Below are 69726 nucleotides of genomic sequence, written 5' to 3' on the forward strand. Positions count from 1 at the left end.
CTGCCTTCAGTGGGTGTCAGCCTGACTAGTCTGCTTCTCGCCTCCTACCACCCAGGGAGGAAGCCAGTGGGATGGGGTGGAGAAGGTCTTGAACCTCCTAAGGGGGAAAAGGTCCTCAAGAAGCCACACAGCGGAGAGATGAAGGGTCAGCTCTGCTTTGCAACAAGCCCCGGTGTGAATACAGGCACTCACTAGGAGATGTCATCGTGGAACCGCAGGTGAGTTTCAGCTCTGCTGCGCTGTGGTCTTGTCATTGGCAGAATAAGGATGATCATAGTCCCCACCTGACTTAGTCTGGGTTCCTACAGAAGTGGCCCTCATGCATACAAGCAAGTGCTCTACCACTGACCTGCATTCCCAGCCCTTGTTTTGTTTTTTGTTTTTTTATGGTCCTGGGAATGAAACCAGGGCCTCATGCATGCTAGGAGATGCTCGATCACTGAGCAACACCCCAGCCCAGAACAGGGGTATTTTATACCAATTCCCATTGATCATGGGTGGAGAGCTCCCCCGGGGTGTTACCCAACCCCAGCAATCCTGGTCTCCCACACAGTGGCAGTGTGGGCTCCAATGGCCAGAGGGAGCCAGCCCCCAGGGAAGAAAAAAGCAGGTCCTGGTGACTGGAGCCTCAGGCCATAAGTGGTCAGGATGAAGGCACCAACAGCATGGTCTCAGTGAGCTGACGGGAGGAGAAACGAGGTCATCGGTGCCATGTGTAGCACCTGTGTGGTCACAGGAGGTTCTTTTCCATCAAGATGCAGCCTCACTTCAGTTTCCGGCTCCTGGCTCTAGGGCTTCCTGGTGAGAAAGGTCTTATGGGCTAGAGGGCCCAGGGTCAAGAGCAAAGGGGATTGGGGGAGAGAGGAACCTGAGTGATACAGGGAAGGCCACGAAAAAAAGCAGATGCCAGAGGCCCAGGCCTGGCATAGAATATGGTTCAGATCAGTGTATGGAAAACGTACACCTCTCCCCAAGGGGCCCAGGGAGATGCCACGCTTAATAGGGATGAACGAAGTCTCTCTCTTACTTTACCTTATATCCATCCTACCTTATTTCTGTCATTTGGAGATCTGCTTTCTCTTAAAAAAAAAAAAATCTGAGGCCATTGTGGGGATCCAAGATATATCTAAAAAGTTCCTAGTGAACAGTAGAGATGATCAGCATGTGGCAGCTATTTCCATAAGCCTACCCAGACTTTGGTTTCCCTCCTTCACATCCTACTTCCCTTTCCCAGGGCCAATGACTAAGACCCCAAGCCCCAGGCCTTTAAGGTTCCAAGGAAAAGAATGATTCCCTTGCTGAGCAGGGAGTTCTGAAGGCAGAAAGGGATCGAGGAGGGGCAATGCAAAGAACAGAGAGCACTACCTTCAGGTAGGAAAGGATGGCTCTGAGGGATGGAGGGTACTGCCTTGTCCCATCTTCTATCCAAGTCACCCCATCCTTGACCACCAACTCTTTTCTTGCAGCAGTGAAGACTCTGGCTGGGTATGGTGGCACATGCCTGATATCCCTGCAGCTTGGGAGGCTGAGTCAGGAGGATGGGGAGTTCAAAGCAGTCTCAGCAACTTAGCCAGGTCCTACGAAATTCGTTGAGACACTGTCTCTAAATAAAATATTTAAAAGAGGGCTGGGGATGTGGCTCAGTGGTTAAGTACTCCTGGGTTCAATCCTTGGTGTGTGTGTGTGTGTGTGTGTGTGTGTGTGTGTATCTCAACAATAACAACAACAACAACAAAATAAAAGTAGTGAAGACTCTGTTACTGCATACATTCTACAAACCCCAGCTGATACCTGCAGGTCCCCAACTTGTCCTAAGGTGTCAGACTATTTTTTTCAAGCAATGCTTTAAAGTATCACATCATAATCAGTTCAAATCAACATGCATTTACTGTGTACCTACTATGTAAAAACACTGAACTGGATGCAATGGGCAATCCCCAATTGACTAGAATCCAGGGCCCCTAACCTCAGCACTTTATTATAAATTTGGAGAAATGAGGCATACATGGCAAACAGTTTACAATGTGTTTAAAGTCACTAGGCACTTCTGACATAAAAGCTAGCCAACAACACATTGTAACATCAATGACACCTAAGTGCTAAAGGGGGTGGGGGGGTGGGAGTGGCCAGGTAATCCAGAGATCCTGCCAGGAGCTACAGTCTATCCAGTGCCTTCTGGGAGAGGAGCTCTGCACCAGCCCTGCTTCTCCTACCAACTCTCTGCTGGGCTCTCATGCAGTGGAGGAAACTGAGGTCCAGCCTCGTGCTTCAGGATTTCAGGCTAGGAAATGACAGAATTAGGATTGAAATCCAAGATTCTTCATAAGGGAGGAAGATGTGGGGTAGTTCTTTAAAACTGAGGAAGAACTAAGCAAGACTTGTAGCACACCTTAAGTCCCAGCCACTTGGGGGGGGTGTGCTGAGGCAGAAGGATCCCTTGAGTCTGAGTGTCTGAGACACTGTGTTGAAAAGGGGAGGAATGTAAATAAAGGGAGAAGGGGTTCCTTCTGTTTCTTTTCTTGCAGTGCTGAGGACTGAACCCACAGTATGCTTGGCAGGTGTGATACCATTGAGCTATACCCCCAGGGGCTTCTTTTCTCAGGTGTCTGCACCTTGGCCTTTCCCTGCCCCCATGCTGTCCCACTCCACCTCCCAACCCCATGAACGACAAAGGGGAAAGTTAAGGTGTGGGGTCTGCTTTCCTGATTCTTCCTACATATGTCTTACTCTCCCTACATGGACATCCCATGGAGGGATCTCATTTGACCCAAAGATACTGTGTTCTAATTAATGGAAAATTGCTCACTGCTTGTCAAATTATGTTCATTTCCTGATCTTTAATGACTGATTTTCTACGCATCAGCCCAAAGTCTCCATGCCCACCACTATGAAAAAAAAAAAAAAAAAAACCGAGTCTCTGAGTCTTGAAAAGTGATCACAAGGGTTTCTGCAAACATCTCCCAGTACCCAGGCACCTGGTCAGCCTGGTACCCAGAGAAGCAATGGAACCTCCTCCTCCCCCTAGGGACCTTCTCCTCACAGCTCCAGGGGCAGATCCCCATACTACTACCATGGTCTTCTACTTGGGTCAATGTGATGAACTGATAAATCTCCCCCAGAGGTGGGAGCCCCACTGAAAAGAGGGCCTTGAAGGAGTCTAAAGAGTGTCTTGACAGCTGCTGGCACAGTTCATTAAGACATCCACCCTTAGTGAAATAATTCTTTGTTTAAATTGTCATTTATGATGGGGAACAGTGTCCTTTCTGGAAAAGGAAAGGACTACCCTGTGCATTGTTCCCCTACCTCCACCAGGCACAGACCTGGGTCTTGCAGAATCAGAAAGATTGGGAAGCACAATAGATAGGGAGGGGAGAAGATTTCAGAAAGAAGGAACTTGGAGGAGCAGGGGAAACCTGCTGAGCAGGAGGCAAAGGGGGGTCCCAGAAGGAAGCCCACTGCAGAGGGTGCACAGTGGCCTACTGTGGATACAATCTAACTGTCCACCAACGGGAAGGTGGGTGAAGAAACACAGGAGCTTGATAGGGTGGAATGCTCTCTGGAAGCCTCTTAAAATAAATGACCTAGAGATACATGTAACAAACCTGAATTCATCTTGACAACATGAAATTGAGTCAAATCCAACAAATAAAAGCAAGGAATTAAAAAAAAAAAAAAAAACCTTTCACTTAACAGAGCTGGGTAGTACTAAATGATTGAGTATAAAACTTGGGCCAGGCACTGTGGTACATGCCTGTAATCCCAGAGGCTTGGGAGGCTGAGGCAGGAGGATCACGAGTTCAAAGCCAGCCTCAGCAAAAGTGAAGCGCTAAGCAACTCAGTGAGACCCTGTCTCTAAATAAAATACAAAAAAAAATAGGGCTGGGGATGTGGCTCAGTGGTCAAGTGCCCCTGAGTTCACTCCCAGCCAAAAAAAAGAAAGAAAGAAAGAACATTCCTGGATCCCCAGAAACCCCCTTGCACCTCCTCTCAGTTGCTTCCCTGCCTGAAGAGGCCACTCTCTAGACTCCTAACACCATCAATCCATTGGACCAGTTTTAAAATTTCAGATGAATGGAATCAAACTATATGTTTTGTTGTCTGTTTTTGGTTTTCACTCTTGACACTATGTTTGTGAGATTTGTTATATGTGGCAATGGTTTGATTATTCTTGTTGCCAGGTCCTAGCCCCTGTATGACACCCGGATCCACTGATCTATTCTACTTTTGGTGGCTATTATGAGTAGTTGGCATATACTAATAGGTGACATAGCATTTTTAGTGTATGCCTTTTGGTGAACATATTTAGGTATGCATTTCTGTTGACATATACTTAGAAGTGCAGTTCTTATGTTTTGTTAATAAAGTCTTATTCCTTAAGAATCAGAAAAAGAATATTTGAGCCAGGTGCAGGGGTGCATATCTATAATTCCAGCAATTCCAGGAGGCTGAGGCAGGAGGATCACAAGTTTGAGGCCAGACTCAGCAACTTAGTAAGACTTTGTCTCAAAATAAAAACAACAAAAAATAAACAATGGCTGGGAATGTGGCTCAATGGTAAAGTGCCCTTGGGTTCAGTACCTAAAAAACAAAACAAAAACAAAAACAAATAAACAACTTTTAGAGGCAAAAAGGTAAGATTCAAATAGTCAGATAAATGGAATGATAAGATATCTGGGCCTAGGTGTTAGGACTATGGGAATAAAAGACTGTAGATACACTTCCACCACTACCACCATCTCCTTCCAAGTGGTGTCAAGCTGGACACTAAGAAACAGTTCATCTGTTAGCCAATTTCATACCCATGACAGGGAGGCAGCTGACCCAGGAGCCAGTCCTTGATGAATTACCTTCTAGCTGTGTGACCTGAGGCAAGTTTCCTGACCTCTCTGAGTTTCAGCTGTAAAATGGGGAAGAGAGCCACCCTAGTTGGGGTTTTGAAGCTAAACAGTCTGTTCATCAAGTGCCTGGCACACGGCAGGCACTTAGTAAGTGGCAACTCATGATTCACAACTTTCTGAAGTCAGTGTTCTTCATTTTTAAGTGAGGAAATGGGCTCACAAAAGGAAAAGTAAACATTTATGGAAAACCCTTGAGGAACAGGTTACCAAGCTTGAAGCTCCACCCATGCCTTTTCATGCTATCTTCCCAGCTTCCTGAGGAGGTATTCTCCCAATTTGATAGGTGAAAGAACTGAGGCTCAGACATCATGTCACTTGCCCAGGTCATACACTAGTAAGTGAACAGAGGCTGAAGATCAACCCACCACTTCCTGGCTCTGGCCCCTGTGTTCCCAACCTGGCCTCCCTAGTAGGATCAGGCTCTGAGTCCTGGTTCCTGCCACCCCCTGAGCATACGCACCTGTCCTGAATCCTATGAAGGGACAGTTGGTTGTCTCTCTTGACTGGTCCTATCGCTCTCCACCAGGAGCAGAGGATTACTCTCAAAACTCATGAAGCCCCTGCACCAGGAAGAAGGCTCCCAACAGGATTCTAAGATTTGGAGGCATCTGTTCTGTGCCCGCCTTTGGAGAGGCTTCCACTCTCCCTAAAATGCCCAGTAGGTGAGGACAAGACAGGGCCTCCTGACTCCCTTGGGCCCTCCAGTGAGACTCCCAGGGTGCTGAGAATTGAGCTGGCCTGGAGGTCTAAACTGAAATGAGAGCCAAAGCATTTCCCAGTGACCCCACGTGAGTGGTGTGGAAGGCCGATGCAGGCATGTGGTGGGACGAGGGCTCTGGGGTATGAGAATAGCCCACTGGAAGTCACTCCATCCTCCCTACAGAAATCCTCTTTTGTATCCAAAGTCCCTAATTCTCACTTCACCCTTAGCCTTTGTTATATAAGGGATGGGAAGGGGACTCAGCTGTGCTGACACAGGACCTGCCACTACAGGCTGGGTCCAGGGTTGTTTGCACAGCATGACATCCACAGAGCTGGCTCGCCACAGAAGAAAAACTGGATGGCGCTACAAGGGCTTTGCTCTTCCCCAAACACTCTCCTGGGCGGGGAACCCTACTTAAAGGTTCCCAGGGGCATCTTCACTGTCCTTGCCAACTGGATCTGGTTAAAATCCTGTTGAATCTCTTCAGCCTGGGCAAGTGACAAGGTCTCTTTGTGCCTCAGTTTCCTCCTTTAAAAAACAAAACAGAACTATCTGCTCATAGGGCCACTGTAAAGATTCATTCAATCAATGTGCCCATCGTGTGGCATGACTCAAACATTAGCTGTCATTTGATGCCTTAATGCTAGCTTTATTGTTGCACTGGAAAGGTCACTCTGATGACCAAATAAATGGCACTGGGCTGGGGATGGAGTTCAGTGGTACATTATGTGTTTAGCATTCCTGAGGCCCCGTGTTCAATCCCCAGCACCACAATAAATAAATAAGTTAAATAAATGGCACAGAGTGTTCTCCCCCAACTTCACAACTACCTTTCAGAAAGGCTCTGGAAGGACCTGTCACCCCTGCCCAATAGGGCTTGTACAGTGTCCCTGCACAGAAAAAGGACAGCTTCCTCTCTGAGACCCCTTTCTCTCAAGCTCTATTGGAAGAGGCTTCTCCAGGAGCCTTTCTCCTCAGCAACTAGGCGTTCATTCTTGCCACAGCGCACCCTCCACAGACCATCATGTTTCTGCTCCTGGTCCACCTGCCTCAGGTGACTTGGGGCCAGGAGGCCTTCGGGAGCCATTATTGCTTTCCTGCCCTCATTCTACAGCAAGATCCTCCCTTAGTCTTGGGGACCTGGCATCACGGGGGGGGGGGTTTGCGGGTGGAGGGCACTCGTTGAAGATCCCTGAGGCCTTCTTCTCCTCTCCACTCCCTCAATACAGACGTGTGGAGAAGGAGGTGTGAAGATTTATTCGGATCCCCACGGATCTCCGAATGGGGCGTCTTCCACCCACCGGAGCCCTCCCCCCTTGGATAGTGGGCCTTTCCTCGCCCGGATGTCCCCCTCCCCACCCAAACACGCACCACGGCCACCAGTACAATCCCTCCAATCGGGGCAGAAACGGTAGGCAGAGACGCTGAGTTTTGTTTACAATCTAATTTGTCCAGATAATTGCCTCGACTTTGCTCTTCGCTGTGCCCTCGTGGATCCAGTCTTGGGCGCCTTCTTCACTGGTTCTCAGAGCACTTTACGGGAAATTCCCCTTCCGCGAGGGAGGCAGCGCGCGGCGGAGCGGCGGGGTGGGGGGTGACTGTTCACAACACCCAGAAGGAGCCTCCCCACCCCCACTCTGGTTCAAAAGCCCACCCCAGCCCCCACGCACTGGAGAGTCGGAGGGAGGCAAGGCAGGCGGGGGCCGGACGCGGGCTCTGGACTGGGGGCCCCGGCCACTCCCCGCGCCAGGCGCAGCCCGCGGGGAACCAGTGAACCGTGTGGGAGCAGGACTTGGCCGCACCTCCAGACTCCAGGGAAAGGCCGGAGTTTACAAAGCGCACCGTGGGATTGGTCCGAGGCCAGGGCGAATCTCTGGGGTCTCTCTGCCTATCGCCTTTTAAAATCTGTAGCCCCAAGTCCTCTCTCCACGTCCCCATTTCTCCTCCCCTAAAGTTTGGTCCANGGGTGGGTGGCTGGAGAGGCCACTGAGGCCCGCCCCTCCCCCAGGATTCTGGGCTCCGCCCCCTCCGGGCCTCGCCGCTGGGAATGGGGTGTTAGGGGGCGCGACCCCCCCTCCCCGAGTCAGACAAAGAATACTTCCCGGCCCGGACTTTCCTGAGCTGGGAAGGGAAGTAGTGAAGTGGGCTCCCCCATTTCCAGTCTCGGGACTCTCCAAGATAGGCCAGAGGCAGAGGGACTGGGGCGGGGGGTACTACAGTCCCACACGCCGCGTCGCCCTGGGTGAAGGGGAACTTGTCTTGCTTAGGTCGCACCTCGGAAGTTCTGAGACCAATCAACCCTCTTTCCCCCATCCCTCATTGAGCTCAGAGACAGAGCGGAAAACTTCTTGGGGACTTGAGAGCGTCTGGAAATGGCCTCTGTGATTTTTGTGCGCCTGAGCCACAGGGTGGGGGACCGATCTGGCGGATACCTCTATTCACCCGCTTTGGGGAAGCTACCACCCCACCACGTAGTGGGGTGGGGGGAAGCCCACCAGGGAAGAGGGTCCTAGAGTGACCAAGCAGGACCATGCCTCCCAGACTGAGGACTCTTATGTCCCCCGTGAACAACCCCTTTCCTTCCCCCAACACCTCTCTGACCCGCGGCCACCCCGGCGGCGCTCCAGCATCGCGCTCGGCTTCAACGCCAAACAAACTTCCTTAGGCTGCGCCAGAGCAGAGCCCTTGGCTCTAGAATGCAGGGTGCCCTGAGAGAGACCTGGGGTCTCGGTGGCCACCTGAGTAAAGGATCGTGTAATTTCGCGGGATGCGGATTCTGAGGCAGAGCCCTGACGGCGGTGGATTACCTCTCTTCCCCCAACTGGGGCGACCTCGTGAACACACCCACATCCCATCCCGACATTATAGGCTGGGAGGAAAAGGGTATGGGGCCCTGAGCTAAGAGATCGCCCCGCTCCTCCTTTTGCACCCCCGACCTCTCGTGCCAACCCCGCCTGGATATTTCCTCGCTTACTCGGCACCTGGGATTGAAGGCATCTGGAGATCATCGCATGAGAAGCACCCCAGCACTTCTGGGTCTCCCCTCTGGCAGACCGCGGCGCCCTGAGCTGGGGAGAGGGGCGGGGGACCCAGAGGCGCAAACCCCAAACTGAAGCTACAGTTCCGGAGAAAGCCCAGGAGCGTTTGGCCAATGCGGGATTTTATCTGAACTTCAGCATCTTCACCCTGCCTCAGAGCACTCGCCTGGATTTGTCCCAGACCCAAATGTTAGGTGTTGAGGGCCTCGGGGAGCGCAATTTGAGGGGCAATTGCGGTGGTTAAATCAAGGGCCCCCTTCTGTGTCCCCGAAGGAAGAGCTGCGGAATGATCTGTACGGTCGTCGGTGGCTGTGGGAGGGTCTGAGCGGTCTCACCGCCCAGCTTTCCGGACCCCAAGCTCACTTTCCGGAGAGAACCAGGGCAGATCGGCCCCTTGGCCTCCGTGCCTTGGGTCACAGGCATTTGGAGCCCCCTTCCTCTGCTCCTCCAACACAACCCGAACTGAGAGGAGCTGTCTGAAGGGGAGCCACCGGCCTCAGACAACCTTTGCTCGCCCCCGCGGAAAACCGCTGTGGGGAAGTCTAAAGCCTTTTTTTTTTTTTTTAACTTGAGAAACTTTTTTTGCCCCTTGGGGTTCTGAGGTTATTTGTCACCTGGTGGCTGCAGGGAGGGCACAAGGACTTTGTGGTGGGCACCTAGATGGCTTGCTGGCTCCCGCGGTGCCTTTAGATCTGAGTTGCTCTAAGGACAGCGCACAGGGGAGATCCCTATGTAGTGTGATTTCCACTCTAGTCAATGCAAGATGGCATGGGGAGGAGGTGGTGCTATCAGTGCCCCCTCCCCAGTCTCCCAATCTGTACTCCTGGTTCCTTAGACACTCACCGTATCCTTGGTGCTAAGGTGGGGAGACCACTGGAACCTTCTGTTCTAGCAGCCTAACCCTGGGCCCCTGGCGGGGAGTTTTCTGTTCTCCCAGGCCTGGGCAGGGTTCTCAGGAGTTCTGGAGTTGGGAAGCCCCTGAGCCCTGGGAAGGGAAAGGCCTGACACCAGAGCTGAAGAATAGCTGAGGCTGGGCTCAACTTGCAAAGAGACCTGCCCCTCTTCCTTCTACCTAGGCACCCCCACCCCCCTTTCTCTGCCTTTGGCCAGAAGCCTCCTTTCTGGCAGTTGGCAGGTAGGTCCCTTCTTGTCTGGAATGTGTGTATCCTGCTGGGCCCCTACTCCAAACACACCTCTTCCCGAGGGGAGGGAAGCAGGACAACTTGGGGGGGGGGGGTTCTTTTATCCAGTAATTCCCCAGTATTTGCTGTGCCCCTACTCTGTTTGGGTAGGTCCCAGGCTGGGTATTGGGGTACCTACGTGATAAAGGCTGGGGTCTGCTCTCTGGACCTCACAGTGTTGGGACAGGAGATTCTGATAGATGGGAGCAGTGGGTGTTTCAGAGAAGGGGTTTGAGATGTGAGGGGAGGGAAGGGACAGGGGCGGGACATCTCCAGAAGCCTTCCCTGCTCCACAGCTGCCCTCTCCTCCCTACATCTTAACCCTTAGCCTTCCCACTAAGAGCTGGGACTTGGCGGTTTCCTGTCACTACCGCTGGGGCAGTACAACCCCTACACCCTCCTCCCAAGCAGGTGCAATGTCTTTACCTTTCCTATAGATAGAACTATGTGAAATAATTATTTCTTTCCAAAAAAAAAAAAAAAAAAAGGGTTTTTCCCAGTTTCCCTTCCCTGGATCTTGCCCCATCCCAGTTGCCCAGGCCAAGGCAGCCTCAGGACTATTTTGGTCAGGACTCTGGGCTCCATGGGCTGGGATGACTTCCTCAGACTTAGTTCCAGAACTCTGGAACCCAGAGCAAGGAACACGGGCCTCCCCAGGGCAGAACATGTGTCAGAGTGGAACTTGGCAATAGAGATGGGACTCTGGGGAACTTAATTAAGCTCCTCGAACCTCAATTTTCTTAGGTTGTAAAGTAGGTCAGTAATACCCAATGTAGAGAGTCAGCTTGGGAGTTGAATGAGAGGTAAAGTTCCTAGCATGGTGCCTGGTGCCTGGTAGTGCCAATCCGGGGATGGATTTTAAAAATTGTTAGTTTACCAGCACTGCCAGGCCACTTATTGGACTGAATACTGGAAACACTGGAGTATTAAAATTCATTTTATATGCTGGAAAAAGAAGCCCAGAGAGAAGAGACAACTTGACTGAGGTTACACAGCTACTTAGTAGCAGAGCTGAGACCAAGTGTGGGGCCCCTGACCCTAGTATAAACCAGCACGGCTTGAGCCTCTGCTATGGGGAAGGGATGGAGGGGCGGTCACTCCCCCTGCCTCCTCCCCTCCTCCACAAGCTAGTCTTGGTCTCCTCTCTTCCCTCTAGTATGAAGGCTGTACCTTCACTCCCTGTCTTCCCTTTAGAGGAGGACTTGGGTATAGAATCTGATGCCCCCCACCCTAGCACCTTGGAATGTCTCCCAGGTACTACTAAGATGCTCAGGATAAAAGTATAAATGAAAATTTCCCAGAACATGAAGGAGGAAAAAAATGATCAGTACCCTCTCTCTAAAAAGGGAGATTTCTCGTATTTGGAAACCATACCTCTCACATCCTTATAGAAGACATTTGGCAGCAAGTTTCAGACCAATTTGGGACCTAGTGCTGAAGGGATCACCTTTAAGAGGCAAAAAGAAACATCCCCTGAGCCTGAAGTTGGCTTTCTTCAGTTTTGCCTTCTGGGATTTTCCATGGAAATGCACACTTGCACTCACTGCTGGTTCTGCCCAAACGGGATCACAGTAGGAACCCTCTTTCTTCTGTCCTCCAAAATTTATGTCTGCACTTTGTGGCTGTGGCTGTGGCTGCAGTGGTCTTGTTAGATGCTGCTCCTGGGCTCAGGCATGCTGACTGGGAAGCAGGAGCTTCTGCACAAAAGGTACAGTCTGCCTAGGGCTACAAGTTGAGGGGCCATGGAGTCACTCTGGTGCGTGGTCAGAGCTGGCAGGGCCTAGCCAGAGCCCTCCCTTGCCTTGATCCCTGCTTCCAGGGCTGCCCCCACCAACCCAGGCCAGGGTCTTTTTGTTTTTCTCAGCGCTTCCCTTCCATTGAAGCCCCTGCATCTTTCTTTTTTCCTGCCAATCCCAGCTGTTCGGCCCACCTCCTGGGCCTCTTCCTTTGCGCCCTGAGGCCCCAGGGTGGGTGGGGTCTATTGATGGTGCAAGATAGAGGTAAATGTTGTTTCCTTTCCCACCCTAAATTGGTTCTGCTGGCATCTCACCTGGGCTTCCATGTGAATGGAGGTGGGGTCGAGAGGGTTTTTCCAGACACTAAAGACTTATGTAAAGACCCTCTTGGCATTTCTCCAAGGTAGGCAGGGCTGGTAGGCGTGGAAGTGACCTAGAATTCTGACTGGCAGGAAAGGAGAGGGCAAAATGATGACCACTTGAGGGCAGGGCAGCTCAGGGAAGAGAGACAAGACTCTCGACTCCACTGTACAGATAGTGTGGAGTGCCTACTAAGTGCAAGGACAGAGAAGAGGTAAAGTAAGAGGAGGCTCGCTTGTAACTTGTAAAAATCCGAATGGAGCAAGTGTGGGAGTGTGGATCTTTTGCATGGGTCCTGACCACAGAAGGCAGGCCTGGGTCCTGACAGGACACATGTACCAGTGGCACAGACCTTGGAAGAGCCCCACAGTAGGAGGGGAAAGTTGGGGGGGGGGCAGGTATGGGGGTTTTGTTTTTTGTTTTCCTCCCTGGGGCAGGTCTGAGCAGGATCCCTGGGATTTGATTTCTGGCTTTCCATTCATTTCTGGAAGCCCACATTTCAAGGAGCCCCAGAACTAAAGAATTTGCTCCAAAAGTGGGCTGCAGTGGACTTCCTCCTTGCCTTCAGGTGTTCCTTGGGCAGATTCTTGTCTGCATCCTGGAAGAAAAAGGTGCTGCTGGGGAGAATTTTGGAGGGAGATGGAACATCAAGATTTGTGGGAAACCCAGGAGGGGTCACTTGGGGAGCAAACCTCCAAGGCTCTCCAGGCTTCCCCATCTCTAGATGGGAACAGGAGGCACTCCAAAGGTCAGGGGTGTGTTGAAGTGCTGCAGCCCACTGGGAGAAGCCCTCCTTCAGAGAAGCCTGGGGGGTTCCCCAGCAAGCCAGGGCTGCCTGCTCTTCTTCCCAGCTGAGGCACTACTTCAGGTTAGCCCTCCGGGAGCACTGCTCTGAGCTCTGGACACTCTTAGAGGTGTTGAGATCTGAGCTGAGCTATGTTTTTGGCCCTTGCTGAATGCTGATAAAATGACTGGCACACGGGCTGGCTGGGACCAGGGCCTGGGGGTCCGCAGGGGTCTTGCACAGCGTGGACTATGTTTTTCAGCTGCAGGGAGTGCCACCCATAGTTCTGTGCTACATGCCTGAGTTCAGGAATGACTTGATGGGTCTGGGTTCTAAACGGGATCCAGACTTGCACACATATACCATAGGAACCCAGTAAGGCACTGCTACCAAGATCCGACCTCGCTCTCTGGCCTTAGGCACACCTTGTCTTCCCAGTGGGCCCCAGATTTGTACTATACAATTGGTGAGGGACACCCGCAGCCCCCTCTGCCTGGCCTCAGCTTGCCAAAGCTGGGCACCCTCTTTGTTCTGACAGCGACAGGAACCCACTGCCTCCCAGGTCTTTTCCAAAGGGGTGACATGTGGAGCTCAGGGCAGGGAACCCTATGACCCATGGAAGTCTCCTCCTCGCCAATTAGGCAGCTGAGCCTGATTAAAAGGGGTGCGGCCCGCCCCCTCCTGCCTGATCCCCATCTACGAGATTTCCCCTTCATCAGAATCTCACATCCTCCAGAAATTAATTTGATGCCTCTTGTTATCAATTAATTGAATCTCCTTGGGAGAGAGAGCTGTGCTAGGCGGGCTGCAGCTTGGCCCTTGTGTGCTGCCATCCCCCCTCCCCCTCACACCAGGACAGCCTTCCCCTCCCCCATTTCCCTTTTTCTGCTTTGCTTTTAATTTCACTTACTTTCTAAAAGAAAATTGCTTTAGACCCCTTTGCTCAATTTGGCCTGTGTGGCTACCTGTGGGCTGAGTACTGTTTGGGATTCACTCTTTTTGAGGTGGGAGCATGGGGACTTCCTTTCCTCTGGTCCCTGTTTGATCTCTCCTTAAATAAACAAAATCTCACCCTTTGGGAATTTGGCCCTGGCCCTGACCCTGAGTGCTCCAGGGGCTACTGGTGATGAACTTGGAGTGGGGGACTGGGGGAGGGAAGGCTGGGGACAGCCTGTACTCTAGCTGGGGAGAGAGGGACAGAGAAAGAACCAGTTAGGGACCCTCCAATCCTTTGCCAGGGCTGGTCCATTAAATGTAGGGCAGAGGAGAGAGGTGTGGTACTTCCTAGCTTCCCAATAGCCAGGCGCCTGCAGTAACTAGCCCTCAGCATTCTTAAGGACACTTGGAAGCCCTGGCTCTGCTCTTTGCATGGAAGACCGAGTAAGAAGTTTCTAGAAAGTATCCCCATTAGGAAATCTGGGAGGGGTTTGTAGTGCGTAGAACTAGGTGTTCACCAGACTGACAAGAAACTGTGCTTTGCAGTTAGTTTCACAGCCCTCCTTGTTCTAATCCTCACCATCCCTGAGAGATTCACCAGATCTTGAGAATTCCTGTTCTCATTTGATAGGTGAAGGATCTAGGCCCAGAGAGGGGATGTGACTTACATAAGGTCACACAGTTAACTGGGACCTTCTCTTGGGAATGCTGGCCTGAAGGACTGTGGTCACAAATTGAATAACTTCACCTCTGCTGAGGTTTTCTGATGCCCAACACAGCTCAATGCTGTAGTAAATTTCCGTAGGTATCCCTACTGGGGCTTCTTTTGCACAACCCAAACCCAAACACAGCCAACACTGAGCCCATATTTCTGTGTGGGTAAGGAGGGACTGGGAATGAGTGAAAGCTGCTTCTCACCTGCCCTGCTGGTGACCCGCCTAGCCCCAGAGGGCATTTTGGTTAGCAACTTTGACAAGGGGACTTGCCAGTCTCAATATTATTCAAGGAAAATCTAGGAGGGGAGAGTCCAAAAGACTCTTTACAGCAAGGGCTTAGAGAAGACCAATAAGGACCCAAACCTAATTTCCACACTGCTGCTTACAAACTAATGGTGGTAGCTGGGCGTGGTGATGCATCCCTGAAATCCAGGCAGCTCAGGAGGCTGAAGCAGGAGGATTGGGAGTTCAAAGCCAGCTTCAACAACTTAGGTGGGCCCTAAGCAACTGAGGGAGACCCTGTCTCTCAATAAAAAAAAAAGAAAAAAAAAATATATATATATATATATATAAAAGAAGGCTGGGCTGTAGCTCAGTGGCAGAGCGCTTGCCTAGCATGTATGAGGCACTGGATTCAATCCTTAGCACTGCATAAAAAAATAAATAAAACAAAGGCACACTGTCCATTTATAACTATAAAAAATTTTAAATTATAAAAATGATATAAAAAAAGTTTTGGGGACATGGCTTAATGGTTGAGTGCCCCTGGGTTCTATCCCTGGTACTAAAAATAAATAAATAAATAAACCCAAAACAAAAACAAACAAAAACCCCCAAAACTAAAACTGATGGTGGTGGATAATTCTTTTTCCTTACTTTATACCACAGAGGTAATTATAAGGTCTTGTGTCTCTAGGGGCCTGTTCTAAGCTGAAACCAGTGCACCCCTGGCAGGTGAGCCCCTCTGTGAAGGTTATCTGTCCCCCATACTTAATTTCTTATGTGTTGTTGGGAGGAATAGTCCCCCTTTGGAACCCATCTTGACACAGAGAGAAGTGGAAGGACGCTGCTGAAGCTTTGCATATTCAAATGTGGTTGTGCTTTGGATACCCGTGAATTGATGCCCAAGATTTCTGTGAATGCCATGCCTAGAAATCATCTAGGGAGATGAAGAGGGGCCAGGGCGTGCCAGGGGCAAGGCTAGACAGCAGCCAGAGGCTAAGCAAGGGCCAGACCCAGTGGTCTGTTGCAAGCCCACTGAAGCCCCTCCTATGCCCATAGGAGGCCCTGGTGTCAAAGGCCACTACCAGAACCAGGCTCCAGGTGGCCATTCAGGCCCTGAGTGGGTTGCCCCTACTCCTTAACCAGCAGGCCCCCCACGTAAGACGTCACTATTTAATTAGCCGTCTCTGATTAACCAAACTTGGCATTCGGCTCCTCTTGCCCTCATCTTTCCCAGCTCCGAATCAATGGCTTTGATATGCTAATTAGGGAGTAATTTAATTTCAAAAGGCCGCAATTAACAAGGGTGTTGTGGACATGCTGTAGTTAAGCGGAGTAATCTAATTTGCATTAGTAACAAGCAGGGACTAATTAGAAGCTTAATTAGACACTTAGATGGCTCTTATGTTTACTTTCTTAATGAGATGGAGTGGGATCTTTGGTTCTCCCTCTTTTTCATTGTTAATTCTTCCTTTTGGTCACGGTGGTAGGAGGGAGAGCTGAGCCTGGCCTCTTTGCCAGGGCCTGGTGGGAACGTTTCAGGGATGGAGCCAGTAAAAGGTAAATTGGTAGGAGAGGTGGTGAGGAGAGGTTCAGAATCCCCAGAAATGCCAGAGCGACTGCGCTCTGGGCCTTGCCGGCTCTGAGGTGGGATGCAGGGAAGAGTCCTGGTCCTTGACTCAGCCACGTAGCAGCCAGGTGACCTTGTCAAGTCACTTGGCATCTTTGAAGAGTGGTTCCTTCCTCTGTCAAAGTGAGCAGAGGATTGTGTGGGAGGGAGAAGGGACAGAGTACAGGGAAGGGCTTTCAGGGACTCTGAGTGCAGTGGGTGTTATTAAGAATAAGACACAAGGCCTGGGGATGTGGCTCAGGGGTAGAGCACTTGCCGAGCACGTGTGAGGCCCTGGGTTCCATCTCCAATGCTGCCCAGCCCCTCCCCTCCCAATCACAAATTGTGCTCTGAGCCTGCTCTTGCCTTATGATAGCCCAGAAGTCACCTCCTCCAGGAAGCTGTTAGCAAGACCCTAAGCACCCCACTCCATCCAGGTTCTCATCACCCCCAGTGCATAACCTTTGTAAGATTGTATGTATGTGTTGTATAGAGCAGAGCTTCTCAACCCTACACTTGAAATTTAGAATACTTGAAAAAGCTTTGTGGGATACTCAAGCCTGAGTCCTTCTCCCCAGGGAGCAATTTAACTGACCTATAGTGGGACCTAAGAATGGTTTCTTTCTAAGGCTCCCTAGGTGATTCTGCTGCATTAGAAGGTCTGCTTACCTGCCCCTTTGTTTGCCTCTGTCTCCTCCTTCCACCAATATGTAAGTCCCCCAGAAGCATGTCTTATTCACCTCCATTTACAAAGACCATAGTGACTGCTGCGCCCCACATCAGTTACAGGTGAAGACCCTGCCCAGCTGTGAACCCGGGGAGCTCACACAGGCTCCTCGGGGTCTGTAGTGTTTGATTTTGAACGCCTTATGCAGATCTGAGAATCTCTGGGGAGGAACTGAGGAGAATAGCGGGAAAACCACCAAAAAGTTGAGGGTTTGTGAGTCTTCTGAGATAATGGTCTCATTGCCACTGGATGGTAAAATTAGTACAAATTTTATGGCTATCAAGGATATCAAGAAAAGATATGCCAAAATATACCCTACTGTCATGTATAACTAAAAACAACAGCAAAAGAATAACCTAGAGAGAAATCGAGGACCTTAAAAATAGAGGCTGGAGTTGTGGCTCAGTGGTAGGGCACTTGCCTGGCACACGTGAGGCACTGAATTTGATCCTCAGCACTGAAAAAAAAATAAATAAAATAAAGGTATCGTGTCCATCTACAACTTAAAAAAAATTAAAATTAAAAAAAAAAACTTTAAAAATATGTAGCCGATAGGGCTGGAGTTATAGCTCAGTGATAGAGCACTTACCTAGCAATGTGTAAGGCACTGGGTTCTATCCTCAGCACCACATAAAAATAAAAGAATTGTGTCCATATACAACTTAAAAAATATTTTTTAAAAATATGTAGCCGGGCACGGTGGCGCATGCCTATAGTCCCAGAGGCTCGAGAGTCTGAAGCAGGGGGATCACTAGTTCAAAGCCAGCTTCAGTAACTTAGCAAGGCCCTAAGCAACTCAGTGAGACCTTGTCTCTAAACAAAACATTAAAAAGGGCTGGGGATGTGGCTCAGGGGTTAAGTACCCCTGGATTCAATCTCTTATGCCAAAAAAAAAAAAAAGGTAACAGCCTAGATATCAAACTCTAGGGGATTGGCTACATAAATTCTGGAACATGCAACCACTCAAGCAACTATGTGACCATTAAAAACTGTTGCTTAAAATATTTTATGTCATGTGGAAATGCTTATGATAGTAAGTGGTGAGTGGAAAAATAGGAAAATTCAGACCAGGTACCGATTACCCAATTTCACTTTTAAGCATTTGTATTCCAAAAGAGAGTGAAAGTGGATTGACTGGAAGGGTCACCCCCCAAGGCCAGTTCTCTGAGTGGTAGAGTACTCTTCTTTTTTTTTTTTTTTCCTTTTACCTGCCTACCTGCCCCACTCCACACACATCAGAAGTCCCACCAAGATGTCTTTTTTAAGATTGGAAAATAACGTTATTTGAGACTTGGAGAGAACCTGGAGCAGGAAGCACAGGACACCTTCCAAATTAAAGGCTGTGTTGCTGTGTTTTAGACTAGCATCTCCTTGCCCTACCACTTGTACTAAGCCCCTCCAGCTCTGAAGTTTTGTGCCAAGAATTGGCCTTGAATGCTCCCTAGAGTTGGGGTGGGTAGTTTCCAGACCCAGCACTCAGGTTCCAGTGTGGGGGAGGGGAGCAGAGGATGCCAGCCTCTGACTCACATAGTAGTCTCAGAGGGAGGGCAGGGGCTTGGAGAGGGGTTGTTGTTTGGTTTTGGTACTGGGGCTTTAACCTAGGGCCTCTCACATTCTAGACAAGTGCTGTACCACAGAGCTAAGTTCCTGCCCCAAGAGGAGTTGAGATTGTTTTGGAACTCAGTGCCATGTGCTGAGTAGAAAGACTGCTAGCATGATCAGCCACATAGTGCTGGAGGGTTTTGCAGTGCATCACCCAGTTCTGGTTTTAGGACCCATTTTAGAGCTATAGTCCCCCTACTCTACATGGAGGGGATCAACCCAGAGCCTTGCACAATGCTAGGCAGGGCTCTACCACTAAGCTATGTTCCCCAGCCCCATGTGGACAATCTAACCCGTAGGTCCTGCCTTGCTTTTTTGTAGTGCTGATCCAAGGACTGGGGTGAATTAAAAAAAAAAAAAAATATATATATATATATATTTAGTAGTAGTTGGACACAAAACCTTTATTTTATTTTTATGTGGTGCTCAGGATCGAACCCAGGGCCTTGCACATGCTAGACAAGCGCTGAGCCACAACTCCAGCCCCTGGGGTGAATTTTTAAACCCCAGCCCACTCAGAGTTGTGTTGCAACAGGAATTTTGGGCCCCATAACTAAGTAACTACCCTTGTCTGATTGTCTTCTTCATGCAGTGTGTCTTACCTGATACCACAGCATTCCTGGAGGGAAATTTTCTTGGTATTAGTCCCATATAAAACAGACAGACTGGTAACTTCATTGCTTAATGTCACTAAGGTAATCAGAGGTCAGAGTTAGCAGGTAGGATGGCAAATGAGTGGTTGGCTGTGTGTGAGGCCAAGGCCCACAGTGGCTGCTACAGGAGAGCCCTCCTCCCACCTGGCCACCTGAAGCCAGTGGGAGGTCAGAGCTGCATGCGGGAGGGCTTCCCTGGGCCTTCCTATTGAGAGGCATCCTTCAGTTACTTGTAGGGCCAGTACTTCTGGCTCTGAAAAGCCCTGTGCTTTATGTTCTCTGACATAAGGAAGATCTGATAGTATAGTTTAAAAAAAAAAAAAAAAGGCTAGAAAAGAAAGGAAAAATAAGGTGTCCCTCAGGGTCTTTCTATGAGGTACCCACATGTCTGTCTTTATATATCATCTACAAATTTCAGAGACTGTTAGTCATTTCAAAGACTGTTAGTTCTGGAAAAGTCTGAAACTGGTGACCTTTTTTTTTTAAAAAAAAAATAAAGGCCTTTGCACTAGGCAGGGTTGGTGGCACACACCTATAATCACAGCAATTTTGGAGGCTGAGGCAGGAGGACCACATGTGCAAGACCAGCCTCAGCAATTTAGGGAGATCCTTTCTCAAAGATTAAAAAATAAAAAGGGCTGGAGAAGTTACACAGTGGTAAAACACCTCTGAGTTCAATCCCCTGTAACAAAACAAAACAAAGCTAAAAAACCTGTATGTGCTGTTTCCCCTTCATCCAGTGTACACGGTGCCTGGCCAATGCCTACTTATTCTTCCTACCTAATCGTAAATGCTATTTCCTCAAAAGAGAAGGCCCTTTCCTTCCCTGCACTCATACTGGACAGAATGTATTTTATTCAAGCTTAGTTAATTTTTGTATCCTTATTTATTGTTTGCCTCCCATTATGGGAACATAAGCTTGACAAGATCAGGGCCAGTGTCCTGTTCTGCTCCTGGAGAACACTGTGTGTGTTTAAATACTTGTTGAACCAATGAATGAATAAAGGGTCATTGCTAGGGGAGTACACTCCCAAAGAAACCACTGAGGGAGAGACTCCTAGTGGCTAAACTTTAAAAAAGATTTACCTGGGAAAAGGCAAGGGGTGGGTCCCCCATTATTACCTTCTACCCTTGCTGATTCTTTTACACATGGCTCTTAAAGCATCTAGGACACTCCTGCAGTTGCTTATTCAGTGGGGACCACGCTTGAGTTTCCTGAAGGTAGATCTCTGGGGCTTAGTTTAATCTGGCCCTAAATACACATGAATGAATGGCCTTGGGAGATCCATCCCTAATTTTGGTCATCAGGAACATCATAACTAGAGCCAGGGTTCATCAGTGGAGACCTGCTGCCTCAGACAGCAGCTCTAAGCATCCTCTGGGAACTTTTTAGAAATACAAATTCTCAGCCCCACTCCAGGCCTATTGAATTAGAAATTCTGCGTTAGTGAGCAAGGTTGGGGGGAGCAGCTCTCCAAGGTGATTCTGTGACTACAATTTGGGATCCATTATTCTCCCCTCCTTTTACTCTGTTATATCTTAAATTTATCTGCCTTTTATTTATTGCAATATGCTTATTCCTAGTACTTGGAATTATAAGTTATAAACAGCCATCTCTAGCCGGGCACGGTGGCAATGGTGCACTCTGGTAGTCCTAGTGGCTCCGGAGGTTAAGGCAGGAGGATCACGAGTTCAAAGCCAGCCTCAGCAAAAGTGAGGTGCTGAGCAACTCAGTGAGACCCAATCCCTAAATAAAATACAAATTAGGGCTGGGGATGTAGCTCAGTGGTTGAGTGCCCCTGGGTTCAATCCATAGTACCAAATAAATAAATAAATAGCTATCTCTAGTCTAGTTATTCCCATTATACAGAAGAAAGTGGAGAATTAACTTACCCAAGTCACTCAGCAAGTTGGTGATAAGGCTTGGGCTAGATGCCGGTTTCCCTACTTCTAGTGTCAGGCTACCAGCGGAGGACAAATTCTGCTCTCTCCTGGGCTAGATTATAGGTTTCCATAGGGCTGGAAACTGGCTTCTTATTCTTATTCTAGCAATGACCCAACTCCAGCTACCACCTTGGCTCTGTGGACAGGTGAGCTATGGTCACACCCGCAACGGTGTGTTTCCTTAAGAGCTGGGGATGCGTTCCTTCTCCAGCTGCTCGCGTGCACGTCTGTGCCCAGTGGACGCGCCCCCCGGGAGAGCGCTGGGGGCTGCCCCGCCACTCCCTCCCTCTTGGGTAAACCCCGGGCATCCATCACTCTGTTAATTGCGCTAATTAGAGATCGCGGAGGTGTTAATTGGAAAACCCTGGTATTGTGCCTGTTTGGGGAAGAAAACGTCAATAAAAATTAATTGATGAGTTGGCGGCGCAGGTTCGCGGCAAGGCGCAGGGTGTCGTGGCAAATGTTACGGCTCAGATTAAATGATTGTTAATTAAAAAGCTACGGTAATTAATATTCCCTATGCCATATGGACCCGCGAAAAGGCACAAAAGGTTTCTCCACGTGTGGGGCTCCCCAGTCTTTCTTCCTCTCCCCCTCCAAGCACCCCAGGCCTTGGGTGCCCGCTTTAGTCTCAGGTAGGTGGATCTCGTCACTTCCGGCCAGGGAGGGGACGGGGTGGACCTGGAGAGTTCAAAGGCCAGCCTTGGTCCTTAGAAGAGCCCCAGCATCAGGGGAAGTGGGAGCCCCCGACAGCCACAGAGCCCCCCCAGAGCGGAAGAGGCGGCTGCGGCTTTGACCCAGCTTCCTTCCTTCCCACAGCGTCTGCTGACGCCCGGGACCCATATAATCTCAAGCATGCCCCGGCTCCCCCAAAGAGAACCCTGAGAGAGGAGAGACTAGGACCTGCCCATGTGTCGTATCAGAATCCTAGATGGAAGTCCTAGACCACCCCCAAACTACTTGGCCTCCATTGCCCCCATCATATGGTGGGAGAGGGGTCTGGGAAGTGTTGGGTGAGGATGAGAGCCCCAGTTTTAGTCAATCCTAAAAAGATCTCTGATCCCCCTTCTTGTATGGAGGGAGAAAGCAGCCCAGTGACTGGGCAAGAGGCCGTGACTCTAATAAGGTCCCACAGTTGGGCCTTGAAAACAGGTGGTCCAATTCTCAGAGCTTCTGCCCTTTCCTGCAGGTGTTCAGCTGCTCCTGGCTGGGAAAGGGGTGATGAGGAGGAGTGTTGTGGGAGGGTAGGGGTGTATGGAGGCTGGAGGTGGGACTGTAGGGAGGAGGTGCTCTTGGAATGTTCATCTCCAGTCCCAGAGCTGGCAGCTCAGGTCTACACTGGGTGGGGTCCTTTGGCAAAGGGATTCCAGCAGTGAGTCCTCAGTGGCTCCCAGCAGCCACTGAAATACTGTGGCTTCATGTCCACATGCTGGACCAGGAGGTTTTGCTACTGGAGTTTCCAAGTCAGAAGAAAACTTCTCTACATGGAGGGGTGTATTGAAGGTGAGACCCCGAGAAAAGGCAAAAGACTCACAGCTGACTGTGGCTGAGCCAGGTTCTTAACACAAGGCCCCTGCTAGAGTCCAGGCTCTCATGGGCACTGACTGTCTTCCCCACTCCCTTGTAGTTACAGGGCATTGATACCAAGGGCTGCCCCCAGCACCCATCCCTAACTGCCTGGGCCCCAGGCACCCAGCATCTGCTCACCCACAGTGCAGGAAACCCCCTGGTCCTATTGCAACACCCTGTGGAGAGGCAGAGGGATGAAGGAAGCTGCTGGTGTGCTCAACCTTGGAGGGCAAGTGTCCCAGGGAACAGGTGAGGATTCTCAGGCGGCCTGGGAGTGCCTGCCATGCAGGTTTGGGGGGGCGGGTGTTAGTGGGTGGGTGGGAGCATGGAAGGAGGTATAGGGCTGTGTGTCAGCAGGGCGAAGGCCCCTGGAGGGGGCAGAGCTTGCCACATGGGAATTAATGCCATTCATACACCCTGCGGAAATGACTTTTCAAATGCATATAATCTCAAGCATGCAAATGAGAGGCTTGCTTCACCCTGTTTAATATGAATGATCGGCCCTTGAATAGCTATTATTACACGCCACATTGCAGCAATTATGTTGTTCAGTGGGTGTCGCTCTATATCCCCCCCCATGAAAAGACAGGAAAGAAAGGGATACTTCTTTTTTTTTCTTCCTTTTTTCTAAACTTGCTGTCTGATCTACAACTTTATGGTGCTCTTAAATGTTGGAAGGGGACACTCTCCCTTACCCCAGGGAAGTAACTGCCAGATTCTCTTTGCTTTATCCTGTGTGCACACACATCCCTGAGGCTCTGGTCTTTGTCCCCTGGGGCCCAGGAGTTCTCAGATCTCAGAGCAGCCAGACTTGGATTCAGGGCAGGCAGCTGCTCTCCACCCCCAGCAAGGCCAGGGCTGGGGGAGTGGGAGATGGAGAGCAGAGTAGGCCCCTGCTGTCTTCCCTTCCCCCTCTTTGAGCTGAGGCCTGGCTTGAGTGTGGGGGAAGTTGCTTCTGTAGGCTACTAGGGTGGGTGGTTTCAGGGGAGGGGACTGGCGCCCTGTGCTGTGGTGGGTGGAGGATGGCGTCCACCCCATCCATCATTTGGCAGCCACTAGCCCTCAGGCTGACACGGCCATTAAGGCTTGAGACCTAGTGCTTAATCTCTTCCAAACCATCACCCCCATCCTTGCCTTCACCCCTGGCCCAGACCCTCTCAGAACCCAGGGGTGGGAGTGGAAGCTAGGGGTTGGGAAGTAAGTCCTTGGGAACATACAGAAAAATTCAAACATGGGCACTCTAGTAGCATGGGGGTGGACAAGAGAGGCCACACAGACCATTGGGAAAGGGACACAGGGAACAGTGGTATGCCTCCCCATGGACCCTCGATCCGCTTTCTGTTCTCTTGTCCTCTCCCAGTCCACACTCCTCCCCTCTCTGCTCCTAGCAGGATAAAAAGAGCAAGTGGTCCATTGGAGTGAGAGAAGGTTCTTCCCTGGAAGAAAGGCAAGAATTTAGGGGTAAGAAGGGAAGCTCTTGAAATCAGCCACCTTGGCGGAGGAACTAGGAAAGTATTCTCTCCTCTTCCTACAGTTTCTTACCAGTTACCTGCGAGACCCTCACCCTCCCGTTGGGTCCAGGAGACCATGTGGTTATGGGCATTGGCCTGGGCCAACAGGGGTCAAGAGAAGGAAGAACATTGGCTGGCTTCCATGGACTTTGCTGGATGCTCATGTGGCTTTTACCCCTTAACTCTGTGATTTGGGCCAAGTCATTGACCTCTCTGAACCTGGGTCTTTGCTTTTTACAGTTAGGGTAGGTGGAGAAGGGGTTGGTCCATAAAGGATGCTTCCTCTACCAGGTGCATTGGTAGAGGAAGGAAATAAAACACTGGTTTATTTACTCCCCAAAGAACTGTAGGAGGCCGGGATTAAATACTTTAACAGACAAGGAAACTGAGATTTAGGGAGTTTGAGATGCATTAATAATCTGTGGTGGATGCCATCCATGTTCTGTTTGACTGAAATCCATGTTCCTCTCAAGGTGCTATGGCTTTAGGGGGAGTATTGGGAATTAGAGGACAGTTTTGCACACTAATGTTCCCCATCTTCATTGCAGTCTGTGTATGAGCCCATGGGACGTTGGAACCTCCATGACTCCTGGAAGGGAGCTCAGGCCTCTTCCTTCTCACTACCTTTGATTATCCCAGTCCTATCTTCTTTTTCTGGGGTAGGAGGAGTTTCAGCTACTTCTTAAAAGCCTTGTCTGATCAGGGAATCAGATTCTTTGTTTTGTGTGAGGCACTTAACTCTCTGAACCCTCAGTTTCTTATTTATTTATTTGGGACAAGGGATCAAACCCATAGCCTCATGCACTTTAAGCATGTAATCTACCACAGAGCTACCCCCCCCCCCATTTCTGTGGGGTGTTGATTGTGGAACCCAGAGCCTCAATCATGCTAAGTGTTCTATCCCTGAGCTACAGACCTAGCATCATATTTTCCATCTGTAAATTAGTGTGATAATAACTATCTCCTGCAGTTTTCTGTTTGTTTGTTTTGGAGGTGCTGGGGATCTAATATAGAGCCTCCTGCGTGCTAGGCAAGTGCTCCACCGCTGAACTGCCCCCCCCCCCCAGCCCTCTGCAGTTCTCTCAAGGAGGAATCATGGGCTGTAGTTAGTTTTGAGTGTCTACTTGGGGCTCTGTGCTGGGCTGAGGGACTTAGAATAGGAGATGGAATGAGAACCCAGGGCTTCTTTCACTGCAGACTCCTGCATTTGTTGAGTGCCTGCCTCCTTGGAGGGGCTGGGTGGATGGAAGCCATCTTTACTGTAAAACAAAAAATATTGATTAGGACCTCAGTGTGCTGGGGAGGCAGGTCCTGCCCTGAGGGAACTTCCTCTCTAGAGGGGAACTAACACCAAGTCCTCTACAGGTGTGGGGGCGGGGATACCAATGGGGTCCCAGCGAACGAATAGCTCGCCTGCCTTTTGTTGTGGGAACACCCTTTCCAGCTAGACCCCCAACTCTTGCCCCACCCTTTCCTGACCTGAAGGGAGAGGCCAGAGCTGGTTTAAGGCCCCGAGGGGCGTGGCAAGGCGTTGTCTCCCCTCCCCTCCCTGCGGGAGGTGCCTGGGAAGTGTGGGAATGTGAGGAAGGGGAGCAAATGGAGGCCTCAGCTTGTCTGGATCTGTCCCTTACCTAGGCCTAAGGGAGGGGTAGCACCAGAAGGGCCACACCTGCAGGAGAGGGTCCCAGGGGTGGCCTTTGGGGAAGTTGAGGATGGAAGTTCAGAACCTGAGGGCACCCAGGCCCAGGGTGAGGGGAAATGGGGGGTTCTGTGAGGATGGCGATTGTATTGGGGGCATTTTGGTGGCCGCCCTGGGTAGGACCCGCCCTGCCCGTCTAGCCTGGAGCCTCAGCCCCTCCCCCGTGTCTCTCCTCCTTCAGGTCCTGCTAGAGCGACATGATGGTGGAATCCGCCTCAGAGACAATCAGGTCGGCTCCGTCTGGTCAGAACGGCGTGGGCAGCCTCTCTGGGCAGGCCGATGGCGGCGGGGCCGGGGCCGCAGGCACCGCTGCAGGCGGAGCGGGTAGGGACGCCGCGGCCGGCGGCGCTGACAGCAATGGCGAGATGAGCCCTGCGGAGCTTCTGCACTTCCAGCAGCAACAGGTAGGAGCCCGCGCCCCTCCCCGAGGTCTCTCCCACTCCCTGAGGGCCACTGGGCTGCTGCGCCCACCAGTCAACCTCATTTTAACATTCTTGAGAAGGTACACCTCCAGGGACTCCTGCGCCTCTCCCTCTGGTGGCCACTGTAAGCCTTGGGGAGCCAGCCATCCCCAGGGAAAGAGAGAAGTGGTATTGGAGCCTGAGTCTAAAGAGCTTGGAACAGTCCCAGGAATGACATAAGGACAGACAGACGCTGGGCAGTAGGCTTCGGAGTCTGTTTTGAGTGGGTGGTTGCCTCACTCTCTGCTTGCGCCTGCGCATTCCTGGCAAACTGGCTAAATTAGCAGGGTTGTGTGTGTGTATCTGGGCGGGGGGTGCTGTGCACACAGGGGTATCTTCACTTTATTTGTATTATAAAACATTCCCCGCCTCCAAGTCTGCCTGGATCTCTGATCCAAGCTGTGAAGAGATTAAACTTTGAGGCACCAGGGGCCAAAGCCACCAAGAAGAGGCCAAGAGAGGGAGGCAAAGGCAGGCCTCTATTTTTAGGGCTCAGACTGGCAACCCTCTGTGTGCCCCTTTCCTCTTCTGTGACCATTTTCCTACCTTTAAGTGCAGGGTTCAGGAGTTCAAGGCTAGCCTGCCTGAGGATCAAGAGGCACTAGGGTGGGGAACCTGGTTGGGTGATGACAGAGCAGGGCCCCCCAGGTCTCAGCCCCACCTGGAGTCAAAAAGGAAAAATCATGCTTGACAAGTTCAGGAGAACCGGCCCAGCCAGCCCTGGCCTCGGGATTCTCTTCCTATTTGACTGTGCTCCTCAAATCACTGTTGGTGGCACTGGCCCTTGGGGGCTCTTCTGGGAACATGGAAAATCAGGGTCTTTGGATGCCTGTCCCTGCCCAACATCCCAGCTCTGCCTCTGCTGTGTACCTGCTGTGCCTTCACAACCGGCTCCAGGGCTCTCCCTGTCTCCTCATAACCCCCAAGGAGCCCTTTCCCACCATACTTTTCAGAGCCAGAGGTTAGACTAGAAGCAGCACCAACCCAGGCCCCACAACTGCTCTAAGCTGGTCAGTAAGTTCTAAAGCAGGAATGGAAAAAGCCTGGTTAGGTGCCAGCCCACTCCTTACCAAAGGCACCACAAATCATGGGCCTCCCTGAGCCCTGGCCTATTGGGCATCCAGTGTGCTGGTTTAGGATCAGATGCTATTGGGGTGTGAAACCTCTCTCACACTACTCATGGATGTGAACAAATCGAGGACTTTTAAAAATGACGTCCTCTTGCCAACAGAGACTGGAGTGGGAAGGGCCTTTTGTCCCTGGGGAGATGGTCCTTGGGTGTCTGCCGGCATCTCCCAAGCCTCCCTATGCAGGTTCTCTGGGGAAGAGACCCTCAGGGTCACAGTGCCTTCTGCTGGATACAGAAAGTCAAAGGGAAAAACCAGACCCTTTATCAAAATAATAAGGAAACACACCCCACCAGAAGTCCTCGAGGCCACCCATTTTGTATGACTAGCCCTTCCCCTCCTGCACCTCCATTCGAACAAAGCTATAAAAAAGTTGGGGGAGATAACAAAACTTTCTTTTTAAAAAAAAAAAAAGATACTTGGAATGAAGCATGAGCCCAGATCTCTCAACTGGAGAGATGTTTGGGGTGGGGAGAGGCGGGACCGTCTGTACTGATCAGGTTTCTGGGTTCTGCATTGCCATGTTTTACCATCTATATTCCACATTCCAGTTATTCCTGTTTGTTTTGGGGAATATCCCAATGTCCTGGAAAATCCTATATCGGTTTCACAAATAAACTCGGGTGGGGATTTGGAGGCAGGAGGAGGACTGTTTTATCCATTTGGGCTCACTATGGGCGGAGTGCCCAGGGCTAAGGAAAATATTTGAGACTTAAAAAAGGTTTTGTTGGCTCCAAACTCTAAAAAGAACCCTGCAAAATTAAAATTACAAGATTTACAATTAAAAATGAAATAGTCTGTGGGCCATTCTTCCACCCCCCCACCACCATAGATGAATGCTACTTTGGGGGGAGCTTCAAGGGTCACCCCTTCCTGGTGCTCCAGTAACACCGATTTGTGGAGCTAAAGATGGCCCCTGGGTTCCTCCTCCCTCTTGGAGGCCAACTGTCGTGCACACTGTGTCATTAAATCCCACTTCAGATGAGGCAGCCTGAGGTAGACACTGACTTGTCCAGGTGACAAAGGCAGCAGCTACACCTCTGTATCCCAGGCCTGTGCAGGAGGTGGAGAGAGGAGGTTCTGGGGCTAAAACAGATGTGTGTTGGTGAGGAAGGTAAGAGGGTGTCATTCCCGACATAAATGTTCCCAGCCGGGCACCCTAAATGGCTATTCTGGTATCCACACGAACTCCAGAGGCAGAGTGTTGAGCGAGTGGGTCGGAGGATCATGTGCTGGCCCTGTCCTCCTTTTTGTGCCCCTCTTGGGTCTCCAAGGCCCTCTCCCTTTGTCTTGTGTGTTGTTCCCTGTCCCTCTGCTCTGGGTAAACACACCAGAAATGCAATCCTGGAAATGCAATCCTGGCCTTTGGGAGTAATGAGTTTCTCTCTCTCTCTCTCTCTTTCTCTCTCTCTCTTTCTCTCTCTCTCTCTCTCTCTCACACACACACACACACACACACACACACACACACACATACACACAGTCAGAAGTCAGGCTGGTGACAAGACTTTAGGCTGAAACAAACAGCACTAAAGAGGGCAGCCACGTCACTTCAGAACAAGAGCAGGCGCTTGGTTTCCATGCAACCAGCAGGCTGGGAGCTTATTTAAACAGAGGCTGGGGGTGACCCAGCACGCCTGCCAGGCCAGGTCTGGCTACACAGAGGGTCCCTGGCCAGCTGCCCCATTTCACCATTCCCGGCCCCCTTATTGGTGAGTGACAGAACCAAACCAGCTTCACACTATCCCGGGGGCTTTCACCAAGGGTGTAGACTCAATCCCGCATGGACCTACTACCCCGAGAAGGTGGTGCTGGGGGACTGCAGGCCTTGGAGCTGGAAGTCATTCAGCAAGCTGTGCCTTGAAGAGTTGCTGATCCCCAGCTGCTACTGCAGAGTACCCCAGACTAGAGGGACATAAGGGATACATAAGCCCCCTCTTTCATCAAGGCAAATATCCTGTTGTCCCCTCTTCTGCATCTGTACCCCATATGATATTTTTTCTTTAAAAGTTGCCCTTATGATTTATATTCATCTGATATCACCTATATGAAAATGTTCCCAGTGTGTGGGGGCCAGCCCAGGGAACCCCACAGATACCCTTTGGGCTCTCTGATGGGGGACAGTGAGAGCTGGAAGAGGGGTGCACCAGATTTTGGGAAGGAGAGGACCTGGGGAGGTCTTGGAGACTGGTCAGGGCACATTGGCCCAGGAGGGGTGGACTTGGGGCCCCGACGGCTGAGCCGGCAGGCCTGGTGGGGCCGGCAGAGCTGCTGGCGGCTGGCTGAAAGGCTGCCTGGGCCTCCGGAGCACATTCCCATTGTCCATGGGTTGCGGGGGTGACAGGTCAGGGAGGGTCATGGGAGGGTTGCCTAGCGTCTGGGAACTCCCACTGCAGTTGCCGTGGCAACTGGGCCAAATCCCACCCTGTTCACATCCTGTGAGGAGATTCAAAAGGGTTGGGGGGCTCTACACATTAATGGGCTTTTAACGTACCCCCCTCTAAAGAAATGGGGGGGGGCGGGGAGTAGGGGGAGGGGAGAAGAAGAATGGAAGAGACTTTCCTCCTCCATCTGGTCTCCTCTGCTCAAGCTACTTTAGGGGGATCCGATGGGAAGGGAGGTTCCAGAGGGAAGTCAGCCCCTCCCCACAATGCATGTGCTGTCAACAGTTGTCTGTAGTCTGTCTGGTCCAGCATTGGGACTTTCAAGACTCCCAGCCTCATGCTTCAGATTCTGCCTTTGGCCCTGCACCTTCTGGCTTCTTGTCCTTCTGCAGACAGAGCCCCTTGCTGTGCTGGGTTATGGAGGGAGGGTTGGGGTCTGAGCTCCTCAGAGGAGGCACTTAGAGACTTGGCGCCTGTTCACATTCATGCTGGCTGCTGGGAAGTGCACAGAAACCTCACCTCGGCCGGCCTGGAAGCCTTGTGAGCAGGGCAGGTGAGAGGTGCGGGGACTGAGGGAGGGTGTGTCAGAGATGCTGCTTGTACTCTTCCTGGACTACTCTACCAAAGGCCACCCTAACGTTTGCCCCAGGAGGGCATTGTGTACCACACGTGCAGAGGAAAGAGCCCTGGTCTAGGAGAGGGGTCTCCTGGCCCCTGCTTTCTTGGGACTACAAGAAGCCAGCCCAGTCTCCCAGCTGGAGAGCCTCCTACCTCCCTCCTCCTTGAGTTGCTGAGGCCTCTGCCTGCCTCTCTCTCCTTCCCCCTCCCTACTTCACCTCCCTGAGGATGGAACCCAGGGAGCTTTACCACTGAGCTGCTTCCCTGCCCCCCTTGTTTGCAGTGTTGGGGATTGAACCCGGGCCTTGCACATGCTAAGCAAGAGCTCTACCTTTGAGCCCCATCCCTTTTTATTTTTTTATTGAGACAGGGTTTCACTAAGTTGCCCAGGCTAGCCTGAACTTGTGATCCTCCTGCCTCAGCCTCCCAAGTAGCTGGGATTATAGACATGTGCCACCGTGCCCAGCTCCTCACCCCATTTTGTTGCAGAATTCTTGTTCCTCCTGATAAGAATTTTGGGGATGAAGAAGAATGTGGGGAAGGTGGGTGAATGTTTCTGCTGAGGGTGTAGGGTTTATGAGGATTAAAGTGGGGAGGGCTGTACCCAAGGCCACCCCATCAGGTCAGGACTCAGCCTGGAGCCCTCAGTAGGTGAGCTGGGTTTTCTCCTGGAGGAGGAGTACATGCTTTTACTCTAATGCCACCTTAGAGTCCCCGGCAGTGTCCAGGGTACTCACTTAGCAGGCCTTGCCATAGACCTGCTTCTGCTTCAGCGGTGTCCACAGATAGAGCAAGCTGTGTATCTGGAGACATCTCCAAGCGTCTCCAAGGAGGAGGAAAGCCCCTGCCCGCTACTACCCCTCAACCACCGCCTCAGCTTTGTGACTTCATTCCTTGCCAGTGCGCACAGTCCCTAGCCCCTGGCGCTGCCTCTCAGCACCTGGTGAAACTGGCTTCCGCTGGTTGAGGTTGGGCAGGTGGATGCTGTCACTGGAAGTTGTTGAGGCCCCGTTGCCACCATCCCCAGCCCTCCAGCATTTAGGAGCGGTAGCTCTAGAAAGGGGGAGGATAGAGGAGCCCTGCAAAGGATGGCGGTCCTTCTCTGGACTGCATCTCATTTGCTAACTCTCATCTTTCTGAGGCCAGAGGGCCAGTTCCTTGTGGAGAGAGGCGCCTTCCTAACAGATGCGGGGCTGGGTCCTGAAGCCAGCAACGGGGACCCTGCATGTGTCTCCCACCCACGTGGGCCCGTCTGTGTCTGTGCCTTGCTGGTTTTCATTTTAATGGTTCTAATTTGAGAATGTGCCGATGTCATTTTTACGAGGTTGGTGTAAAAAAAATTTACAGCCTTTTCCAAAAAGCTTTTTTTTTTTTTTTTCTCTCCAAGGGAAAAAAGTGTAGAATCACTTCGGGGGTTTTATGGTCTCTTCTCCCCAACCTTCCTTGCCCCCCCTCTTCTCTGTGTAATTTCATTTTTATGTTTCTGTGTTGGAGGACAAAGCTTGGCTGGTCAAGAACTTGTGTCTCCCCTGGTCAGTTTCCTCAGTGGTTGTGGCCACTGACCTCCAACCCCTTCTCCCTATACCCCTTTCATCCACCTTCTGATCCCTGGGGAGTTGCATGTTGAAGGGTGGGTGCTCATTTCAAATCAGGCAGTGCTTATTAGGTACCTGCTGTTTACTCAAGTGGGCTAGGTATCTGTCCTCCAAGATTGTATCACTTTCTGCTCAAAATCCTCCACTGATTTTTTTTCTCCTCAAGTGTAGAAGGAAATTAAAAAAACAGATCTATCATTGTCCCTGTGGAACCTGGCCTTGCGCACTTCTGGGGCTTTGCCTCAGGCTGCGCTGCTCAGCCACACTGGCCTTTTTAGTTCATAATGCACCAAGTTTTTCCTACCTTGGGGCCCTCATACTGTCTGAATTCCACCTTGAATCCTCTCCCCTGGACATGGCTGCCTCCTGCTGCTGCCAAGGGTCTCCTCAGAGACCTCCCTGGCCACTCACCTGAGGTAGCCCACCGTCGCCCTCCCGTGAGGCCAACGTTGGCATGCGGTTTGTTCTCGTCTTTGTCGAGTGTCCGCATCAGTGCCTTAGGAGGTAAGCCCCTCAGTGTGGCACTGCAGAGGCCTCCGGGGTGCCATGACTACTTGAATTATTGGTCTATGGGTGGTGAATCATCCTGGGTAGAGGCCGGGGCTTTCCTGGGAATGCTCTTCAGGTTTGAGATAGGATGAGGGAGCCAGAAATGCTTCTAGTCCCCGCTTCTCCTAAATTCAGCTTACCCCAGAGAAAATTACATTATCACAATAACTTGGATATGACTGAATCCCAATTATGCCAAAATGTACCAGAGACACAGCTTTTGGGTTTTACTTTGGCCGCCTCTCACCACAATCCACATTAACCCCCTGGTTAGCAGGGCCTTATTTCCATCCTGCTGGCTAGCTCCTGGCTCTTGTTGCTGTGCAGAGCCTCCTCTGTTGTCTATTCAGGTTCTGCTTTTGCAACTATGTCCCTCTGGGCACGTCACTGTCTCTCCCTGGATCTCCATAGTCTCATTTATAAAGTGAACTAGATCAGTATAAATATAAATGTGTGTGTGTGTGTGTGTGTGTGTGTGACATTTCTATTTTTTGACACACTAAATTGATATTATGACCCGCCATGGGGTCATGACCAGTAATTTGAAGGACACCGGCTTGGATGCCCTCTGTACCTGCAGCTCAATGGGGCCGCATTTGTGACAGCCCTTTCTAGCTCGTCTCCCCAGTCAACACATTCCCATTCTCCCAGGCACACAGAGAATAAGGCGGGGGACCCCAGAGGGGACCTGGCACCCTCCAGACTGGTGAAAGGACTGGTAACAGCCCTGCACCCGACTTCCTTGGGGACAAGGAGCCTTCCTCCCACCTCCCAACCCAGATCCTCAGCTATAGAAATGGGGAGGTGGTCTCCTCCTGGAGGTGAGAGACCCCACTGCCCCGGGTTCCATCCATCACAAGCCATTTGTTCCTCATCGTGGAGATCCTGCTAATGACTTGGGAATGGGAATGGGGGAGGAGAGTGCGGCTTCATTAAGGAGACAGTTCTTAGGCTGTGGGGGCTGCCGGAAGAGGATTTGGTGAGAAGGCCTTCTGGGTGGTACTGGGCAAGTGACCAGGAGCTGCCTGGTAAAAGAAAAATTAGTAACAATAGTTAATTCACCCAGGGCCCACTGGGTGCCCCGTGCTGTGCCAAGCCTTCCGTGTGCACTGTCCCGTGTGGGCCTCACAGCAACTCTGAAGTCAGTGTGGCATTGACCCCGTTTCACAGGAGGAGGAACTGAGCTTCACAGAACTAATGTGACTCAGCCAAGGTCACGCTGTACGGTGGAGCCGGGACCAGGGTCCGGGCACTGCATGGATGGAGCGGCTTCCCCTTGAGGAAAATGGACCTTGAGCTCCCAGACCACAGAGCTAGGAATTTGATTTTCAGTCCAAGGCGTGAAAGGAAGAAGATGAAGTTTAAGGGGCCAAATGGCTTCTAGTTTTCCTCTCTGCCCTCAGCCTCCCTCCCTCTTTCCCTCTCTCCAAGTGTGCCCCATGGCCTACCCCAGTGTGGGCTTCTGAATGCCTTTCCCACCAGGACTGTGTTCGGGCGCCTCTAGTTCCCAGGAGACGGACACTGAGCCCACCTTGTGCCTGGGGATTCCTTCCTTGGTCCCCTCCCAGAGCTTCCCCTCCCCTCCACACCAGAGAGCTCGACAGTGCACAAGACTCGGGGAGAGCAAATGCCAAGACCTCTCTGGACTCTGTGGGGTCACAGAGGCCCCTCAGTGGGAGTGATATGGTGGCCTGGGCAGTCAGAAGTATATGGATTCTTACAACTTCTACTCTTGGGACCTAGGGCCTCCGTTTTCTTGTCTATAAAATGGAAACAGTGACACCAGCTCTGCCTGATTCAGTGCTGTGAGACTTCTGTTAAATGCTAGAAGTACTTTGAAAACTGCAAGGCACTGCGCTGCTGTTAGCTCTCGAACTTGGGCTCAGCCTGTGCTTGCCTCCTGTGTTCAGCCTGCACTAAAGTGAGTATTGCTGATAGGCATTGCTTGTACGCCCTGGGCTGGAGCTGGGGGCTCACAGCTGCATTTGAAAACATCCACGATTTTAAGGAGGCTCCAGTCTGGTTGGCACATCAAAGAAGGTGGGGTTGGATGAGTTGGGGTCAGGGCCTGCTGTTTCTATCTCTGGGAGGTAGGCAGTCCAATGACTTTACCAGGCCTCAGTGTCAGCAGGGAGTGTAGACATGGCCCTGGTGCATTTCAGTGGTGGATGTGACTCAGATGGGGCTTCAGAAAGTCTCAGGCCTACATCATCCCCAGGGTGACCGACCACTCTAGGGCATCTTAGGCCAGAGGGACCCCAGTTTCCCAAGCACACCCTTGGCTGGGGAGCTGGATGTATGGATGGTGAGGCCCGTGGAAGTAGAACATGGAGCAGTACTTAAAGGACACTGAGCAATGGGGGAGGGGCCATCAAAGGAGGGATGCTTAGGCCCCAAGCCTGGGATTGTCCCAACACTCCCACCACATGGCACATGCAGCATGCTCTTCAGGTGATACTAGATCCCACCTAGAACCACCCAGTCATTGCTGGGCTGTAGGCAAATTTATATTATATTAAATGACCTCTCACAGTGTACCACGAGCTCCCTGTTTCCTCCAGGTCCAGGTCTATACTGGTGGGTGACTGAATGCTAGTGAAGAATGAATGAATGAAGTGCTTGGATGAGGTCAGAGCCCATACCTGGGGCCCTGGTCTTCTCCAGTCTCCTGCTGCTACCAGCACTGCTCAGCTGCTCTGCCTGCCTGAGGATTGTCCCAACACCCCCTCTTCCCCCTATTGCTCACCTGTGTGGGGTGTGTGTTGTAATGGGAACGCCTCCTTGTCTACTTGGTGAGCTGGCACTTCCATTGGCCCTGCCTCCCCTGGGAGGTCTCCCCAGCAGAGGAGGCCCTTCCCTGGGCCTGGTGTGGAACTCGGCACCCCTCAGGCTGCCCACCTTACTGGTGTCTGCAGAGACCTCATCACAGCACTGGAGGACTTGGGGACCAACCGCGTACCTTGTTTCTGTGTGTCTCCCATCTGACATGGCCCCTGGGTATTTCATAAGTGAGATGTGAATGAAAGAGGGCGGAATGGGAGAAGGAACAGACAGCCATGGGCCTGGCCTAGGTGCTTACCTGGCTCTTTTCATTGGGCCCAGGGGAGGGCAAGGTGGGAGGGGGTGGAACCTGTCGCAGGGAGGCCTGTCACAGGGAGGGAGGCCTCACAGGAATGAGATTTCAAGGCCCTATCGTTTTTTTTCTTGTAAATCTTGTAATTTCATGCTCCAGGGGGTCAGTGAGGAGTGAATACAACTCTCCTGACCACTCCCCCGCCCCAGGAAACCGAGTGGGGCTCTCCCTCACAATGTCCCCTATAAACCCTCCCCTACTGTCCACCCCCCCCTCACACAGGGATCTGGGGTGCTTCATCTTCCAGCCCTGACCAGTGCCCCCTTTGGATCAACTGGGCTGGCAGGTTCCCCTCCCACTGCCTTGCCCTCTGGCCTCTGACCCCTATGCCCCCTCCATGCTAACTCCACCTTTAGATGACAAAGGACATTTGTCATTAGACCTGGAGGAAGTCAGTAAAAGCCAGGGGCTCTTTCCTGATGACCACCTGGCCACCTCCTTGCCTCTCTGCACCCCACCCAGCGCCCACTTCTGGCGGGCTCCAAGAGCCTTTAGACCTGGGTCAGATTTCTGCTTTTCTGAAGTGAACCTTGAGGAGAAACAGCCTCTTTCTGGAAGCCCAGGAGTTTCTCTGGGTGTGGGGTCCCAGGAGGGGCCAGGGGGCAGTCTGGGACTGCTGAGGAACACATATGTTCCTATGTAGATGTGAGGGTGCATTGAGGGACCATCCTCAGGCAAACTCAACCAGAGCCCCCTGGAGGCGGGCTGTGGATGTGGGGAGGGAAGGGCCAAGATGGGTGTGTCTGCTGCTGGGCACACAGCTGGGTTGGTTGGGTGTGAGGGTGGACCACACATCCACTGGAAAGGCTTTGCTGTGAAGGTGACTTGGTGGGGCGGGGTGGGGGGAGGTCGGTGAATGGCAGTGCACGTGAGGGGAAGCACTTGTGTGGACACAGATGTGAGAGTGAGCCTCGGGCAGGTGGGCAGGCATGGTTCCTTTAAGTGTGTGGCGCCAGGCTGTGCTGGGGAAGGCGGGTAGAGCGCAGCTAAGAGCAGCCAGGAGGGAAGGCTGGACACCTTCCGAATGCCAACAAGGTGCCAGGCGCTGCTCCCTTAATCCCCCTAGTCGTTCAGAGGTAGCTAGTGTCCCAGTTTTGCAGATAAGGAGATGGAAGTGCAGAGAGACAAAATGACCTGCCCAAGGTCACAGCTGGTAAGTGGTACCGTCGGGATTCCAGCCTCATGCCAAAGCCTACGGGCCTCAGGGGCCTGGACACTGCGCTGGCTCCTGAGCAGGTCTTCGAGGAACCTGGAGGCAGACAGGCCTTATACTCCTGGAGGGTGATTCAGGACAAGCCCCCACAATCCTGCTGACCAGATGGAGGCGTGGAGGGCGTGGCTGACCTCACGGAGAATTTCCTGGGCCTCCTAACACCCCGCCTCCTGCTAGACTCCTCACTGCTCAGCTCTCAGGTCCCTGACTCCCTGATGTCATACTGACCTGCTGTAGCTGCTTTTCCCATAAACTCCATACATGTCCACTCTGAGGACCCTCCGGCCCCTGCACCATGGCCCTCAAGCCCAGACCACTCGTGCATCTCTGCTGATCATTCAGATGTAGCCTTCAAGACTCGATCTCATTCTCCCAGTGCAAGGCTTTGTACCCACTCTCCCTGGATTCAGCAAGCCACACAGTGCCCAGACCCTGTGCCCTTGACCCCTAGGCTCTGCCTTCATCCCTTCACCTATGTGCTCTCACTCCATAGTGACTGCTGCCTTAGTCCCAAACTGATCCCTCCCCCTAATATGTCAGATGGCCTTGGAACTAGGCTCCTGGGTTCACTCCTGTTTCTGATACCTCCAAGCTATATGGTCTTGGTCATGTTACTTAACCTCCCAGAGACTCAGTTTCCTCATCTGCAAAATGGGCCTGACAATCCCCACTTCACAGCCTGATGAAGGAAGATTCAGATCCTGCCTATAATGTACTTGGCAGATGCCACTCAACCAAAAGTGCCTGTTGTTAATGCCCTGAGCCCACCCCCTGCACTTTCCCCTGGAGTCCTTTTTGACCACTGACCCTTCCATTTGCTGTCCCCATTGAGTCCTAACAGAATCTCAGTGGTCCCAGGTCCCTTTTTTCTAATGCTATGATTCCTATAATGACTGTCCTCAACCCAAGTCTAGAAGTCGATGGGACCCCCGACCTCTCACCCTGGGCCTTCTGCCTTCCCTCGTGCTCCTTCCCTTACTGCCCTGAACTCTTCCTGCGCCTACCCGCCCGCCTGCCCTGCTGTTGCTGGAGTGTGCAGCTGACTCAGCCCTGTCTTGCAGGCTCTTCAGGTGGCCCGGCAGTTCCTGCTGCAGCAGGCCTCTGGCCTGAGCTCCCCTGGGAACAATGACAGCAAACAGTCTGCCTCTGCTGTGCAGGTGAGGGGGGCACCAGCTGGCGCAGGGCTGGTGTGGGGGTGGGGCCAGGCTGAGGGTGGTCCTGGCACCGAGGGAGGTCAAGGACCCCATGGAGAACTGCTCTTGCCAGTCCCCAGTGCCAAAAAAACGGGCAACTTTCCAGAAGGAAACAGAGTCACCACAGGGGTGGAGCCAAGACACTTCCACTTTGTCCCCAGTGCCACCTGATCACCCAGGCCTTGCTTCGTCTCTTTCCCTGGGCGCCTGCGCCTGTCTGCCGTCCTCTCTGCCTCCGTACCTCTCTGGCTGGGTTCCCCTTCCCTTCTTCTTCCCCTCGGGGTCTCTCAGTCCTCAGGTTTCTCTGTCCCTGTGGGTCACTCTGTCCTCCTTCTCTTGTCCCACACGTGGGTCTGGCTGCCTCCTGCGTCTCCCTTGCAGGGTCAGTGGGTCTCCCCTGCTCTCCTTCCTCTCACCCATGGACTCTCCACAGGTTTCCCCATGTTTCCTGTCTCTTGACGTCTCTTTTGTTTTCCTTTGCACAATCTGCCCTTTTTTCCCCTCTCCCTCCCCCCCAGCTTGCCGGCCCATCTGGCTGGCTGGCTGGCTGGGGGAGGGGGGATCTGGGGGCCGGGGAGCCAGGCCTTCTGTTTACTTTTTGTGTCACAAAGAACTTCGGAGACTCCTCTGAGTCCTGGATGGGTCACCACTGGGGCAGCACTCCCTCCCCTCCCCCAGCAGTGGAGCCCCCTCCCCCCCAGCAGCAGGGGCTGGGGACTGGGGAGAGGATTAAGCTGGGTTTTGAAAGGAAGTTTATCTAAGGGAGGAAGGGTGAGCGTGATGCCCGGCCAAGCCAAGCGCCCAAGCGGATCCGGAGCCACATGCTCTGGAGTCGGGGGTGGGGGAGTTAGAGGGGTGGGGTGTGATGCTCTGTGAGGTACCCAGTACTGGCCTTGGTCCTGGGGGAGATTCCAGTGCTCCAGCAAAGTATCTGGATTTATACAAAACAGTATGTTTAGGAACTGCTTTGGAGAAGCTCAAAGTGCTGGACAGCTGAGCAGCTAAAGCAGTCCGCAGCCTCTTTGAATAATCTGGAACCTTGGAGACAGCCCTCACTGAAGAGGGGTTGGGCAAGTGGGGGTGAGGACAGAGTCTGGAAGAGCAGCAAAGGGGAAGAGACTTCTCATATGGAGAAGGTCCTCACACCCAGGGGGTGTCAGGACTGGGGGACCCCCATCTATACTTCCTGCACCGGCAGTGATCTTCAGGCTGCTCTTCTGAATCCTCTCCACCCTTAGGACCTCCTTCCTCCAGCAGGGAGAGGTGGGCTGTGGAGCAGGAGTGTTCCCCAAGCCAGCAAGTGGCCTGCAGACCTAAAGCAAGAGGGAATGAGCTTGGTGGTGAAGGGACTGGAGTCAGACATCAGGAAGAGCTTCCCAGCTGGGTGTTGGGGTAGGAGATCTGAAATAACTGAGAGGGAGGGAGGCTATGGAATATTCCTCAGGAGACTCTTCCCCCTGCAAAGTGAGAGCAGCCTGGAGGTTTGGGGCTCAGACAGACATAAAATGGTCCTTTTCTGGGACTGTTTCTCTTGCCTCCTTACCTCCTATTAATCGATTCATTCCTTGATTCAACAGCTACTCAGTACTCCCAAACAACTGTCATTTACAGAGTACTTTACATGAGGAAGATAACCAAGCAATTGACAAGTATTGTGTCATTTTTTTTCTCACATCTGATGGGACAGGTGATGTTATTAGGACCACCTTGCTGATGAGGAAGCCGAGGCCCATAAACACTAAGTAACTTGGGCAAAATCACACCATTAAGAATGGGCAGAGGGGCTGGGGTTGTTGCTCAGAGGTAGAGCGCTTGCCTAGCATGCATGAGTCACTGGGTTCGATCCTCAGCACCATGTAAAAATAAAATAAAGATATTGTGTCCATCCATAACTAAAAAATAAAAGTATTAAAAAAAAAAAAAAAAGAATTGGGCAGAGCCTGGACTTGAGCTCAGAAAACTTGTCCCGGGACTCACCCTTTCAATCCTCACACTGTGATGCCGCCTCATGCTTAGCCTAGGTCCAGAAGCCGGGGCCAGTGGTTTTCTAGGACCCAGGGAGGTGGCTGTCCTTGGCCCTGTGTTTCCCCTAGAGTGCCTTCTGCGGAGCTCTCTCTCTAACTCTGGGTACCTTCCTTGCCTCCCATCCCCACCCTGAGTTCACAGTCTCCAAGGAGGTGGGATCTCTGTCCCCCAGTAGGGTCCAGGGATTAGAAATGGCTTTTCTGTGAGCTTCAGGCTGGTGGGGAGAGGGTGGAGCGAGGCTGTGCTCCTCCTGTGAGCGGAAAAGTCCATGTTGAAGATTTGACACTTGAGTGAAGTGGGTCATGAGGGAGGTTGATGGTGGCCCCTTTCCCAGGCTCCTCAGGCTGCTGCTCTGCTCCCCAGCGGGTTGCCTGCCCACACCCCTCCCAGCCAGGTTCACCACCACGCCTAGAGCCAAGTGCAGAGGAGCCACCACATTAGGGCTCCAGCTGCAGCCTAGGGAAGATGCCTGGTGTGGCCAGGCAAGGACCCCAGGCAGTGCAGGTAGCTGGGAGGTGGGGATGGGGATGGCTGTGGCCAGGACCAGGTCCTTGGCTTTGTCTGCTCCCCGTCTGGCATTTCTGGAGGTTCTTCTGGTTTGGTTTTTGTTTTCTTTTTGGTACCAGGGATTGAACCCAGGGGCACTTGACCACTGAGCTACATCCCCAGCCCTTTTGATTTTCTATTTTGAGACCAGGTCTTGGTAAGTTGGTAAGGCTGGCCTCAAACTTGGCATCCTTCTGTCTCAGCCTCCTGACTAACTGGGATTACAAGCATGTGCGTGGAAGTTCTCTTAATATCCCATGACTATCTTGTGCTGCTCCTGCACAGAATAAGGCTAAGGGCTGGTTATTTGGAAGGGAGCTAACCCACACCGTGCCCCAACCTGCCCTCTGCATTGCTCCTCACTCACCTAGGGTCCCACACTGAAGATGTAGAATTTGGATCTTTCACTCTAGCACCAAATTGCAGCCACCCCAACTGTCAGCCCCCAGAGAAGCTTCCTCTGTCAGGCACTGTACCTGATCCTTCTGGTCAGGTTATCTTTATCCTGTATTCATGGGCTGGGGCTTGAGGGGTGCTGGGGGGGTGGGGCTGCATCAGCTGCCAGCATCAGGCTGCTCCCCCTGCCAGGGCTTCAGTGAGCATTTAGCTGCCCTGGCCACTCTCTAGACGAGGACTTGCAGGCCATGTTGAACAAATGCCTATCCTGACCCAACCCAGCCTAGGAGGCCCACGGGGATGCCAGGGGAGCTCCAGCTCCAATCTCAGAATCCCAAGGGGCAGGTGGGAGGTAGATGGGTTCTGCCACCCCACTGACACTTCTTGGATCCATTGGGCCACCTAGGACGAGTACACACAAGCCAGCCCATCCAGCTCTACAGAGCGGCCCATGGCCTGTGCAGGCAGCTGCTCAGCCAATTGGCAGGAATGGCAGGGGCCAGGGAGGCCTTCCAGGGCATCTCTCCCATTCTCCCGCCTCCAAGTAGGAAAGCCCCAGGGGAAAAGGTCACATCCTTTCCTGAGTGCTACTGTCAGTGACTCACAGTCCTGATACCCGGAAAGATCCTGTGGGTGTGTCTGGCCTCAGTCTCTCTTGCTGTGGAACATGTCCGTCTCCTCCAGCTTTCTTCTTTACGCGATGAGCTGTGGTCTTCCATGACCCTTCCCATGCAGTGCCCTTCACTCCCCGCTTCTATATCCCTTCGGGAGCAGGACAGGTTGCTTTGCCTCTCTAGGCCAAGGATGATGGTGCCCTCCTCACAGGGCTGCTGTGGAGAGTCATGGAGATGAGACATAAAGAGCTTAGCCAAGTGCCTGGCCCCTGCTCAGTCACCAGTGTCCTCTTGTGCAGCTGTGGGGCAGGGAGGGCAGGTACTCTAAATCTCAGTAAGCAAATAGGGAAACTGAGACTGGGTGACTTCAAAGAATAGGAAATAGCAGGGACAAGAGCCTAGATAACTGGACTCTGATATTCAGGGCTGGGAGCTCACCACTACATAATGCCTCTCTTTGCTGGATGTCCCTGTGGGAAGAGGAAAGAAAGGAACAGCCTGTGATACCTACTCAGCATTGGACACTGCCAGCCTGGGCTTTGCGACCCCAGCCTTTGATAGCAAGACCCAAGTTCTCTGAGCAGCCACCCACAGACGCATCATCTGGTTCTGTAAGGGGGATGGGCATGTGCCATTGTCTGACCCCAACCTTAGGTCCCCTTGGGTGTGGGTCATGACACCCCAGCACCCTGGCTTTCCAGAGAGTTCTTCTGGAATGCAGCTACAAAAAGGGTAGCTCACCTTTGGGATCTCAGCCACAGTGACCCTTTCCGCCCAGGGGGGTCCAGGCCTGCTCTAGAAAACTGGAATCCACACAGACGTGGACTAGAATCCCTACCCTGCCACTTAAGGCCACCAGACCTCTCTGATCTCCTTGAAGGTAGAAGTGGGGTTTAAAAACAAACCAAAAAAACTCACATGGGCTCATGTGCACATGCCTGCTGCCTTAGTGGCCCCTGGGGGCCTCATGCACATGGTACATCCACGTCTAAAAACAAGGTCAGGTTGTTACCTGTCCCAGGGGCTTTGGACAGGGGTGGACTGCGGTACAGGAGTGACGCCCAGGTAAGGGCCAAGCTGCTAGTTATGGGGTACATAAGAGTTGGGGGCAGTGGCACCTCCCTGCTTGCCCTTGAACCTGGGGATTCCTTGATCCATGGCTTAAGGGGTGGCTGGGTGCTGAGTTGTGGCCCTGACAGGGATTGGGAAGGGAAGCAGCTCCTCCTTCCCCACCCCACAGGTGGGGCTGAGGCTGGGGAGGGGTGTCCCCTGGGGAACTCACCTGTCCCGCTCAGAACAAGTCCTTGCGTGCTACTCCTCCCTGACTGGGCTGGCCCACACCTCTCCCTCCAGCCCCAGGCCTTCAGAGGGGCCTCTGGTCTGCTGGGGAAGGCATTTCAGCTCAGAGGAGCAAACACTTAGTGCCTGCTGTGTGCCAGGCCCTCTGCCAGGGGTTGGGGGTGCTGTGCATACAGGGTTCAGAGGAGTAGGGGTGGCAGCCCCTCAGAAGACCTGTTCTGCTAAAATGGGGTCAGGCTGACACTGTGACACAAGCCGGTAATCCCATCTACTTGGGAGGCTGAGGCAGAAGGATCACAAGTTCCAGACCAGCCTCAGCAATTCAGTGAGATCCATCTCAAAATCAAAAAATAAAAAGAGCTGGGGTGTAACTTGGTAGTGAAGCACTCCTGGGCACAGTCCCCAGTACCACAGAGGGAAAAAAGAAAAGAAAGAAAATTATTTTTAAAAAAATAAAAGGGCTAGGGGTTATTGCACAGTGATAAGAGGACCCTTGGATTCAATCCCTAGTACTTCCCCCCCATCCCCCCACCCCCACCCCCCAAAAAAAAGAAAGAAAGAAAAAGAAACCAAAACAACCCTAAAACCTATTGGGTTGGGACAGTGTAGTGGCTTGGACCTGCCTGGCTATGACTGCACAAGCCTGGGGGTTTCAGAGGCTGGGAATAGTAGTACCATTGCCTCTCCCTGAGCCTTCTCCCTGCAGAAGGGTCCTCTGAGCCCCCTGGGGCAGAAGGCAGAAAGCTGCTCTGCTTCGGGAATCCGGGGTCAATCCGGGGTGCTCCTGGTAGGAGTCAGTTCTTGTAGTCCATCCCAGAGTTTTATGTTTGAGGAAACTGACATCTGACTGGGCAAGTGACTTGCTTGAGGCTGCACAGCAAGTTCAGCCCAGAGCTGGAAGTAGAAGCCTGCCGCCCTAATTCTGTTCCTGCTGTTCTTTCCCTGGCATGCACACTCATAAGGACAGCACCAACAGAGCTCACTTTGCCTAAGGTCTGAGCCACTGTGTGTGCTATCTAGAGAGTCGTGCTAGAGTGCGTGACATGTTTGTGAGCAGGCCGAAGTTCAGATGGGCCATTTTTTTAATAGTTCCAATGCCTGCAGACTGCCCACTGGCCAGGCTTGTCTTAGCTAGTGGTCTCAGAACAGACTGCGCAAGAGCTGGGGATGTGGAGTGCTGCTCTTTCCCTCCTTGGGTGAAACCCCCCCAAAGCATGGCTTCCCCAGTGACCCAGTGTCACTAGGGTCTAGTCTTCCTGCACCAAGGACAGCACATCCTGCAGTAATAGGCAACCCGTATAAACACTTGCTATATGCCAGGCTCTGTCCTAGGATTAATTAATCTTCATGGTGACCTTATGAGGCAGGCACTATTACTATTTCCATTTTAGACACAAGAAACACAGAGATCAGGACGGTTAGTCACTTGTCCTATTAGACACAGTCAGTAGGCAGCCAGGCCAGAATCCGAGCCCAGCTACTCTGGGGGACTCTGGGTGCTGCCTTTACCTAATACGGTAAATCCCACAGGTGCCCGTGTCAGTGGCTATGATGTCGCCACAGATGCTCACCCCCCAGCAGATGCAGCAGATCCTGTCACCCCCACAGCTGCAGGCCTTGCTCCAGCAGCAGCAGGCCCTCATGCTCCAGCAGGTGAGTCTGGCCCCAGGGCAGTGGCCCCTGCCTTTACTGGCCTGGCCTTTGGCCTCGCACCTCTCTCCTTGTTTGCTACCAGCCTCATTGAGGGCCCAAGCCATGGCAGAAACCAGAGAGACTGCTCAGGCTGGCCTGGCCTGCACTCCTTCAGGGCAGTAGGGAGAGGCCAAAGGTCCAACCTCAGCAGCCCCTCACCCCACTCCACCCCCATACTCCTTTCCTGTATTCTGGCCCCACTTCTATCTTTTGGAACTCCAGGAAGGGACAAAGTTCTGGAACATCCTGGGCTCCTGTCCCTGTGGCCTGTTCAGGAGATCCACCAAGAGGTTGGGAGGGTTCACAACTGTGGGATACCCTCCCCTCCCTCTCTATTCCCTCCCTACCCAAGTCCTACTCCAGTATCCTCAAGGCTGACTGGAGAGAATAGATTTCTCCCCACCAGGTTGTGTTTCCAAGAGACCTCCGCCCCTGCCTCGCCTGCAGGAGCCCAGGCTGGGGTTGCCGGTAGCAGCCCCTGCTAGGTCACCATCCCTTTGTTCCCCACCAGCTGCAGGAATATTACAAGAAGCAGCAAGAGCAGCTGCACCTTCAGCTCCTCACCCAGCAGCAGGCTGGGAAGCAGCAGCCCAAAGAGGTGAGAGGCTGCAGCAGGGCCCCTACCCAAGGCACTGGATGCCCCCGTAGGAACTCCCATCCTGGCACCTACAACCTAGCTCTCCTCTGCCCAGAGTCTGACAGTCTAAAAGTGGTCAGGAGAGAATCCCTTTGCAGGAATAGAAAAATTGGGAAAAAGTTGGGAGGAGTCAATGTAATAGGGGTTAAGGCAAGGGCAGTCCACTCGCAAGCCCCCACCCCGTCCCCCTTCACTCCCTCCTATGTCACGTGTTGTCTGGGCCACACTGTAGGTTGCATCCTGTCATTGGTGTGTCTTATTGTCCAGCTGTGTCGTGGTCATGCCATCTTCCTGCCTACTTGTCTCTCTGTGCTTCTGTCCCTCAGCAATGCACCTCCCCCCACTCAGCCTGTCCCAACTTCTGCCCTTTCTAATAATGCCCTGCCCGTCTGTGCCACAGTGCCTCCTGAGCTTCTGTGTCCAATCCCCGCTGTCCATGACCTGTGCCTCCCTCCTGCTGGCCAAACCACAGCCCAGGTTCACAGCAGCCTCTTCCTAGCAGGCGTCCCTGATGATGTCCAGGCAGTCTCCAAATCCTGTGGGCCCTTCTGGGTCTTGTAACGCTGCCTGTCTGCCCTTAAACCTCTGGGCTGGACTGATCTTCTTGTCTCCTTACTGAATAGCCAGCCCCGCACTCTACCTCCCCCAGGGCAGGGAGGCAGGCAGACAATCTAGCCTCCAAAACACCCAGGACACGCTTGGCTCTGAGGGCTCAGAAGGCTTGCTGACAGCCTGACTTGTCAGTGCCTGTGTGAAAACTAAAGCAGGGGGTGGGGGTCGGGTGGGAAGGGGGTGCTGCCTGTGCTGCCCGCCAGGCTCAGTGTGCGCCCGGCCTACCAGGGCCAGCTCCTGCCAATTGAGTCCCATTGGACTACTAGATTCTCTGTGTCTAAAAAGCAAGAGAGGGCTGGATCTGCATGTGGGGAGACAATCCCTTCCCGCAGCAGAGCCCCGCCCCACACACCATGTGGGAAGGGTGCCCTCCAGGCAGGAGTGGCCCCCACATCTGACCGGCTCATCTATCTTGGTGACGAGGGCCCCCGCCCCCAGGCACACAGCTGAGGGACTGAGCCAGCAGCTGAGGAAGGAGGGGAAGGAGGGAGGGTGTCTTGCTGCGTGTCTGGGTCTGGCTGTGTGTTTGCGCGCCTGCGTGCGTGCGTGCGTGCGTGCATGCGTGCGTGTGTTTACCGCGAGGAGGCATGCAGCCCTATGGAAGCTGGGCTGGGAGCAGAGAAGCTGCAGACGCCACCACGACAGCTCCAGGGGCTGACAGGCCCTGGGAGGGGGTGGCCGCAGGGTGGGGGCCAGACGGCACCCCTGAGGCCGCTGGCAACCCTCTCTGCCCGCCCCCTCGGGCACCCTCCCAGGCCCTGGGGAACAAGCAGCTGGCCTTCCAGCAGCAGCTCCTGCAGATGCAACAGTTGCAGCAGCAGCACCTGCTCAACCTGCAGAGGCAGGGACTGGTCAGCCTGCAGCCCAGCCAAGCCTCGGGGCCCCTCCAGACCCTCCCCCAAGGTGAGTGCCCCCCAGCCCCTCAGATTTCCCTGGATCCAGGGGCCACGCGTGCGCCTGGGGCCCGGCCAGCCTCCCCTGTCTCTCCCGCAGCAGCGGTGTGCCCGTCGGACCTGCCCCAGCTGTGGAAGGGTGAGAGTGCCCCAGGGCAGCCTGCTGAGGACAGTGTCAAGCAGGAGGGGCTGGACCTCACTGGCACGGCTGCCACCGCTACCTCGTTCGCTGCCCCCCCCAAGGTCTCCCCCCCACTTTCTCACCACCCTCTGCCCAATGGACAGCCCACTGTGCTCACATCTCGGAGAGACAGGTAGGGGGGCTGGGCCCTCAGGGCAGTATGTTGAGGGCTGGGGAGGGAGGGCTTGGGACTCCGGGACCCAGGAGTTCACCTCCATCCCAGGGCATAAGAAATGGTGCAAGACCCCTGGGAAACCTGTAGCTGGGACAGAAACGTCACCAGCAGGGGAGCTGGTGCTGAGCTGGGCCCAGGGCTGCTGGGGTCTTTAGAGTCTCCAACCACCACCTCCCTCCTGCCCTCCCAGCTCCTCCCATGAGGAAACCCCCGGCTCCCACCCCCTCTACGGACACGGAGAGTGCAAGTGGCCAGGCTGTGAGACCCTGTGTGAAGACCTGGGCCAGTTTATCAAGTAGGTGGTACACCAGTGGCCTTTCCTCACAGGGCCCCTCGCCCTCTACCACAGAGCTCACCCCTTCTGGGGCTTCTGGTCACCAGCTGTCCTATGTCCTCACTCCAGGGGAGCCCAGGTTCTCTCCCCCTGCCGTCTATCCTTTGCCACCCCCCCCATCAGTACTTCCGGGCTTGCAGCCTCCGCACCCCCTCCCTGGAGCACTCTGAGGGCATTTCCCTAGCCACCACCCTCCCCACAGCCTGGACAGTGATGGCCTGAGACGGGCTGGGGACAGGCAGGGAGGGAGGTGGACAGGCGGCTGGCAGCAGGCCGCCAGCTGCCACAGCCGTGCCAGGCTCTGTCACTGACTGATTAACTCCGCATCAGGGTCAAACAAATTGTTTTCACGCTTCGTCAGAGGTTTACTTAATTAGTTCATTTGCAATTAGATCTCTCTGTAGAGGGGGTTTTAGCAAAGACATCAAAGAAGGCTGAGGAGAAGGCTGCTTCCGTTGCCCCCTTTTCCCACCCTTTCTTTGTATCTCTTGGTCTGTCTGCTCTTCGGGCCTTGGTGGGAGGGGTTGGAGGATGACTTGGGAGGTGGGGGACAGCAGGGCCAATTCTTTCTTCTCTGCCCCTCCTCCCCTTGAAGACACCTCAACACAGAGCATGCCCTGGATGACCGGAGCACGGCCCAGTGCCGGGTGCAGATGCAGGTGGTGCAGCAGCTGGAGATCCAGGTGTGGCCCGTGGGATGTGGGAGGGCCCCTGCTCGAAGCATCTTCCAGTAGAGGTCTCTAGTCTCATGGTCAAAGCCATAATCTTATGCTTTCTAGGTCCTAATTAACTATGGTGAGAATGAGGACAGCTGGATTCTGAGGGGTGAACTAGAGTTGTGGGCATCTCTGCTGGGAGGTGCAGAGAGACTCGCGCTACATAAAAATAAAAATGACACGAACAGCTAGCACATCAGGCACCTGCTTTGTGCTGTACTACATGCTTTATCTAAGTAGCTCAAGGAGTCCTTCCAGCAACCTGTGAGGCGGGTACCTTGATTCTCCCCATGCCACACAGCACGCAGACATAAAAGAACCAGTCACTTGCTGGTGCTCACTCGGCTGCTGAGGGACAGGGCCGGGTCTAGAACCCAGGCAGTCTGGCCCCTGCATTGAAGCTCTGGAACACAATCCTTAAGAGGTGACTCTGGACAGACCATCAATTAACCAATCAATATTTACCCATCTCCCTCTGACTCCTAGCAGAGCGCCCTGCCTGAAGAGGGTAGTCATGAAAGATCCATTGAATTTATGAATGGGGTGAATGAACCATTCATCCATCCCTGCATCTCCATTCAGTACTCGAAGGCCCTCACACACAGGTGCCACCACACTAGTCACTTGGGTGCTGTTCAGCCACAGACTCTGAGTGCTGGTTTGAAGAAGGCACCCCCCCCCCCCGATGTGTAGGGGTGATGCTGAGCTCCAGCCTGGGACACACAGGGCAGACTCTGATGGCCATGGGCCAGAGGAGAAAGGGAAAGGCTTCACAGAGCTGGCAGCCTCTAGTCCTGGCCTCTAAGGTTGTGAAGGGTCCAGAGGAGCAGAGATTTGCTGAGGCTTCTGGGAGCGGGGTTCAGGGAGCCCGGAAGCTGGCGTGTGGAGGCGAGTTGGGGGGAATAATGGACTCTTTGAGGAGTCTGGTGGAAGGTGGGGTGGGGAGGAGGAAAAGGAGCCCACTGCCTCCTGCTTACCTCCAGCCTCTCCACAGCTCGCCAAGGAGAGCGAACGGCTGCAGGCCATGATGGCCCACCTGCACATGCGGCCCTCCGAGCCCAAGCCTTTCAGCCAGCCAGTGAGTGACTCTCCTGTCCCTTCAGCCTCCCCAAGTCCCACCACAGGCCCATGGGCCCTCAGGACCCCTCGGGTGCTGGTTCTCAGCCCCTCCCCATTGCTCACAGCTGAACCCGGTCCCCGGCTCCTCCTCATTCTCCAAGGTGACCGTCTCCGCAGACCCGTTCCCAGATGGTCTTGTGCACCCCCCGACCTCGGCAGCCGCCCCTGTCACACCCTTGAGGCCCCCTGGACTGGGCTCTGCCTCTCTGCACAGCGGGGGTCCAGCCCGCAGGAGAAGCAGTGACAAATTCTGCTCTCCCATCTCCTCAGGTGAGGGCAGGTGGGGCTGTGGGGCCACTGCTTGGAGGGACGGTGTCCCTGGAGGGCCCCCTCTGGCTACCTCATCCTCTGCCTGTCTCCCCCAGAGCTGGCCCAGAATCACGAGTTCTACAAGAACGCCGATGTCAGGCCCCCCTTCACCTACGCTTCCCTCATCCGCCAGGTGAGCGTGGGAGCAGAGGTAAGGCTGGGGAGCTCCCTACAGCCCACCCCTAGACCCCAGCCTCTGGGGGTTCCTGGGCCAACATCCCCCTCACATATGTTCTCACATAGTCCTGTGCTCAGGGTGCCCTGTGCCCAAATTGGGGAATTCCAAACAGCCCCCACCCCATGGCCGCGGCTCCCATGCACAGTGCTTTCCAGGAAGCCACACGCCATCAGAAGAAGCTCCTGTTTCCCCACACAAGAGCTAGCCCCTAGAGTCTGGGCTCTGGTCAGCCTTGCTGGGCCATGCCCAGCCTGACCCGTGTGGGTTGCAGCAGGCCTCCTCCACTCAGAGGCTAGTTAGGGGCCAGGTAGAAGGGAGAAGGCACAGAGCTGTGTCCCTCCAAGGCCCAGACTGAGGGTTCCCTTGGCCCTTTCCTTGTCCACAGGCCATTCTGGAAACCCCTGACAGGCAGCTGACCCTGAACGAGATCTACAACTGGTTCACCAGGATGTTCGCCTATTTCCGAAGGAACACTGCCACCTGGAAGGTGAGGCATGCCCCTGCCACCTGCCCGCCCCTGGGCTCCAGTCATCCTTGGACATCATCCCACAGAGCCCAAGGTTGCCTGGCAGTTAGTCCCCTCAACATTAGTTCTGCTGAATTGGCCCAGTAGGGCACAGGCATCGCCATAGGCCCTCGCCCCACCCCAGCAAGGGCTATGAATTCCTCCATCACTGTTCTCTGGGCCCCTTCCTTCCAGCCCGGTGCTACCTCCCTTTGGGAAGAATCCTTCCCGTGATCTCCCATGGGCCCCAAAGACTCCAGCCCCGTGAGGTCGGGCCTGAGGGGTTGGTGATTCCCAAACTTGGTATTGAGAGGCTCTAAGGATCTGGATATCCTGGGATGACCACCTGTTCTGAAGGCAGCATGCAATGGAGTAGGGGGCCCTGGACACAGGGTGGACCAAGGCCCATGGACCATATACTTGGGCACAGACAGGTGCTCACACGTCCCCGTCACTGCTGCCAGTGGCGGGAGATAATTGTCTATATCCAATTAGTCACTTCAATGCCTTCAGCTAGAGAGTTTTCCTGGGGGACCAGAGGAAGGCAAGAGGGGGACCCTAGAAAAATGGGACACAAAGATGAGGGCTAGGGCACTAATGCATTTATTTATTTGCTAAAATAAGGTGTGTGTGCATGCACGTGTGCCTGTGTGTGTGTGTGCTCAGGCAGCTCAGTGGGAAGGTGACATCTAAACTGGGATGGCGCAGAGGGAAGGAGGAGGAAGTCTTGGCCCCTGTGGGAAGGTTGGAGGGGGTCCATATCTCAGAACCTTAATTGGATCCCTGGTTCTTGAGTCCCCCTGCTGGCCAGTGCAGAAACTGCACTTCAACAGGCTACCTCCCCCAATGTCACCAGGTTTCAACAAGTGTTTTGGGAGACCTCCCTCCCTACCAGCAGCCCAGCTGGGTGGGGTCTGCACCAACAGGCTTCTCTGAGTGCAGCCGGAGGGACTGCTTCCCGGCTTCTGTAGCCCCATGCCTAACTCCCAAAGCTTGGAAGAGAGGCTGTGAGGCAGGGGCAGCTGTTCTGATTGGCTATGAGTGATATCATTTCCTGCCAACCACAGACCTGCCCTCTTTCCAGCATGGCCTTCTTGGGACTACCTGGTCCGGTCTCCAACCTCTGGGCCAGATCAGATACCAGGTTCTAAAAGTGATAGAGTCCAATACCAATGAAAAGGATCATTACAATTATTATCTAATGTTCACTTTAATATTACATACTAATCCTTTGCCCTTAGGAGTAGCAACACAGAGCCTCATTTCCATAAGACAGCAACCCCCTGAGGATGGTGTACTAATCACCCCCCCCCCCCCTTATCTCTCTCACCTGCCCTACTTCACTGCAATTTTCTACTTCTGGCTTCTGTGGCCATTAAGAGGAACTGGCTTCCTCTTCACTACTCAGTGACCGTCCTGAAGCCACCCATCCCTCATATTTCAAACTGAACACCTTGGACTGGTTATGCAGCCTGGTCCTCACCTCCATCTCCCACACCTAGCTGGGGTCCCAGTATGAGGCCAGCTGGGCCTGGGGAAAGTGAATGGCTGAGTGAGTGACCTTCCCAATTGGCAGTGCTTTGCTGTGCCGCCTTTGCCACTGGGGGGCACTGCATGGCCTGTGCCTTCCCTACAGCAGAGCAGAATCCATGTCAGCTCAGGTCCACTTTGACAGTCAGGGTTTTTATCCTAAGCCAAGCTTCATTCATGTTACTTGGGAAATATGCCCTGTCTACCCTCAACTCTCTTTCCCTTCCATTTCTACTTCTACCTGTTTATCTGTCCCTTGAGGTCCTTCCTTTTCCTCCCCTAAATGATTTTGACTTCCTTCTTTCCCTCTTCCTTTGCCCTCCCTGTCCCCCACCTTGAGATGCTGTCTACTTCAGATTAGGGCAGAAGGGTTGGGAGCTGGTGTGGGCCAGGCCAGCTGCTGTTCCTACGGGGACAGAGCGACCATCTGCCGGGCTGATGGTCCTCGCTGGCCCTCCCCATGTCCATCCCCTCCCAGGGCCCATGTTGTGGGCCCATCCTTTTGTTTACGCAGCCCCCGCCAGACCCCTTAAATTGCCGTTAATGTTTCAGCGTAACGAATTAGTCTCTCATCACGAATCAGGCTTCGAAATGAGGGAAAAAAGCCCCGGTGAGGCCATCCTCGGAAATTGGGGTCATTCTCATTTGCAAAGCGGAGGATCGGAGCCCCGTAATGCGGGCAAATTTATTCCGAGGCAGGAGCCCCGGCGTGATTAGGCCCTTTGTAATTATCGCTCCAAGAGATTCCACTCCAGCCGCCCGCCTCCCTCGTGGATTAGCAAGCGAGTCGGAAAAATACACAGGATTTAATTAGAGGCAAATTAAAATTGGTAATGAAATCGGGCCAGTTGCAAGTGGCAAGAGTTGGAAGGGAGAGAGGGAGAGGGGGTCTCCAGGGGCTCGGGCTGCCCGCCCTGCCCGCTTTCTTCCCCGTTTAGAAATGTAAAGAGGAGACAGGAATGGGGTGAGGCGGAGGAGGTGGAGGAGGACAGGTAACAGGGACAGGGACGCAGGCAGGGATGGTGATGGCTGGGGATGACCAGTGGGGCACTGAAAGCTGAGCAGAGAGCACAGGGACAGGATTAAGGGACGTGGGTGCCAGGCAGTGGGTGAACTGGGGCCCTAGCCCACACTGGGCGGGCGTTGGGCCTAGCACCCCATCCTTACCAAGTGTCCTACAAACCGGGTGACCTCAATTCCTGAAGCTATCCTGCCGGGAGGAGTTAGAGTGACAGGGAGACTTCCCCGCTCTCCGTTCCTTCCTGCCTTAGGCACACTCACACCCTCCTTCCTCCTGGCTTCTTTATTTCCACAAGCGTGGATCAGGCCTCTGCCATGTGCCTCATGCTCTCAACGAATAAGTCACAGTCCCCAGACTCCCAGGGCTCCATGAGGGCAGCAGTGAGGGTTCACGAGTTATTGCCCAAACTTGTAAAGGCTGCGTGTATTGTGCATGGGCCCGAGCGGATCACACTCATCAGAAACCGGCTCCCTGTCTCTGGTGGGTGATGATGGCAAGATGAATTATTGATACCTAGACATCATGTAGTTGACAGACAGAATTTTCCTAAGCGTGGCAGGGAGAGAAGGAAGGTACTGAAAGGCTGTCTGTGGTGAGCAAGCTGGGAGCCCATCCCTGCCCGGCCCGCCCCCTCCCTGTCCCTGACTTGGGACAGGTGACTATTGTGTTTGGGGTGTGGGACTGGACCAGGTGCCTGTGCTCACCTGAGCAGAGGACAGCCCAGCGGCTGCCTCTGAGCCTCTCCTCACTGCACCCCCAGAATGCCGTGCGCCACAACCTCAGCCTGCACAAGTGCTTCGTCCGTGTGGAGAATGTCAAGGGCGCTGTGTGGACCGTGGACGAGCGGGAGTATCAGAAGCGGAGACCACCAAAGATGACAGGGTATGTGGGCCAGGCCCCGGTGGGCCACACCTGGCCTGGGTATGAGCTAGGTCTCTGCAAGACTCTCCAGGGGACCTGTGCCGCAAATGCCTCCCAACTCGGGGAGTCAGGGAGAATGAAGGCAAGTAGGAGCCCAGTGCTAGCACAGGGACAGCTGGAATCAGAAGGTGGGCATTTACATGGTTTTCTATCCCCAGTTCTGACTGAGGGGAGTTAAGGGGACCCGGTATCAGAGAGACAAAGCCCACGGTAGCCATAGCCAGAGCTGGGTCATGGGCATCTGGCAGCCAGCGGGTCAAGGGTGAGGGGGCTGCTGTCCCCAGGACCTACTCCCCTACTCATCATAGGATGAGCCAATCTCTGAGACCCCTGGGCCGGCCTCTTTATTTGATGGGGAGGAAGGGGAAGAAGGCAGAGAGCACGGAGGGCTGGCAGGAGGCGCACAGCACTGTGAATGGAACTCACTTGTCTCCCCTCATGGCACCTCTCTCCCGACCCCCAGCATCCCCACCTTGCCTGTGCGTCTTGGCCAGAGGCCTCGGGTCAGGAGAGCGAGACCTGAAGCAAGTTAGAAGGATCCCTCTGTAGTTCCCCTTCCCCTGGAGGATTCCTTCTCCCCAGGCAGTTGTGTGGCACTCAGGAGAAGCCGTCTCCCCCACACCAGTCTCCATGCTGGTTACTGTCACGTATCATTACCAACTTGGAATCAGAAGAGCTGGGTTCAGGGCCTGGCGTGGTGGTGCACACTTGTAATCCCAGCAGCTCGAGAGGCTAAGGCAGGATGTTTGTGAGTTCAAAGCCAGCCTCAGCAACTTAGTGAGGCCCTGTGCAACTCAGCAAGACCCTATCTCTAAGTAAAATACAAAAAAGGGCTGGGGATATCGCTCCGTGGTTAAGCACATGGCGCAGTCTGGCTGGGCACAATTCAGGAGCCACTTGTCAAAAGAAATCGAACTTTATTTTTAGAACACACACCGCACCACACAGCTCTTCAGGAAAACCCTCAGAGCCCAACTGCCACCACCGGCTTCCCACAAGTGTCTCCACCTCCCCCACTCCTCCTGCTCTTGAGGCCAATTGGCTGGGTTGTGTGGGCAGAGCCAAAAAAAGTCCCCCAGTGAGCAGCTCCCTGGTCTGAAAGGGCGGGGAAACAGCCCAATGAGCATCACCTTAGAGGAGCCAATCAGTTGGCAGCTAGAAGTTTGCTGAGGCCGCTGTGAGCCAATCAGCTGGCAGCTGGAAGTTTGCTGGCAGCTGGAGGTTTGCTGGGGCCCATTGGCTGTGGCTCTCAACATCCACACTCTGGGTTCAGCCCTCAGTACCAAAAAGAAAGACCTGGGTTCAAATTGCACCTTGTATCTCATCAGCTGTGTGACCTTGGGCCAGTTTTTTGACTTCTCTGAGAGGTTCTGTAAATGGGGTCATCATGGTGGTAGAGAAGCAGCCTTGAACCATTGCTTTCTCCAAATACCTTCTGGTATCTAAATACACACACACACACACACACACACTTCCTTTTGTGTGGAGTCCCCAGGGACAAGCTGAGCAAATGGCTTATTGCATAGTCCCAGAGTTCAGAATGGCAAGAAAGTAGATTTTGCAGACGTGGAACTATGGCATTCTGGAAGATACAGCTCAGGCTTTGACACACATGAGAAAATCCAAGCCAGAGAGAAAATAGGCTGAGGTGGCCCGATGTGAAGACAGACATTGGGAGGGCTTCTGCTTCCCACCTGACAGTTCTGAGACCGGCCAGGTCCCAGTGCCCCTGTGAGGTTTAAGCACCCTCCCCTAGGCAGGGCCATGGCTGCTCGGGGCCAGGTGAGTTTCCCAACTGACTATGATTAGAACACATGAGACTGGGCAGACAGAGGCTGATCCCACTGTGGCCTCCCAGGGTAATGGAGGGACAGTCCTTGGCACAGCACCAGCCCTTGGGATTAGGAGAGTACATGAGGAGTGAGGGGGTGAGCCAGAGTCTGCCTTCTCTTCCCCAGGAGCCCCACCCTGGTGAAGAACATGATCTCCGGCCTCAGTTACGGAGCACTTAATGCCAGCTACCAGGTGACTGGGCCCTTCCAGCCCACCCAGCTCCCTTCTCCAGGACCCTGGGCTCAGGGTGGGAAGAGACCCCCTGCCCTCCCTACAGAGGGCCCACGGGAGGAGTGGCGGGTGGGAAAGATGAAGACCACTACCCCACTCTGACCCAGGGCCCAGCTTCACCTCAGCTTTCAGGGCTGGTTTGGGACCATGTGGGGCAGAGAGCAGGGAAGCTGGGATGACCAGTGATATCCCTTCCTGGGTGTGAGGGTGAGCCAGGCCTGGTTCTCAGAAAAGCTGGGACATCGGAGGCAGGGCCAGAGCTCTGACCTTGGGATAGCTCTGTGTTCCAAAGCCCTGGGGTCAGGCCCTGGGGTTGCCCAGGTAGACACCCCAGGGCCACCCGCAGACTGCCCCACAGGGGAGGCCCCCNGGTAGTGGTCTTCATCTTTCCCACCCGCCACTCCTCCCGTGGGCCCTCTGTAGGGAGGGCAGGGGGTCTCTTCCCACCCTGAGCCCGCTCACAGGCTCAATCCTGTGTGCCCCAGGCTGCCCTGGCCGAGAGCAGCTTCCCCCTCCTCAACAGCCCTGGAATGCTGAACCCTGGCTCTGCCAGCAGCCTCCTGCCCCTCAGCCATGATGACGTGGGCGCCCCCGTGGAGCCGCTGCCCAGCAATGGTAGCAGCAGCCCCCCTCGCCTCTCCCCATCCCAGTACAGGTAAGCACCCAGTGCAGACCCTTGCCTCTTTTCTTTGCAGAGATGGGGGACATCAGACCTCAGGGATACTGGGCGTGGGGAGGACGCTGGGGGCACCCCCCGTGCCCCATGTTTGGATGAATGTGGAGGGCACACGGATGAGGGATGAGGGAAAGGCCCGGGTCCACCTCATCTCTTCTGCCCCTAGCCACCAAGTGCAGGTGAAGGAGGAGCCGGCTGAGGCGGAGGAAGACAGGCGGCCTGGGCCCCCACTGGGTCCTCCCAACCCCAGCACTGTGGGGCCTCCGGAAGACAGGGACCTGGAGGAGGAGCTGCCCGGAGAGGAGCTGTCCTAAGGGCCTGGAGGGGCAGGCAGGGCAGCAGGAGATTCCTCCGCCCAGTACCCCGGCCCACCTACCCCCACTCCACGCCCCTCCAACCTGAAGGCACTTCCAGGACTCAGATAGGGAGGCCTGGGCCAGCACCTCCCACTGCGACCTGACTGACAAACGCTTGGGGGCAGGAACGGTCCCGCCCCCAAGGGGACACCGAACTGAACCCCTGGTCTGGGACCCGCAAAGGACACGGAGGGCCCAGACCCCTCTCAGACCCTCCCCTACATCTGACACCACCTCCCCCAACCACCACCAGCAGCAGGGCCCTCCTCCCCCACCAGCTCCCCCTACAGGGCCCTCAGCGCCATGGAGACCCGCAGGCGGGGCTAAGCCACCTCTCGGGCCCTGGCCCACACCTGGCTGAGGCCGAGGTTTCTGGCCAGAGGCCCCTCCCCACTTTGTGCTTCCTTCCACCTTCTTTTCTGTACTGTGAAGAAACAACTCTCCAGCTCCAGCTCCTAGCCCTGCCCTGGCCTGGTGGGGGAACAAAGTTTCCCACCATCCCCAAGAAATCAGCCCTTGGGCTGTTGTGGGGGACCAGTGTGTGCCCTGCGGGGGTCTGTGCCAGCCGGGCCACCCGGCTCCAGCCCTCCCCCAACCTGAGACCAGGTCCAGGCTGACGGGCCTCCTGCCACACTTTGGCTGGGTGCCCCTCCAGTGCCCCGCACCAGGGAGCACGGATGTGCCCAGTGCCACCACCCCTTGGGTGGACTCCTGCAGGTGGAGCCCAGATTGCCCTGAGGCCCGGGCTGGGGCCAGATAGTGCCCACTGCTGGGAAGCATGGGGCGCGCTGTGGGTGAGGCTGGCCCCAGCCTCCCCTTCACACCTGGGGTCCCGCTGCAGTCCTCACCCACCCTCAGCACCCCTTCCCCACCCCCCCAGTTAAACGGATGACCAAAGACCTTTCTTATGCCGGAAGCAAAAACCAAAACTTTTTGTTGGCTTTTTCCTTTGTGGCCTCCCTAGACACCCCACTCTCCCAGCTCCCACCCTGGCCCCAGGCTGGAAGCCCTCCCTTCACTTAAGTTATTGTTTTAAACCAAAGTTTACAGTGTCTGTTGGTGGCAAGACCCTCTCCCTCCACCCTGCCCCGAGGACCCTGGGACCCCGAGAGGGCCCTCTGGCCTCCCCTCTGCCCTTGCCCTGCCTGGAGGAAGGAGAGAAGGCAGAGGGGAGTGGGTGGGCTCGAGTCCTGGTCCCCAAACCTGGGCTGCTTCCTGGGGGCTCTCCAGACCCCTCTCTAGGACCAAGTCCCCCGTCACGCTGGGAGTGTGGATTCCAGCAAAAAAGCTGGAAAAGTGAGACTCCACAGACCCCCTATGGGGGACCCCAACCTAAGGCCAAGGACAGGGTGTGTCGAGTGCTCAGAACACCCTGGCCAGGCCCTTTTGCTGAGAAGACTCCTTGGATGTTTCCCAAGAGACCCCAACATACCCCATCACAAGCCACCCCTCCTGAGAGGCAGGGGCCCTCTGCCCCTTCCCCCATGTGTCCCCACCTGTGTTCCGTGTGACCAGCACAGAAATATTAAACGTCCTCTATTCACTGGGCCCTGTGCGTGTCATGGAGGGGAGAGTGGGGAGGGACGTCCAGCTGGAAGGCTGCGGTGGGAGGATGGCACAGTAGGGCCCCTGCCAAGGTGGCTTCTGCAGGTGCAGCACTGGGCATGTCGGGCACCAGGCCTTGTGCCCCAGGTTCGTGGACCAGGGTGTCTGGTTTCTCCACACCTAAGTCAGGCCTGCACCGCCCCGTTTTGTCCCTGAGTCCCAGCCCCCTCTCCCCAGTTCTTCCACAAGCTTGAAATCCAAGTTTCTGCTTCCCGTCTTCAGCCAGGGACTTGCTCTGTTCCTGGGGTGAGCGGAGGGGGGGTGGCTGCAGGGCTCTTTTCCCCTGGCCTCCACCCCTGCAGGTACCCCCTCCCCATGCCTTGGGTCCCTTCAGGGCCCACCGTCCATGTGTCTGTGGGGCCACCTGGATAGGCTCATGCATTGTGGGGTGGCATCCTGACACCTGTGACGGGGCTCCAGGGGAATGCACGCACACCCATGCACACACACCAAACACAGTACTGGCGTTTGGAAAAGGAACTATTCAAACCCACCCAGAGGGACCCTGGACAGCCAGGAGAGGAAAAGGAGAGAGGAGGTAGTCCAAGCTGGCACACCAGGCGGGTGACACCTCCCTCGGCCCCATTGTCCCAGCCCGGGTCTCATTCCATGTCGAAGCCTAGTTCCTCCCACCTTCTCAGACACCAGTGCCCCTTCCCAAGCCGTCCCTCCTCAGGCTGGGTGGGCCCCTCCAGTCCCTGGGGCAGGGCCCCAGAAGGAGGTGTATGGGGGGAGGTTGTTGAGAAAGCAGCAGAACTGGGATCCATTACCCTTCCCCCAGATTTCTCCCAAACTGCTGGAACTTTCCAGAAGCTACATTTAAGGAGAAGGTGGGGCAGGAAAGGGGGTAGGACCAGAGGTGGGGTCTGCTGGCTTCTCTGTACTGCTCAGGGCTGCCTGTGTCCTTCTCCACCATCATCATTTCCTCCTGTCTGGCTCCCTGGCCTGCCTCCTCCCCACCCTAATGAACTCCTGGTCCCTCATCCCTACCTTGAGAGGGGCTGAGTGGGGGGCAGGGGGTGTTCAGCTTGGAGTCTTAGAGTTTCCCTGCCCTCTGCCCGAAGTCTGTCCCCCCAGACACTATAAGGGGCAGCACTGCTATGTATTGTAATCTGCCCTCCTGGTCCTCCCTGGAGGCCATGGGGCCCTGCACAGTAGAATTTAGCTGTGTGTAATCCGTGGACAAGGCATTCTCTAATGCAATAAAACAATAACCCTTGACTTTGCTGCAGCTGCTTCCCCTCCCCCTCCCAGCTGAGACCCACAGGGCACCTCTGGCTCCAAGAGCCCCAGAGGATCCAGGGGTGTTGGCTGCCAAGCACCCAACTAACTCCCTTACCCTGCCCCTGGAAGCAGAGTCTGTTCTGTAGGCTGGTCCCAGGGGACTTCTTCCTACTCCAGACTCCAGAAGAGGTGGCACCCAGCCTCACTGGCAGGACAGTTCCCTCAGCAGAGCTTCAGTTTCAACCACAGTTCTTTTCCTTTTATCCTTTCAACAGAGCTATGGTAAAAGTCTGGTCAGTTCACCTCTGTGGGAGGTGAGGCCAAGAACTATCTCAGGCACTGGCAGAGAAGACGGTCTTACAACATAAGAAACAGGCTGGCGCACACCTGTAATCCCGGTGACTTGGGAGGCTGAGGCAGGAGGATCCCAAGTTCAAGGCCAGCCTCAGCAAATCAGTGAGATCCTGTCTTAAAATTAAAAAAGAAAGAAAGAAAAAGTGGAAGTGTGGCTCAGTGGTAGAGCATTTGTCCAGGATAAGTCAGCCCTGGATTCAATTCCTAGTACGTGGGTGGGGTGGGGGAGGAAGAAAGAAATAGGAAGCTAGACTCTAGCACATACCTGCAATCCCAGAAATTTGGGAGACTGAAACAGGAGGATCACAAGTTCAAAGCCAGCCTCAGCAACTTACTGAGATCTTGTTTGGAAATAAAAAAAGAATAAAATAAAAAGGACTGGGGATGTAGCTCAGTGGTTAATCCCAGGTACAAAATAAATAAATAAATAAATAAAAATAAAGAAAAGAAAGACAATAAATGAGAGAAACAGGAGACTGCCAGACCTGGTGTCCCATCCCTGTAAACTCAGCTAATCAGGAAACCAAGGCAGGAAGATTGCAAGCAAGTTCAAGGCCATCCTAGGTAAGTTAGTGAGTCTGTCTCAAAATAAGAAATAAAAAGGGCTGAGGATGTAGCTCAATGGTAGAGCACCCTGGGTTCAATCCTCAGTACCACCAAAAACATTCATTACATTTTAAAAATAAGAAAAAAGAAATGAGAGGCTACCCTGGATCTCCACCTTCGGGGTGCATGGAGCTTATAGACTCAATAACTAATTTTCCTACTGATCTGACAGACCCCACATGGGGCAGCACTCCCCCCGCACACACACACACCCCATTTTTACCTTCTAAGTAGGAATCAACTCCTCTGCCTGCCCCTCAATCACACTTTGTTCTGAGGAAGTCCTGCATGCTGTCTTGCTTCTCTCCTTAGTTAACTGTGGCTTGTGTCTTATCCTTATCCCCTAAAGGGGGAGCTATATTTGGAATATGTTCTTAGGCTGGAGAGACAGAGAGGGCGGGGAGGGAGGGAGGGAGAGAGAATATGAATATTACTCGAGCTGGACATTTTAAGGGTAGGTCAATACCCCCCTGGGCTCTGCGCAGGTAGATCTCTCCCTTGCAGTCAAGGCTCTTCTCCTGCCACCCTTGCCAAAGGCCTTTTGCCAATGGCCAGCAGAGGGCGCTTTAGACAAAGCGGACCTGCTCCTCGGGACGAACTTGCGCTCACCATCCTGGGAGAACTCCCGCCCCGCACAGCCCTGCCTTGGCCTAAGGCTGAAAAGGGTTGGTTTTGCTGTTGGAACGTGCCAGACCCTTCCAACTGTGACCTGTGAAACATCTTAAATAGAAATGGGAGAATACAAGAGGGGGGAAGAGAGGGAGTGGACACGAAGAGATCTCTGGAAACTAGCACAATGAAGGATTCCAGTATTTTTGATAGTAGCAATAAATGTTAACACTTAATGAGCTCTTCTTATATGCCCAACACTCCTCCAGAAGGCTTGTATTTCATTTAATACAACAGCAACTCTGAATTAGATACCATGATTATCCCCATTTTACAGATGAGGAAACTGAGACAGGAAGTCAAAGAGGGTAACAGGTAAAGCATTAAGAATGAGGTATCTGGTTTGCAGTGGGACAGGTAAGAGGGAAGCTCCGGGCTCTGTGGCTTAGTCCCAGCTTCCTAGTGACCCTGTTGACTTTGACATTCCCCCTCCACATCCACTGCTTCTAGAAATTCAGCCCTGGCTTCCGAGTTCCCCGGTCTCTGTTCTTCTCTAGGTAGCACGAGGTACATTTGGGCTTGGGACAATCACCAAAGGACAGAGTGAACCAGAGAAAGAGACTGAAACACCCTAAAAAATAATCACACAGGGCCCTCGGGATGGAACGGGGAGCCAGGCCAGCGAAGACAGAGAGGCCCTTATCCGAGGTGGGAATTCACTAGGACCACCCCCCACACTCACGCTCACACGTGCACACCCCTGAGCACAACGGAGACACACCCAGGCCACTACTCAGGTGAATTTATGCCAAGAGGCCCCTCCCATCTGTAGCCATCTTCAGGTGATGAATCTGTGGACAGCCTGGGGGGGGGGTACACACGCCTCACCGAGATCACAGTGACACCCGTCACTCAGGCCCTAGGACCCCTCCACTGGCCTACAGTTTCCATCCCCAGATCAAAAGTTCAGAAAAACAGCCCCTGCCAAGGAGGCAGCCAGGCCCACAGGCCCTCTGTCCTGGCTGGGGGTTGCCAGGCGGAACGTGGAGGGCTGGCCACCTTCAGAAGGCAGCCCAGGGAACCTGGGGGGGGTGACAGTGCTGAGATGGGATGGCACTCAGTACCCCAGGGGTGTCTGGCACAGCCATCAGGCTCCTTCTGGGGCGTAGACTCCGTGCCCCATTACATCAGAGAGCTGCCTCTGCTCAGGAAGGGGCTGGTGGCCACCAGAGGATACAGGGCAGGCCTCTGGTCTCAGAGCCAGTTCTCTGGCCAGGAAACGGATGGAGATCTGGAGTCCAGGGTCCATAAGAGAGTAAGTGCCGGCCCTGTGGGGGTTGGCCAGGCCCCTGCCAGGGTCCCAGCCCTGCCTCCGCTCCCACCAGCCAGCTCTGGGGGAGCCTTGGGGAAGCCTCTTGGGAAGCTTCTGTAATGGCCACTGATAGCATGTAGTCTTGAATGTCCATTACCATACAGGCCCGGAGACGGAATGCTCACCCGGGACCCGAGTGTCCCGCAGACTCTTGGGAAGAGCCCTGGAGCTAAGGAGGGAAAATTTAGGTAGGGAAAGGGGAGAGACCCGCAGAGGGGCTGAGGCTGAGCCTAGGGAAGTTAATGTGGCAGAGAACAAGGGGCGGAACCCAAGTAGGAGAGGCAGAGGCAGGGAGGCCTATGGGTGCCCTAAACCTGGCCTCTCTCTGGCCTTACCAACCCACAGTAGCTTCCTTGCACCTGGGTCTTGGGTAAGTGAATAGAGTCTGTTTCCTTTTCTAAAAAGCACTGGTAAGAATCTCTCACTGCTAGCTGGGCATGGTGGCGCACACCTGTGTTCCTAGCAGCTCAGGAGGCTGAGGCAGGAGGATTGCAAGTTGAAGGTTAGCCTCAGAAATTTAGCAAGGCCCTAAGCCACTTAGTGAGGCTCTGTCTCAAAATAAAAAATAAAAGGGGTTGGGGATGTGGCTCAGGGGTTAAAAATCCCTGGGTTCAAGTTCCACTACCAAAAAAAGAAAAGATCTCTGACTACTCAGAAGATTGAGGGGAGAATTAAGTGGAAGTGGGGGTACTGATGATGCTGTTAATAACTACAAGATCTGGCCTGGGTCATTAAGGAGTCTGCATCCAGAGGGGGGTGGCTTAGTACATAGGAGTGTGGCAGGGAGCACATCAGTGGCCTACCACCATGCTCTGTGGCCTTCAGAGGTGTTCAGAGTGGGCTTCCTGGAGGAGACGGGGAACCTCAATGGGAAGATTAGACCTGGCAGGAGAGCACCCCAAGAGGTGGTGGAAAAAAAACAGACAAGGCCAGGGTAGGACTGGGTAGCATGTTGGGGACCACAAGGGGACCAGGGAGACTGGAGCCCTGAGAGGTGACACTGGAAAGATAGAGTCAGGCTGCGGAGGACTGTGAGGACCATACTGGGCAACTAAGTGGGTGACTCGGGTGTCTTGCTCCGTTTTTTAATTGCAAATAACTGAATGCCACAGGCCAGGTAACTTCATAAAGAAAAAAGGTTTATTATTTTGGTCCACAGTTCTGGAGGTGCAAAGTCAAGGGGCTGCATCCAATGATGGTCTTCTTGCTGACAGTGTCCCAAGGGGGCAAAGAGCATCTCATGGCAAGAGCAGAGAGAGAGAGAGCAAGCTGTGTGCATGTATCTCTTCTGGTCTCTCCCTCTTTTTGTCACCAATCAATCATGGGGTCCCCTAGTGACCTTATCTAAGGCTAATCACCTCCTAAGACTCCATCTCTGAAGAGCATTTTCCAATTAAGTCTCCATCCTCCTGGTTTGCATTTTTGTGCTTTGTTTTGTTTTGGTACTGGGGATGGAACCCAGAGGTGCTTTACCACTAAGCTACATCCCTAGCCCCCGGCCTTTTTAAAAATTGCTTTTATTTTTTAAATACATGACTGCAGAATGCATCACAATTCTTATTACACATATAGAACACAATTTTTCATATCTCTGTTTGTATGTAAAGTATGTTCACACCACTTCATGTCTTCATACATGTACTTTTTTTTTTTCAAAATATTTATTTATTTATTTTTAGTTATTGGCGGACACAACATCTTTGTTTGTATGTGGTGCTGAGGATCGAACCCAGGCCGCACGCATGCCAGGCAAGCGCACTACTACTTGAGCCACATCCCCAGCCCCATACATGTACTTTGGATAATGATGTCCATCACATTCCACCATCATTGCTAACCCCCTGCCTCCTCCCTTCCCCTCCCACCCCTCTGCCCTATCTAGAGTTCGTCTATTCCTCCCATGTTCCCTCTCTCCCTACCCCATTATGAGTCAGTCACCTTATCAGAGAAAACATTTGCCATTTGTTTTGGGGGATTGGCTAACTTCACTTAGCATTATCTTCTCTAACTCCATCCATTTACCTGCAAATGCCATGATTTTATTTTCTTTTATAGCTGAGTAATATTCCATTGTGTATATAGAAAAAGTAGGCCCTAATCTCTATCATGTTGGATTAGACCCCACCTTCCTTAATAAGACTCCTTTAACGCAAGAATTAAAACCAAGAATCAATAAATGGAATGGACTCAAACGAAAAAGTTTCTTCTCAGCAAAAGAAACAATCTGTGAGGTGAATAGAGAGCCTACATCTTGGGAGCAAATTTTTACCCCTCACACATCAGATAGAGCACTAATCTCTAAGGTACATAAAGAACTCAAAAAGCTAAACACCAAAAAAACAAATAACCCAATCAATAAATGGGCCAAGGACCTGAACAGACACTTCTCAGAAGAGGATATACAATCAGTCGACAAATATATGAAAAAATGATCATCTCCTCTAGCAATTAGGGAAATGCAAATCAAAACTACTCTAAGATATCATCTCATATCAGTCAGATGGCAGCTATTAAGAATACAAACAACAATAAGTGTTGGCGAGGATGTGGGGGAAAAGGCACACTCCTACATTGCCGGTGGGATTGCAAATTGGTGCAGCCAATATGGAAAGCAGCATGGAGATTCCTTGAAAACTGGGAATGGAACCACCATTTGACCCAGCTATCCCTCTCCTTGGTCTATACCCAAAGGACTTAAAAACAGCATACTACAGGGACAAAGTCACATCAATGTTTATAGCAGCACAATTTATTTTTTATTTTGAGACAGGGTCTTGCTGAGTTGCCAAGGGCAATTTGCTAAATTGCTGAGGCTGGCCTTGTACTTGGATCCTCCTGCCTCAGCCTCCTGAGACACTGGGATTACAGGTACTCACCACCATGCCCTGCTTCCACCCTCTTAATACCTCACAACAAGGATTAAAGTTCAGCACATGATGCCTTGAGGGGCATGCTCAAACCACCCGAATGACAGCAGTGGCCACAGTGCCCCGGAAGGATTTGGGCAGAGGAGTAACAGGATTGATTGGGGGTTGTGGGATGGAGCACTATGGGAAGATGGGCTAAGTAGAATGCTGGAACTGTGGAGCCAATGAGACTACTACTGGGGTCATCCAGGTGACAAGTGACAAAGTCCTAAAAATGGGGTTGCTTTGGAGAATGAAATTAGGAGGCACTTTGCATAACAACTGAGTAAAGGAAGGACTGGGCAGCTGCCTGAGCTCACCTGGGGATAGCTAAGGTAAATGTCCACATTGAGAGGAGGATGGCAAGTGTGGCATATTTTGTGGTGGAATATTATTCTGCAAAGAAAAGGTATAAACAAGTACTCTCCACCAGCAGGGGATAAGTAAGCCATTAAAAACAAACAAAAAACCAGTGGAACAGAAAAAGGGTTTCAATTTACATAATGTCTGAAAACATGCATATCATATAAGGACATCTGTGCCCACATAGCACACATTTAAAGAATTTGTAGGACTAGCCAGGCGTGGTGGCACATGCCTGTAATCCCAGCAGCCTGGGAGGCTGAGGCAGGAGGATCGCGAGTTCAAAGCCAGCCTCAGCAACTTAGCAAGGCCATTAAGCAACTCAGTGAGACCCTGCCTCTGAATAAAATACAAAATAAGGCTGGGGATGTGACTCAGTGGACCAGTACCTCTGAGTTCAATCCCTGGTACCCCACCCCCCTCAAAAAAAATTGTTATGGACCAGGGATGCAGCTCACTGGCACGGTGATTACCCAGCATGCACAAGGCCTAGGTTCAATACCCAGCAACCTGAAAAATGAGAAATAAACCACATTCCACTGGGGGTGGGAACCTGCGAGAGGGTGTGTGCAGCTTCCTGGGGCCTCTTGGAGCTGGGTGTGGGACAGCGAGTAGGTGGAGGGAAGAGTGTGTGCCAGGCACAGTCTGCAAGGGACCACCATTCAGAATGACTGTGTCCCTCCACAGCAGCGGGGGAACTGGGCCTGAGAGATGGTGGAAAGCTGCCTGTCCAGTGTAGAAGTTTGGACATTGTACTCTCAACAAAATAAAATCTTTTTGATCAAGGAAGTGACACGATCTTGACATCTTGGGGGGAAAACAGACATTTTATTTTTTCCCAAATGGAATGCTGTTGTCATTCTTCGGCCTCCATATCTAGCTGTCTTTGAGGTTCTTGGAGGAGAGGGACTGTGTCTCATCCATTTCTCATTTTCAGGTCTTAGTGTGGTGCCTTGTACCCAGTATGTTCTCAATAAAACTTGAGCATGTGAGTGAGTAGTCTCAGAGCTCAGAGATGTTCTGTATTATTTTTGTCCATTTCCATTTCTTTCTCTGCTGCTGACTTCACAGTTACATTATTATTATTATTATTATTTTTTTTTTTTCTGGTTGCTGGGTATTGACCTTAGGTCTCCCAAATGCTAGGTGATGGCCATGTCAGTGAGCTCCATCTCAGTCCATAACAATTTTTGTGTGTGGCAGGGGCCTAGAGACTCAGGAGAGGGGAGAGCTTAAAGATCAGTAACGGGCCAAGGCTCTGGTGTGAGAAGCTGGATGGAGGAGACAGCTGTGAGCTAAGATGAAGGAAAGTGGGAGGGACACACTCAGGAAGAAAGGAGACATAGCCAGGCTCGGTGACACATGCCTGTCAACCCAGCAGCTCCAGGGACTGAGGCAGGAGGACCGTGAGTTCAAAGCCAGCCTCAGCAACTCAGTGAGACTCTATCTCTAAATAGAATACAAAAAGGCTGGGGATGTGGCTCAGTGGTTAAGTGTCCCTGAGTTCAATGCCCAGTACCAAAAAAAAAAAAAAGAGGGGGTGGGGTGGGGGAAGGTGAACTGGTTCCGCAAATAGGAAGCCAGGAAAACAAAGACACAAAAAGGACCTATGGTTTCAAACTTTAGGTAACCGAGTAGCGGAAGCCAGTGGCAGAAATCAGGATATATGAAGAAGGAGCTCATTTTGTGGTGGAAGATGAGAGGATTGGTCTGGGTCAAGTTGAATTTGAGGTGAGAACAGAAAATCCAACTTCTAATTAAAGATGGCAGATGGAACCCTGGCCCTTCCCTTCGTGCCATCTGAAGCCCTGCTAAATCTACAGTGGGGAATTTTATTTTAAGGATTAGACTCCGAGAGACAAACAAAACAGGATCAGGGACATCATCAACAAGTTAGGGAAGCTGGAGAGGAAAGGGCAGACAGTGGGGTCCTAAACTAGCACTGAGAACTGAGAGGCAGTCTGCCCGCATGGTGGACCCCACATTGGGTCTTGATATTGGCTGGGGCTGGTGACCTCTAGGAGTGAAGATATATATATATATANTCATACAGAGGGAGAAGTTAGTTGTCACTTAAAAGCAGACAATCAAAAGGTAGCAAAGGAAGTCTCTTTTCTACAGAGGGGAGGCTGAAAACCAAAAGATCCTCTAGAAGAGTTGAAAGTGGCTGTGTCCCAGGAATTGAACTCAAGGGCTCTTGACCACTGAGCCACATCCCCAGCCCTATTTTATATTTTATTTAGAGACAGGGTCTCACTGAGTTGCTTAGCACCTCACTTTTGCTGAGGCTGGCTTTGAACTTGTGATCCTCCTGCCTCGGCCTCCTGAGCTGCTGGGATCACAGGAGTGCACCACCGTGCCTGGCTAAAGACCAGTATTTTTTAAAAAGCAAAAAATAACTGGCTACCGTGGACTTGAAGGGAGGGACTACTGATCACACAGAGCACAGAAGATTTAAAGCGATGATGACGATGGCTCTTCTGTAGTGGTAAACAGAGGGCTCCTGGGCTGGGAGATTCCGGGGATACTCTAGGGGACTTAAGGAAAGGATACAGATATCAGGGTTCCCAAAGGCCATAGTCATCAAGACCATTCAGAGGAAAGGGCTTTTGAATTGTGTTCTTTGATTTTTATCTAGGATCACCAGACAAAGGAAGAAACTATCTACTATGAAAAGCAGAGATCAAAACAGACAGAAAGGGGCTGGGGCTGGGGCTCAGTGGTAGAGTGCTTGCCTAGCATGTGTGAGGCACTGGGATTGATTCTCGGCACTACATACAAATAAATGAATAAAAGAAAGATCCAACAACAACTAAAAAAATTTTTTTAAAGTCATTTATTCTCAGAGAGAGCTGATACTACACACTTATGAAATAAGAATGAGATGCTAGAAAAATGAGCATTTGGAGAACAAAATGAGGTCTTAGAAACAAGAAATACGACAGCAGAAATGAAAACAGGCTTTGAAGTTAAAGACCTCTTGGAAGAACAACAAAGCAAAACAAAAAGACAAAATCGAGGCCCAATTTAAGAGGCTCAATAGCTAAACGACAGGAGATTTAGAAAGAAACACAGAAACTAAGAAAAAGAAAATATCTGAAGATGTATTTCAAGCCAGGAGTGGTGGTGCACAGCTTAGCCCCAGAACCCAAGAGGCTGAGTCAGGAGGATCTCTTGAGCCCAGGCATGCAAGGCCAGCCTGGGCAACATAGTGAGACCTCATCTCAAAATAAAAAATAAAAATAAAAACGAAGAAGGAGGAGGAGGAGAAAAAAGAAAGGAAAGGAAGTAGTTCAAGAACTTTTCCCAGAATTCACAGATATGAGTTTCCAAAGAGCATGTCTATGCCAAACAGCCTATAAAAATGTGCTCTCCCCAGAGAACATCATCACAGAATCTCAGAACACTGGAGACAAAGAGCAAATCTCAGAAACTCACAGAGAGAAAACTAAGTCACATTAAAGGATGAAGACTCAAAGTAGCATCAGATCGTTCAATCACAGCGTCATAGACAATAGTGTGACATTGCCTTGGTGTTCTGAGGAAAAATATTTACCCTGCTGAACACTGAATGGAGCACAGGGGAAACACGGGGAGATGGGGATACATGCAGGGTCTCAAATCACAACCACAATCATTCTTCCTCACAGTGGGAGGGTGGAGGATGGGTTCCAGGAGAGAGTCACCAGCTAGGACCTGAGGAGTCAAAGTTTCAGAGAGTCTTCCA

General features: G+C 52.9%; 1 protein-coding gene and 1 long non-coding RNA gene across 9 annotated transcripts; one reads left to right on the top strand and one right to left on the bottom strand.

Moving 5' to 3' along the window:
• Nucleotides 1-4520: 4520 nt before the first annotated feature.
• Nucleotides 4521-7563, bottom strand: LOC125617450. The gene is made up of 3 exons (XR_007348453.1): nucleotides 6973-7563; nucleotides 5359-6129; nucleotides 4521-4578 (listed from the first exon to the last, which is right to left on the bottom strand). It is a non-coding gene; the product is annotated as an uncharacterized LOC125617450 (long non-coding RNA).
• A 14926-nt stretch (nucleotides 7564-22489) lies between these two features.
• On the top strand, nucleotides 22490-58508 carry Foxp4 (forkhead box P4). 8 transcript variants are annotated; one of them, XM_048805278.1, is made up of 17 exons: nucleotides 22494-22927; nucleotides 26070-26292; nucleotides 38030-38125; nucleotides 44572-44694; nucleotides 45245-45331; nucleotides 46738-46885; nucleotides 46979-47189; nucleotides 47422-47526; nucleotides 48161-48248; nucleotides 49276-49359; nucleotides 49466-49670; nucleotides 49766-49842; nucleotides 50273-50374; nucleotides 53704-53825; nucleotides 55823-55889; nucleotides 56414-56583; nucleotides 56771-58508. In XM_048805278.1, the coding sequence occupies exons 2-17, from the start codon at nucleotides 26086-26088 to the stop codon at nucleotides 56916-56918; spliced, it is 2040 nt and encodes a 679-aa protein (XP_048661235.1). In that variant the 5' UTR covers nucleotides 22494-22927; nucleotides 26070-26085; the 3' UTR covers nucleotides 56919-58508. The 8 variants fall into 8 exon arrangements, with proteins under 8 accessions (XP_048661238.1, XP_048661235.1, XP_048661234.1 ...); XM_048805277.1 differs by having other exon boundaries at nucleotides 22498-22927; nucleotides 46976-47189; XM_015487713.2 differs by having other exon boundaries at nucleotides 22543-22927; nucleotides 49502-49670.
• Nucleotides 58509-69726: the final 11218 nt, after the last annotated feature.

Source organism: Marmota marmota, unplaced genomic scaffold (assembly GCF_001458135.2).
Source record: "Marmota marmota marmota unplaced genomic scaffold, marMar, whole genome shotgun sequence".
Classification (NCBI taxonomy): domain Eukaryota; kingdom Metazoa; phylum Chordata; class Mammalia; order Rodentia; family Sciuridae; genus Marmota; species Marmota marmota.

Coding starts and splice junctions, on each gene's coding strand:
- Foxp4 (XM_048805277.1), top strand. CDS start 26,086: ATGATGGTGGAATCCGCCTCAGAGACAATCAGGTCGGCTCCGTCTGGT. Junction 38,126..44,571: donor AGTCTGCCTCTGCTGTGCAG/GTGAGGGGGGCA, acceptor TAAATCCCACAG/GTGCCCGTGTCAGTGGCTAT. Junction 55,890..56,413: donor CACTTAATGCCAGCTACCAG/GTGACTGGGCCC, acceptor TGTGTGCCCCAG/GCTGCCCTGGCCGAGAGCAG.